This window comes from Uloborus diversus, chromosome 3 (assembly GCF_026930045.1).
Source record: "Uloborus diversus isolate 005 chromosome 3, Udiv.v.3.1, whole genome shotgun sequence".
NCBI classification, from domain to species: domain Eukaryota; kingdom Metazoa; phylum Arthropoda; class Arachnida; order Araneae; family Uloboridae; genus Uloborus; species Uloborus diversus.
The window spans coordinates 198,021,302-198,093,390 of record NC_072733.1 but is presented as its reverse complement, the minus strand read 5'-3'; the positions used below and the strand labels follow the sequence as shown (position 1 = coordinate 198,093,390).

General features: G+C 32.5%; 1 long non-coding RNA gene across 1 annotated transcript; it reads right to left on the bottom strand.

Annotated features, from left to right (window-relative positions):
- Positions 1-46,689: 46,689 nt before the first annotated feature.
- Positions 46,690-53,840, bottom strand: LOC129219281 (uncharacterized). The gene is made up of 3 exons (XR_008580397.1): positions 53,762-53,840; positions 49,760-49,812; positions 46,690-46,789 (listed from the first exon to the last, which is right to left on the bottom strand). It is a non-coding gene; the product is annotated as an uncharacterized LOC129219281 (long non-coding RNA).
- Between the last annotated feature and the right edge of the window lie 18,249 nt (positions 53,841-72,089).

Below are 72,089 nucleotides of genomic sequence, written 5' to 3'. Positions count from 1 at the left end.
TTGAGCTCCCTCTGGAATATTTCAAACCGGCTCAGCTCCCCCGGAAAATTCTAGCACTGCAGCTTATTGCCGTACATTGATTTCCTCAAACTTGATTTCAAAAATGTGATCTGCCTTTTCTAGGAATTTCGGAATTTCCACCCAATAAGCAACAAAAGCAGGGGGTAGACGGAGTGGTCAGTGCACTTGAATTCACCTTCACCCTTTTTTTACTGTTAAAACATCTCTTGATTCCAGAAACGCGGAAAAGTGGGCTCTACCCCGCGGATTGCGAAAATCAGTACCAGTACCAATATGGATTTGCTTCCCACCTTCAGCTCGTGTTTCGGCTTTCGAGAGCGGCATTGCAGTTCAATTCATATTCTTATTAGTTTTTGCATGCGGTTTTTTTGTACAATGTGGTGGCGAATCCAGAATTTTGTTCTGGGGGCGGCTGAGGTAGTTAAAATTCTTGCTGAGGTCTCCTTGTCATTACCAAAGTTTATCGATGTAAACGAAAGTGTTATGTATCATTATCTGCTATCTAGGGGTGTTAATGAGTCAGGAATCTTTCTGAGTTACATTTGAAATTATCTAAAATTTGGTATTCAGTGTTAAAATTCTAAATTTTAAATGTATATTCAAAGTTTTTTCATTCGTTTAGACATATTTGTTATGCAATTTGAAGGCAAAATTTTTAATTCTTGTTAAGGATGCAAAACAATTACGCTGACAAGGTGATGTAAATGAAATAGAAGAAAGAAAAGTTGAAAGATGTTAAACAAATAGTGAAAAACAGCGAGAAAGAAGACAAACTTTTAAAAATTGATATTAAACACGAAAATTAAAGAGAGAGAAAGAAAGAAAAACAAGTAGCTATTATATCTACACTTTTTTCTTCTTTCCTTCTTTCAGTGAGTAAATGTATAAATGTTTGGAACAGGTAGGGAAAAAGTTCAGAAATTTGAAGGGAAATTTCGGAAAACTAACACTCCTGTTACTATCGCAAATTTGTATATCAACCTTAAGAAGAGCGAAAACAAATTAATTGATATAGATAGAATGGATGTAGGAAATTATATATATATTTTTTAACATTAAGATGCATAGACAGAGGGTGAAAGAATTTATTTCTGGTATGGGGGTGGCTGCAGCCTCATAGCCCCCCCCCCCCTGGATTCGCCATTAGTCCAATGATCACAAAAAGAGATAATAATGAGCCAGTTTGGCATTTAAATATGAATAACATGGAAGGTGCTCCAGACATGACTGAAAAAAGGTTACTAAGGTTGTTTGTACTTGTTCAAATAATGTTGAACTTGTTCAAATAATTTCAACTTTCCAAAAACTTACAGTGACTCCCAAAAGTATTCGTACACTTATGATTTTCAATGAGATACGCCATTATCGATTCGTTAAAATTAATATTTTGGAACGGATATTTAATTATAAGATCTATGATTTATTTTTTAGCAAAACTACATGAAAATTGTTAATCTATATATATATATAAAAATGGACTTTGGTAAATTTGTTTTCTTAGATCTCAGAAACTACCCGGCAGATTTGGCTGAAACTTTCACCGTTTGTTCTTTTTGGTACTGGGGAGTTTTGCAGACCAGTTCGATAAAAATCCGATTGATAGTTCCTTTTTTATTCTAATTTGTCCAAATTTTTGCATAAATGCCCCAATATGACGATTAAAAAATACGTGCACATATTAAAATTATGTGTCCATCGAAAGCGCTTATTTTTCTGCTGAAGATGGCATCTGTTAGAAAGTTCTAAGTTGTATGAAAAACGAGTTATGGGCTTTTTTTGTTCCATGTTCGAAGGCTTTCCTCAATACAATTCATTTTTTAGTGTATCATCTCAACTCCCAGTTCAAAGCTAGAATTGTTGAATATTTTTGTGTTTCATCTGACTGTTTGAGGCTTTTCTCAAGTCAAATCTTAAAGTAACGTTTTTTCCCCAAGATTGGCTAATAATAACTAGATTTGGCTGATTATTTTCCATTTAAACGGAACTTCAATTGTAATTACTGGTTTTTTTATATTTATTTGTGCTGATTGGACACTTAATCATTATCCAATCTAACAGCAGAAACCTCGCCAAAATTTATGTAGAAAGATTTTAGTAGCGGATGCATTTGGCATTTTTTTCAACTGTCGCGGTTTTTGAAGCCAAAGACTACGCAATAATGTTTGTCAGCTTTCACCATGTAAACAAAATATCGTCAATCAAAGAATCTTTTAAAACTTTTTTTACTGTAAAATAATCCAGCAACTAAATTAGGCAAATCCATAAACAGCACAAAAACTTCCATTAATGCGACTTTGTGCACAAATTCAAACCATTGCCAAATTTTACTACTTATTTTGGAAACATTTCGGATGAAATTGTTTAGCGCCATTTTATGTGATCAAAAGTATCTCAGCATATGGCGACAATATCTCTGTAACAAAAATTAGTAACATACCGTTTTACAAAGTAAGGAGGGGGAGCATTATCCAAGGTATCCCAAAACGATTCCCGCAAATTCGGTAACATTTTAAATCGCACCAAGAACCCACAATAATTAAAATTTTCCAAAATAACTAAAGCAAGTTTAAAGGGATCACGGGCGCGCGGCTACATTTTTTTAAACAGTTCGTTCTTCAATAGACATACAGAGAAGGTAAGACTCCATGTAAAAAAAGAAAAAATAATAAGAATTAACTGATAAATCTTTTTAAACATGTGAAGTTTAATTTCATATTTCGGAAATTCTTCAAATTTGTATACGCTTAAATTTCGTGTTTTCGTTTCTAAATGAATACTATTTTGCTCTTTTTACTTACTGCTACTTTAGTTTTATGAGTAAGGAAGAAGCTAGATTTTAAATCACGTCAAAAAGGTGTGTTTTAAGTTCTTTCACTTAAAACAGAAAACAAATGCAAGTAACGATTGTTTCTCATAATTATTGCTAACCCAGGCAACGCCCGGTATTTTTGCTAGTAACATAATAAAACTTGATTTTTAAGAAATCAATAATCAAAAAGTGCAAGAAACTTGATCTCACAAAAGTCTTCGTACACTTTGAAAAAATGTCAAGAAACTAGTAAATAATCTAACTTTTATTATTTAGTAGAATATCATGCAGGATCAGCAACAGCTTTTAAACGTCTGGGAATAGATTTCATTGTTTTTTTTTCTTTCTTTTTTTTTTTTTTTTTTTTTTTTGAACAATTTCTGAGTAAGTGTTCAGCCGCACTTCGAGTCTTACTGTTTCTAATTCGTTTTCCGTTTCAATAGTGTATTTTCGTAATACATCCACCAGATATCTCCAAATATGTTCTATTAAGTTTAAATCTGGCGATTGAGGAGATATTTCTAAGCTTAATGACAATATTTGAGGCACCAAACGCAAACGTGTGCTTCTTATCGTTATCTTGATTTTAAAAAAAAACGAAGTTGCTTCCGATTGCCAAATTTTGGACTAATAATTTAAAATTGTTTTTAAAAATATTTCACTGAACAGCATGATTCATCGAAAAATTTCAAACTTCCAAGTCCTGCACCCTCACACAAGAACATCTTCACCGTCCTGATTAACTGATCCCAACTAAGTTCTTTAGATTTATTTCTCTTTTTTTTTTCTATTTACAATTATGCAACAATTTAACCCAAAATGTTGAATTTATTTTATTTTTAAGTAAGACGTTGTTCCAAAATGTTTTGAGCTTATTTAGCATTGATTTTACGGCGGAAAATGTAAGCTTTCTGTTTTTCGCACGAACAAGAAAATTTCTGCAGGAAGAAGTCCCATTTAATCTAGGTAATCAGAGAACTTGGCGAATAATTTTAGGGGAAAATTAAACGAAAATGTTTCATTCAATTCTGCAGAAAATTTTTCATCACTCAAAGGTGTATTTTTCATCATTTTTTTAACTGTAAATCTCCGATCACGCTTTGTTAACTTTGCATTTGACATTTTCTTACCTTGTTTTCGATCCGATTCTTGTCTTTAAAGCATTTTATCAAGCACTTCACTATGGAATGTTATAAATTAACTAATTTAGAGACATTTTAAACCAATTAATGGCTACTGAGAGAGAAAAAGCATCAAATTTCGAATTGTGTTTTTGGTTTATGCGCATAGCTGCCATTTTAAAATGATAAGCAGAATATTAGGACATAAATAAACAAAAAATTAAAGCCAAATGACTTGACAGTGTGTCATCACAATGCAAAAATAATAAAAAAACAACTTATAATAATTTTAATCATGAATTTATTCGAAAATATTTCAGTGTGCGATGACTTTTGTGGCGTATTTTTTTCTCTGACCCTTCGTCTTTTGACAAAGTTCAAAAATAAAATCTGGTAATATTTTGAAAAAAAAACTACTGAGTTTTATTCAAAATGGAATAGGAATGGTGTGAAAAAAAAGGACTTCATATTCGAATTCAGTTTTGCGTTATTTTGATTTTACTACAAAATTTCAAGGTGTACGAACACTTTTGGGAGCCACTGTATCTCATTTTAAGTTATCTGACCCCTCAGATTATACTTTACGAAGTTACAGTTATTCTTGTTTTTGAGCAATCACGATTGCTTATTGCTTTCATTTGACTGTTTTGATGTGCTATCATTTTATTTTCCCGCCAGCACCCTCTGCAGCACCACCGTCGACCGGCCTCACGATGCTGCTCCTCTAGCGAAAACCATCTCCAGGTAGCGTTAATGTCCTACACTTACACGCATACATACACGCACGTACAAACATACACACACATACATACACCTACACACATACACAAACACACACACACACGCATACATACGGACATATACACACACACCTACACACAACTACCCACACACTCATGCCTGCACACAGACACAAACACATATGCCTACACACATACACATTCACCCTCCCCCCCACCACAAACACTCATACACACAACTACCCACACACTCATGCCTGCACACAGACACAAACACATATTCCTACACACACATACACATCCCCCCTACCACAAACACTCATACACACAACTACCCACACACTCATACCTGCACACAGACACAAACACACACGCCTACATACACACACACACACACACACTCGTGATTGCGAAAAACATAATTTGAATTCCAGATGTCAAAATTCAAATTATTATTATTCTTTTTTTTTTTTTTTTTTTGCTTTCTCAAAATTACGATTTTTTCATCACTTACACATATATTTTTATGCCAAAATTGTTACCTTTCATCTATTATTGCAAAAAAAAAAAAAAAAAACCAACAATATTTTATAGTTTCTATCAAAGACTCAAAGACTTTAAACTAAAAATTTATATGAACAATATAACATATAGTGAACAATTCATTTTAACACATGTCCAACGTTCTGTTTTTCCGCCCTCCTGTTTCATCTATTCCCCTTTTTCTAGTTCTCAGAAAATGAGAAAGTCTTCTAAATGCTACGCTGTAGAAGCCTCCCCTTTCCTCCAAAATTATTACAGAGCACCACAAATTTTGTTTTCAAGGCTCAATTCCCTGAAAATTTCCGGAAGAGAGTCCTTTGAATGCCTTGCCCTCCAACAACATGGGAGATTATGTAATATTCCGTTTTTGGGACTTCAATTTCAAAAAAATTGCTGGACTCCTAACGCCAACAAATATGATCCACAGTCGCGTTTTTTAGCAACTACAATTTTGAAAAAATTAAGAAGAAGAAACCTCTGAACCTTTTCTGATTACATCATTGAAAAACGCTCTCTATTAGGACTTCAATTTTGAAAAATTTCCAGAGTAGAGCCCTAGTACAGCCTTTTCCCCTGCCATCATTGAAGGTTGTCTACAATTACGTTTTTAGGACTTCCAATTCGAAATATTGGGACGGAGATGTAAATCGTTCGAAAAATCGAGCGAGGACAATCCTTCGAGTCATATTTTCACTAAAGGCAACAAATATGGTATATAATCGCGTTTCAAGATATTAATTTCGAAAATTTTTCAGCTAGGGTATTCGAACCTTTTCTCCCCTTAATATTATCAAAGATCACCTATAAGTTCGATTTTAGAACAAGAATTTTGAACATTTTCCGGGAGAGACCTCGAAACACCTCTATTTCTACGTGCTCATCCTCGAGTACTAACCTACTCCTTTTCAAAACCAGAAGTTTAATCACCTCATTCTCTCCATAAACAATTGTATATATACAATATTCAATAAGAGATGGAAGCTTCGAAACCAACTTTTTATGGGGAAAAACGTTTAAAAGCCTCCCCCCCCCCCCAAAATAATTATTTTCTGGTTGAGCCTCTGCTTCTGCCCTTTAGATTCCAGACACTTCTTATACTATGTTCCAGCTCCCCCTACTTCTACAAAGTTCCTACGCCTCTGTTGGTATGGAAGTTAAACTAAACTGAAACAGGAACTATTTCTGTTTTAAAATTTTATTATTATTATAATACACCCAGGAACATTGAAAATAGCGTCCCAAGAAAAAAGAAAGGTACAATCGCAAAATTTTGCATGTAAGAAAAGTGACATCTGAAATGATCCAAGTTTGGTGTCAATCAGCATCACCGTTTACCCTACTGTATCGGTGAAATCGGGGAAAAAATGTTTTAAAAACCAGTGCATAATTTAAGATTTATAAATGTTAAGATTACATCCGGATTTTCGGAGAACCTTAATGAGTGAAAGATGCCAGGTAGACGAGTTAGAAAGCGTTTCTCACAGTTAAGCGAGTTTGAGGGAGGTTTGATAATCGGGATGAAAATTGCAGGCTGGTCGACGAGCCGTGTTACTGCCCAGGTGGATCGCTCGGAGTGTTCCTTTAGAAACTGTTGGAGGCAGTGGACACGAGATGGTACCCATGTGCAAAAAACCGAGTCTGGAGTGACCGGGAAGACCACGCAGAGAGAAGATGGAAGGATCGTCCGGCCAGCGCTCGTGGATCCCACAGTGACTCGTTTCACCATATCAGCAGACGTAGGGGTAGCAGTTGTTCCCCAAAGTGTTTCTAAACGTCTTGCGGAAGTAAATCTGCAGCCCAAGCGCCCTTTTAGAGCACTCCCTTTTCAACCAAAACATGGTAACTCCGTCTACAATGGTGCAATGCCAGAGCGATGTGTGGTGTCACTGATTGGCAAAAGGTGGTGCTCAGTGGTGAATCCTGATTCGTTTTGGGGTCAGATAGTATCCGCGCACGGATGTGGAGGCGCCCTGGAGAAAGATACCACTCCACCAATTCTATCGCACGACACACTGCCCGCACAGTGGGCATAGTGGTCTGGGAGGCTATAGCCTATGATAACCGGTCCACTCTAGTTGTGGTACGTGGAACCTTAACGGGTCAGCGTTACGTTAATGACATTCTGCAACCACATCTAGAACCGTTCATAAATGGCCTCCAAGGAGCAATTTTCCAACAAGATAATGCTCGCCCGCATACAGCTAGAGTTTCTCAAGACTTCTTACGTCCTTCTGAAACTCTTCCATGGCCAGCCTGCTCACCTGACTTGTCCCCAAAAGAGCATGTATGGGATCAGCTGAAACGCCAGGTGTCGCGTGCTACTCCGTGCAAGATTTAGAAATGGCTGCACAAAATTTGGGGGTTCTTCTGCCTCAGGACAACATCAGAAGTTTAATTAGCTCAATGTCGGACCTTATTGCGGAATGTATTGCAGCAAAAAGTGGTCCAACGCACTATTGAAGTAGCACTGTATTTATCTTATTTCTTAGCCTGCATTTGTTTAATTGTCTAGATTTTGGAATCAAGTGTATCTCTCATCTGTATTATTCTGTACATTAAATTTCACTTCATTTCAATGCTTCCTTCTTGGGTCGCTATTTTCAATGTTACTGAGTGTATGTGCCAGTCATACACTGTTGGACAATTGCGAAGGACGGATGGCAATATCAGCGACAGGAACCATAAAATGGAAGGCAAGGAAATATGGAAATTAGCATAAGTGTGGGATACGGTAAGACTTGTGCTTATGCAAATTTTAGATTCATGACGTTGCTCGACACGTGATAGCACTGATAATGTAGAAACGAAAAAATGGTTAACAATGAACGCTACCTACTGGAGTTTAGGGTTAATCCACTGGAGTTAGGGTTAAAATTTCAATCTTCAAAATATCACCAAACAGTTAAATGCTTCGTTCAAACGTAGAAGCAGTTTTCACTCGTCATACCGAGCGATTTTCTAGTTTGTTGATAAATAAAGTGTTTGTAATTGATTTCAGCACATAAGCAAGGCTTTTAAAGGAATTTTTAATTGGAGGGTAAAAGCACCGAATGTTGGATGCCCTTTGTTTTTACCTGACTGCGCGTGCGTGACGCAAAGGAGGGTATAATGTGTTTATGAGTCTATGTATGTATGTTTGTTCCTATGTGGCGATGTACAGGTTAAACCCCTTGGCCGATTTTGATAAATCCTTCGTCAATCGATTTGTCTTAACCTTGGGAGTCACTAAACACATGACATAAATCATAATTCACCATATTAACAACCAGTCGCCATATTGTCAGTTCGGAAGCGTGTCGCACGCTACCTGCGTGCTACACAGCGTGCGACAAATGCAGGTAGCGTTTTCCCTGCCTGATTTTTTTTGTTTACTAAGTCTACTAATTCGATTTTCATCTCTAACATGTTGCATTTGTTTTTGTCGTGATTCAGGGCACTGAGTTTCACGACGTGTACTCTCTTGACGGGCTTTTTTAGTTTTGGAAGAGCGATTTGACTGACGACTTTTCCACGCTGTTAATATAGCTGTGGTTGACTTAAGTTCGCTCATTTTTGCGAAAGATCAAGCATATGTAGCTTTAAGCCGAGTAAGGTTCCTAGAGGGACTAATAATCAGTAGTTTAGACCACCGCAAGTTACTTAATAATCCTCACGATATAAACTTTCTCAATAAAATGACAAGATTGCGAAATTAGCCGTCTCATGATCATAATAACTAAGTCACTGAAAATTAACTAAAAGGGTAAAATAAAAAATAATTATAAAATAAAAACAAAAACCCGACTGCGTAAAAACCAAAAAAAATGTAAGCCCAGTAGTTTAAAATTTTTTTAGTACTACTGAATAACTACTCCATTGAAATAATTTTATAATCGATACATACATAAGACCATTTACGGGGTTCCTTGACTGGTCAAAAAAGAATGGGTCTCGATAGTTGATCCTTCTATTCTGCTTTTGAGTTTATGATTTGTCTTATGTGTGCATCGATTATAAAATTATTTCAATGGAGTAGTTATTCAGTAATGCTAAGTAAAATTCTAAACTACTGAGTTTATATATATATATATTTTTTTTTATTTATTTATTTATTTATTTATTTATTTATTTTTTTTTGGTTTTTACGCAGTCAGGTTTTTTGTTTTTATTTAATAATTATTTTTTGTCAATTACAAAAAACGTGATAAAGAAAAAACAATAATAATGAGCGCGAAACGAAAATATAGAAACCTGAGATAAGGATAATTTTAGTTTGAAATCTTAAAAATTTAGCAGTGAGTATTATTTTTCCCAAAAGTTGGAATCCTGACAACAACCATTTAAAATGCCTCCCAGAAAAAGAACAGTTTTATAGAAAAAGGCTGCGGACTCGAAGTCAGCGTCGGACTGAGTTTGGAGTAAAAGCATCCGAGTCAGAGTTGGGAGTCCAATGTTTGAAATTCCAAGAGTCAGAGTTGGTCATTTTTCCTCAAATTCCGCAACTCTACCAGTGCCAGTGGAGCTCACTGTAAAAAAATTCCGAAGCGTTACTGATTATTATTTCCGTGGAACATTTCGGATTTCACAGGTTTTCATTCACTTCCTGAGAAAATCAAGTACCTTTGTCAAAAAGTTTCTTAATTGCTACAAGTGGCACAAGTGCAGGCTACTCACTGTTGTGAAAAATACTTAAAGCTACCAGTATAAAGGTTAACTGAACGTATTTAATAAATGTATCGGCTTTAGCTCGATTACGACCCGTCGAGATTGACAAAGCTCCTAATAAGAGCGAATAAGTCTCTGGATTCCGTAGCTTTGCAAGAACAGCCGGCGAGTTAGATTCATGGTAATTGCCCGCAATTCTCTTAGCTTTGGTCATGTTTCCAATAATGCTTCAGGAGCTTTCTTGGCAAAGCAAGAAGGTGCCAAGCTATTATATTAAACAGACTTAAGTTTACTCTGAAGGTTCTAAAGACACGAATGGCATTAGTAGGGGATTATTACTGAATTCTTCAGAAACATGCCAGAATATTTTCAGGAAGGTTACTGAGTTTTAGCGAAAAACATGCCTGTTTTTTAAAGATGTGTTACTTGCAGAGATTGGGCACATTAGCAGTTCACTATTTTCCAGCGACGTGTCTCAATTGTTTTTACAATGTTGGAATAAGTGTCAATCTGATTTTGGGGTGAAGAAGTTGCAGCCGAAAGCTCCAAAATTCCCAGTGCAAGAGTCAGTCATTTTCCCTCCGACCCTGTGGTTATACGCTCGTTACCCCCCCCCCCCCGTAAAAATTCGAAATCACGGCCAGTGGGGAAGTAGGGTAGAAAATCATCGGAATGAACTTTAATTTTCTCATGAATTTATTAACATCACTGTAGGAACTTCAAAAAAAAAAAAATGTACACTTTTAGTGACATATAAATGCTGGTCAAAGTAAGATCAAAACTGTTCTGAAACTTTTTTTGGAAACAAAACTGAAGAAGTTTAACAAGACTGCTCGAGACCTTTGTTTGTAGTTTGTGGACGGGATTTTGGGACAGGAAAGGGTGCGTTCAGAGTAACGGCGCGAGGCACTTGTGACCAGGCCTGTGGAGTCGGAGTCGTTAGAAAACATGCCGACTCCGACTCCGGGCTTCTTTTTTTTCTTTACTTTTCACTGACTCTTCTTGAATTTTTTAAATACTGACTACCAATTGGTTCGATTACATGTATAAAAAGATACTAATGAGTAAATAATTGCCATTATGGCAACCAGCTAGCTTGAATGCTTGCCGAACTTTCTGTAGCCGTCCCCTGGTTTGCTTGCTTTTTAACTTAACTAACAGCAACTGTCAGCAAACGGTTTTGTTGCGTAACATTTTCGAGTAATCACTTTCAAATAAAAATAGAAATATAGTGTTTTGTTCGATCTCAGTTATAAAATAGTAAAAGAAACGTAACAAATTAGTAAGTCGAGGCCCGTAGCATGGTTGAAACGTTTAAGGGTGATCGGCATATTCAAAGAAGTTCTGGCGCGAAAGCTCGAATCCAAAAGATTCGATGAAATAATCTAATGTTTTTTTCTTTATTAAGACTATTTCTATAAGCTTGGTTCTCTCTAAATGTATGGAACAAAATAAGTGTAAATGATTTCTTGATTATAATACTCAATAATTGCCATTAATCTTAAAATCTTCATATTAAGGTTAATTCTAAAGCAGCCAATAAAATTTAAATTAAAAATTTAGCGAAGAAGAAATATAGGTATAGTAAAAGCTATTCGTACAAATTTGTATACCGCCGCATTTTGTGTAAAATTAGCTCCTGACCTGCCCTATTTTCGTTGAAAATTTATTGATGAAATTTAATATATATTAGCGAAAATTTTCAGAATTAAAATATTTATATTTTTTATAAACTCTGAAATTAAATTTGGGTGTCATCTACCAGATCGGTGTCAGCCGGGGCAAACCACCCCCTCTCAAGAACTTGGATTTAGAAGAAAAAAAGCTTTTTTCCTCTCAAATTACAGCTTTCAAAAAATGAAAGCACACGATTTGATCACTATCTATTTGTTAAAAATTAAAGGTGGGGAGGGGCAAATTACAGATAATCCTTTTCAAATTTTTTAAAAGGTGTTTTTAAGTCATCTCACTTTTTAACTCGTAACTATTGGAAAATTTAATTTTTAAATTGAATTTCCAACGTTGTATGCGTCTTAGGTTTACAATAAAAAACAAAATGCGAAATTTTCATAATAAGGAATTAATATTTCAATCTCTGTTTAGAGGTTTTCCCCCTTCCCCTGAAGGGAGAGAGGGAGTTGAAAAAATACAATTAAAAAATTTTTTTAAAAATCCGGAGTCGGAGTCTGGCGTTTCAAAATCCAGGAGTTGGGGTCGGAGTCGGCCATTTTCCTTCCGACTCCGTAGCCCTGCTTGTGACACTCGGAGCATGTCCTAAAGCGTCCAGAGTAGCAGCTCGAAGAGCCCGAATGTCCCAGGTGCTGTCCAGAGTAGTGGCCCGAGTCACTCGGGACAGAGCGCGGGCAGCCCAAGAAATTTACCTGGGCAGATAGGTCACGTGTTTGGGACATTCGCAAAGGATGATGTTCATTGGCTGAAAATTTTTCCTCTTATTTCCTCCTCTTTTCACACGTTCGAGTTCGAAAATAGAGAAGTGTAAATTATGTTTTTTGCTGCAATCGTTTATTATTATTCTCGAGTCAAGAAGATTTTTTTACTCATATTTGTTCGGAAAAAAATGATGGCACTTTTGAGTGAAAAAACTCAGTGTATGCGCTTATTTAGAAATATTTACGCAGCTCCATAAAGAGGAAATTGACAAAATTTCTGCGACGTATAATCGCCGGATCTTTAAAATAATAATACAATACTGACAACGTAGCCTTTCTTAAAAGCCGGTAAAGAAAGTTCATGCATAGTTATGCTATCACTAAGAAAGAAGCTCTTATTTAATTAAGAATCGAAGAAATTTTATAAAAAATAAATTTTGCTTTTCAGTTTGTAGTGATAATTAGAATTTTTAGTACTCTTCATTTATGTTATTTTGTGTATAGTCCTTTTTTATTTTCGAGACAGCATCAATCTTTTGAATGTGAAGTTACACAACAAAAAACTACTGCATAAAATTGGCCTTGTTATGGAAATATCAATTACAAAATGGGCAGCAAAAGAGTATGTTAGTATACTTAAAAATCTACATACGCTGTTGCTGACCTTTTTAACCGACTTCAAAAAGGAGGCGGTTATCAGTTCATACCGTATGTATGTTTTTTTTTTTTTTTTTTTGTCCACTCATAGCGTCTCACCTAGTGAACGGATTTTGATGATTCTTTTTTTAATGGATAGGGGATGGCTCAACTTAGGTCCCATTACTTTGTTTGACCATATTTGTTCTTTAGAAAAAAAGTTATGGGCAAAAAACAGTAAATTTTGTGCAATTTCCCTATTAAATGATTAAAATGATATTGTAGCGAAGTTCGCACTTTTCATCCGTGGATAACGGTGGCTCAGTGGTAGAATTCTCGCCTCCCACACGAGCGACCTGGGTTCAAATCCGACTAGAACAAAATGAATTTTACTAAAACTTCGTTTCTACTGTTTCCCGTATTTTCTCGAATGTTCTATTAATTTCGGTATCTTTCCAAGTCTGGAAAGTTCCAGCACTTTTTCAAGTTGTATATAAGGAGATGTAACGTTCATTCGTGGTTCTGAATAAAGATCTCGAGTTGAGACTAACGAGTATTCGCTTCATTTGGCTTTCACATTGTCTTCGCTATCTTCATCTATGCGACAATACATGAAACTCATTGTTATAAAAGTTTGGTGCCATATAACAGTAACATTAATAGTAATTGTAATGATAATTTTGAATAAAGGCTTTTCTAAAGCAATACAGTGATATAGAGCCGAACTTCTTACTAGGTAACTTCTTACTTTTACTGAAATATCTACATTTACACTAAAAAGAATGAAATAAAAAAAAAATTTTGGAAAAAAATAGAACCGACTTCAAAATTGCTCTAAAAAGGGAAAAATAATTTTAATCTTTAAACACCATCGATAATACTTTTAAACATAATTTTTGAAGTTGGCGCAAAAACAAAAAGTAAAATCCAGTGTAACCATGCTTCTTTCATATTTTTTTTCAGAAAATCATCCAAAGTTAGAAACGAAACATTCATATCGTTACTCAAATATGCTGTTATCAATGCATAATGTATGTGGTAGTAAATAAACTTGGTCTGGTTAAATTTATAGTTGTGGTTGAGTTATGGCTGTGAATGATCTTTTCTATCGTTTTTGCGCCAACTTCAAAAATTATGTTTAAAAGTATTATCGATGGTGTTTAAAGATTAAAATTATTTTTCCCTTTTTAGAGCAATTTTGAAGTCGGTTCTATTTTTTTCCAAAATTTTTTTTATATGTTCTATATGCTACACTGCATGCTATGACAGGTAGATGAGAATAGCTTTTGTCCAATTTCAATTATGGTGTTTCAATATTCTACTATTAAATTAAGTCTTAGTTGTTTGTGTAATATAATGATCAGGATATTTTGATATTTTTTGTTGTTTTGATAAAAAACTCCATTAACAAATGAAATTACATGTTTTTGTTGCATGTTTCGTGCTTTAAAGCCGGTGGATTTCATTGGAAATTAAGCTCAACAATTATAAATATCACCTCAACCAGGGCAAAATAGAATTAAAACTATTTGCGAACTCAAATAATATCTTTAAAATTTTTTGCAACAAACCACTGACCTTCTCCCAAGTCTTGTATTGTTACACACAGTAAGAATATCAAGTTGAAAGTGAATCAAGTTAAAAGAGTCAACATTGTTTTCCTATATCGCTGGCCGGGCCCGTGAGAAACACGCGTATAAGTGAAAAACGTGTATAACAGAGGTCGCGTATAAGCGAGAGATCACTGTACCAAATCGCTTTAAGAATTTGAGCAAAAAAATTAAAGTGATTGCACTTGCTGCAATTCACAAACTAACGATTCTGACGAGGCACGCAATTATCCTTCCCTCCTGGACAGCACTTGTTAGTATGCTTACCATAAAACCATAAAATGCCTCACCTTTTCTAATGGATTAATTGAAAGGTTTTTTTTCCCCCATTTTCAACATTTATACAGTACTGGTTAAAATATACCCCCTTTTTCAGAAAAGTCTAGTTATCTGAAAGAGGTCCGGTCTCAATAAATTCAGATAATTAGATATGCTCTCTAATTTTGAGATAATTAAAATATAATGTCCTATATTGTTGCGACACCATAAGAACTTTTTGGGGTCACGAGTCACAGGTTGAGAACCCCTGTTTTAAATAAAATATATGTTCTTATTTATAGTATCAAACACTTTATACAATGCATATTTTTAATTACCATTTAAGTTTCAAAGAAGCAACATAGAGATTTTTACTATGAAATGAAAATGTAATACTGTAAAACGCAAAGGATTGTACAGTTTTAAGCAGAACTTGGTTTGCCGTAACTGGGGATGTTACACTAAAAATATATTTAAGGGCATTCCGTCTAAGTGGTATAAATCTGGCTTTTGAAAATGTCCAAAAATAGAAGCAGGACTAAGAAAATTACTCTTGGCAAGGTAAATAAATAAAGTTGTCGGTGGGTTAATTTGAAAGTTAATACATGTCGAAGGTTCATTTTCAGGTATAATTGCAAAATAAAATGAAAACAAATTTGTCTATGAGAATAACAGGACAAACTATCAAATAGCAAATTGCTGGTATTTTTTGTTAAATAAACAATGTACAATGCTGGCGTGTATTGAATGAATAGTGATTGCGATACCGAATACCGGTATTTTGAGCAATTTTGCAATTTCGGAATACTGGTATTTACAGAGGCAAAATACCGGTATTTTCGGTATTAGTTGAAAATAATAAATAGCTTCAATTAAAGAATTTTCAATTTAACTCATGAAATATCTACTTAAATGTACATTTCTTTTTCCATGATACAGAACCAAAATCAATCGATTGATGTAAAAATTTGGCTTCAAAAGCAAAAATAGAATATCCTTAAACAAAAGTAGCGAAAGATTGTAAAATGATATTTTCATTACTAGATGCGGTGAGATGAATCACACTTTGTGTGTTTTTGAGCACCATGTTTTTATTTTTTTTCTATTTCCCTGATCACTCACTTTAATTTTTGTGAAAGTTAATTTAGAGTATAATTTCGAATGTATTTGTTCTATGAATAATTTATTCCAACCATCAATTGCAGTAATACTTCAAGATATTTCCTTTAACTATTTGTCTCAACTCTAATGGATTTTGGCAAAAAATCGTTTTCTTGTTAGTAAAAAAAATTATAATTTTTTTTCAGTGATTGGTTTGTTCTCATGTCTCACTTTATACTTGGTAAGATAACATTTAGAAGTTATATAGTGCCTTGAAAAATTTCATAGATGATAAGCATAATCATTTGAAACATATTTTCAGATATTTACATAATTATAAATTGTAAAGAATTTTGAAAATAACACGAAAACGAATAAAGAGAAACTAACAAGATCAACTTTCGTCAAGTTCGTTCAAAATTTCAAACCAAAGGGCTAATAATAAAAATCACACAAAAACCTCTTTTGCTCAAGAGAAAATGATTGGAAAAGTATCGTCTCTCGGGAAAAAATTACAACTATCTATAAATCTAAAACAAATTATAATAATGATATAAAAAAACAAAAGGATTTTTCCCCAAAACTAACACGTAAGAGACCGAATTATTTGAAGATGAAGGACTTCTAAACAATTAGAGGAGGCGGTGCGTCGCGCATTGTTAACTGTACCACCGATCTGCATGAATTCAGAAAGAGTATTTTCAACTGTTTGAAGATTGAGCACTAAGTGGGTTCCAGGCTTAGAAACAATACAATAGAAGCATTACGTTTTTTTACTCTAATTGTACTATTATAATGACATTTGTTCCTTCACTTTATATTTGTTCACAATACGTTTTCAAAATAATACAATTTTTGTACAAAATTATGAAATGTGGCGACGAAACAATATGTTTTCAAGTATTTTTGAGAAATTTCAAATGCCGGTATTCCAGTATCACGTTTTAAAAATAGCCAAATACCGGAATTGAATTTTTGATCCGGTATTGCAATCTCTACTGGCATACATTCAAGTACTCTGCCGTGTGTAGGTAAAGAGCAGTAATTGCAAATTTTTCATTTTCTCATTTATTATAAGTTATCTTTATTGCACAAGCGCGCCTTTTTGGTTTCCGCCGAAAACAAGACGCGAAAAAATTGTTTTTCTATTGTTAGTATTGAACCCACCACATATTTCTTCAAATGTCTCGAAAACTCATTTCTACAGATACTGCCGTTTACCTGCACTTGGCAGTACAGATGTTTTGTTTAATTGGTACTTTCATTAATTCGGATTAAAGAGATTCTACTGTTTAAAGCCATAAATAAAGGGTGGCAAAATATTAACATCAGCGACTTAACAATTAATTTTTGTAGAAGTTGAATGCAGACTTAACAGTTAATTTTGTAGAAGTTGGGGATATGGAAAATGATTTTCGCTATTTTTTTAAATGCCTCTCTCGCTCATTTTCGTTCAATTGAAAGTATATCAACTTTCAAGAAAAATAAACAGCAACACATTGAATTCGTCTCTTGGGAAAAAGCCCCGGTTGCTACCCCTAGATCCGGCATTGTATATTCATATAGAAGTGGCTATTTCAGAGGTGTAGTTCCCCTTTTCAATTAATTTCATTAACTAGCGTCTCCCACGTTTTTCCAAGCTGCTTTTCAAAGGAGTTTCATCAAACTTTTCTAGTCTTGTTTTTCACAAACATTAATTAATATTTCAATTTCAAAGTGTAAAATGTGTTCTATGGTATTTTTATTCGAATATTGTGAAACCTTAACTATCTTCCCAGTCAGATCAGCTGAGTGGATTCGTCATTGGAAGGTTTGGCTACATGCATTGTGTAGTGTTGTTTGTGCCCCTACCCTCTATTAAAAATTTGTCACTCACTACACAACTGCATGGCATGCAGGTAAAGTATCCATTTTTCAGCAAAACTTCTTACATTTTTATTTGTTGTGAATCATTGTACAAGATGAGTGAGACGATAGTACTCATTACTGCAGTACTGAGTACTTGGTACATACTCGGTACTCGGACAAATTTTGACTCTTTATTCAGCCAATATCAAGTTGGTAAAATTTAATATTTGAATTTGTCTGAAGACATGAGAGTTTCAATTGCGGAGAATAAAAGTATTCAGTATTTTATCAGTAAGTATTGCATGTACTCAAATATAGTTACTGCTTCTCTACTCATAGAATATGACTATTTTGTATAGGGCAGATCAACCAGTGAATGAACACTATCCAGTGAATGAACACCTCAGATGTTTTGTGAAACAATAAGGTTTTAAAACTTTTTTTTAGGTGAATTGGCAGTAACTCTCTTGTTGAACCTCGTTATCAAGACACCTTTGGGACTGTCAACGAAGTGTCGTTATAGCCGGAGCGACGTCTTCAGGACCGTAGCCATATGGGCGGGGTGAGGGGGGGGGTTTCAAACTTCCAGGGATTCCACCCAGTCGGCAAAATCAGTTTAAGTCGACATTTTCAATGTTTACAGCTTTTATTGAATGAATTTTTAAAAAAAGTTAGCATTATTTTCATATTTCAAAGTTACTAATCTAACCCTTTGGGTACTTTGCGCAAGAGAAAATAATGAATAGGATCTTTATTTACATTCATTTTCTTTTTGTTCACATTACGTACAGCAAATGCGATCATTCGGCTTTCTTTCGGCGACTGTTCCCTTGACCCTTGAGCGTGCATCTTCAGGGCGCTTCTTTTACCGAATACGTAAATACGGCACTGCCCAGTGATTGGAATCATCAAATTCCCCCAGAATCGGCATTTTTGACTCATTAGTTTCGGCATTCACACTGTTAAAACAACAGGTTGCATTCGGCACCTTTCAGGGGTGAAACGCTTGTTCACCAGCGGCACCCTTTAAAAAAAAAAAAAAAAAAAAGGCAGCCGGGGTGAAAAGAATGAACCTTCGGAGAAAGACATGGTACCCCTACTGTAGATCCTCCTCCCCCCCTCCCTCGTATTGTGTGCGTTTTTCAATACAGTTGTGTAATTCTTTTTTATTTTTTTTAATAATTTTGTTTTGATTCATGATATTCTACGTTTTGGATATTTTTCATATTGCATGAATTCAGTACTGGAAATGATTAAAACTTGTAATTACAGCATCTGATCACATTTCAGAGTTTTCAACATAGTTAAGAAGTGCTCATTGCTTTAATTCATCTGATCGTGCTCTAACTCGCTGTTTCTCAACTTCTTTTGACCCACGGGTCGGTAAAAGCAAATGAAAAGCATTGCGGATCTGTGAAATTTTTATCATTTTCTTAAAAATAAATAACAATAATTATGATAACTCTCGGGCCGTTAAAAACTTGTGAAAAAATTCTGCGTAATGATGAGTTTTTTTTTTTTTTTTTCCTTTCTTTCTTTTTTTTTTTTTTTTTGTTACAAAATAATATTAAAAATGAACAAAACAATAAATATCTACCCACTTTACTTGGTATCAAAGGGTTGTCACAAATATATTTAAAGTTAAAGACGAGTAATTATTTCAATAATCATAGTTAAGTTAATGAGCATTTGTGAGAAATAACCGTACCAAAAGTAAAGTGTAGAGGTACTTATGGATTATTAAAATGAAGAGCCAAAAAAATTCTGGGATATTAAAGTTACGGTAAAACAAAATCGTTTCTCGAACGTTCAAAATTTCAATCAAGAGTAGCTATAAAATAAAATGCACATGAAATTTTTTGACAGTTTAAAAACCTAAAGAAATTCCTAACGCTATCGAAATATTAACCGCTAACAGGAAATAATTCAAACACTTGAATGGAAAAGCAAAAAAAAAAAAAAAAATGCTAGACGAAGAAAGATTTTTTTTTTTTATTTTTTGCGCTTTTTCTGTTTTGTAGTAATCTACAAAGCACAAGAATCATTTTTATTTAGGTTCTCACTTGTTGATTATTGATAATCTTATTGCGGGTATTATTTATTGCTTAAATATTGCTTATCGAGTACTCAAGAAAATAATGATAGATATATTTAGTAGCATTTTGAATGATGGAAATTTCACGACAGTAACGGTAAACCAAAATTAAACAACTAACGGTACTACGGTACTGTAACGGACAAATGATAACTGAAAAGCATTAAACGTACTTTTAACTATGTTTGAAAGCCCTAAAAGCTACAAAGTGATCAAAAGCTGTACTTACTTGTTATTTTAAAGTTATATTTGTTATTATCCTAGAAAAGTTGAGATTTAATCCAATAGTGTACTTCATTCAATGTGAAAGACATAGAAGGCCACGCATAGATGCAACCTTCGTCCGCCATATTGAAGTGGTTGAATGGTGAATGTATGCCGGAAGCGCATGCGCCAGCGAGTCATTTAGCGATTGCTTACTGTTTTGTCACCCCTGTCTGCGATTGTCTGCTGTTTTCGCACCCCTGCTCTATTTCTTGGCCAGCATGGCACCCTTGGGCACCATGCTTTCACCTTAGGGGGAATATATTCACTCGTTTGGAACCTCCTGGTTATAACAGTGCATGAAGTGTTTGATTTTTTAAAATATATGTTGTGCACATGTACCCAGATTTATAATTATTAATTATAAGCATTGACGGGATAAAAGAAAATATGAAGAGATTGTGCGGGTATACTATGTTTGATTGCTTCATGATCATTCTGATGAATTCATATCACAGACACGATCATTTTTTTTCATCTGCTCACTATGACGATTGCTTACTTAGCGACTGCTCATTTTGCCGACACAATAAGCATCGATTCCCTCAGAAAACTCATCCAGAGTCGGCATTTTTGCTTTTTCGATTGAATCTAGATTTAAAATATTTGAGTACAACGTAATGTGTATCTTGACCATTTTAATGAAGAAAGAAAAATCAAAAACATGCTTATACAAAATCAAAAACGTGTACATACTAGTATAGTTTGCATAGGCATGTAGTATTTCCTGTGATGAGTGACAACTGTTCATCTGAAAGACATAATCAACTCGCGGACTGCTAATTGCACCGTATTCTCAATTTACCGACATTTACTTTGAACAAAATTTCATTTTGCCGATACTGATCCAGGGACGCATCGAACTTCAATTTTTGGGGAATTCTCAACTTGGAAGAAGTTCTCAATTTGCCGAATGATAAAATACGGGTATGCAATTCACATATGAGACGAGGCGGAAAAATCAGGAGTTTAAAAAATGCAATAATGTCGCAAAATTTGCCGAATCATCAGACAAATTTTGCCGAATAAGGACTTTTTTGCTGAGGCCACAGGGTCAGCTGGCAATTTCAGCTATAATCGGCAATTTTTATTTTTAGATTTAATTCTGAATTCACTATATCTTTCATAAAAGTATGCATAGTTACTTGGAAGTGTAGACCGAGTTATCTTCCCTATTCTCACAAATTTGCAATGCAAAGCATAAATTCTATAATGAGTGTTTATTCTTTAAAATCTAAAAAGAAAAAGAAACCTTAATATATTACTTAGAAATTAATCGGGAATCTGTATTACACTTTAAGATTACCTAACTATGAGAAGTCTGAGATGCACGCGTTTCAAACATCTTTTTAAAGATAATTATTTAGTACAGTATATAGAAACCCACGGAAATTATCCATTTAAAAATACAACTCGATTAATAAATATGATAGCTTCTGGCCGTCGACACATTTATGAAATTGTATCATCAATAAAAACCACAGCAAAGTGAAAAAAGTACATGGGGGGCCGAAACGAAAACAAATTAAAGTAGAGAGAAAGATAGTTAAAATATTGCAACACAAAGTCACATTGGTACCTATAAATGTTTGATTTTAAACGAACTTCTGAATGCACGTTGAGCACCATTTACACTTTTTCTAGGCTAACGGGTAAAATCAAAATAGCATTTTACTGGCTGGGGTTATGCCTATTTGTCGACCACACACAAGTGTACTGTGTACTCATAACCATTCTTCCCAACTCTTAAGCACTTTCGCGACTGATTTGAAATTGACTTCTGAAGTCTGCATCCAGCATTTCTGGAAATTTTTCGCAGTAGCCCCGAACTCTGGGGACGTCAGTTCTTCTCCTTAATGCATATATTATTACAATTTCATCCTCAGTCCATGAATTTTCTTCAGAATCGCTATTATCTTCTAGTAATTGCATCGTTATCAACATAACGTAATTTCCCTTCATTGTCCGCCATGTTGTTTTCACCCGCATGGCCCAAGCTGTGTCCAGAGCACAACTGCTCAAGCTCTGCCCCTTACGTTTTTTATGACGTCATAGCTGGGAGAGTTGGTCGCCTCGTGTCGTTACTCTGAACGCACCCTAAAACAAACGTTTAACAGATTTATGCAGTGACATATATGAGATTTGACAGATTATTGCCGTGTGAACACCCATCTCTTATGAATAAAATTCTGAAATTACGTCAAAATGTTCACCGTCAAATCTTTTGAAATCAATGAAATCCGTAACTGCTAAAACAGGTGTCTTTCATTGAGATTTTGGAAAAACGACTCTACGCAAATAATTCTTCGTATAGTAATTAAAATCAGTGTTTATTTTATAATTGGGTTTTTAGTTGATTTTTGTATCGGAATTGTAAAATAAATTTGATTCATGCGTTTGGATAGGAAATCGTATGTAAGTATGACCAACTATTTTTTACTTTTTAGTTCCTCTTTGTTCTTTGAAGTTTGTTCTTTTTTAATTTGAAAATATTTTTTTCTTTTGAATGCATGTCTGCGAAAAATGGAAGGAGGGCATATGCTTTTCCGTATTAAATTGTGCTATTGATATTAAAAAGTAGTGGCGGTGTTAGGCATGTGCAAACTGCACTGGGCCTTGAGGCCCTATATATAAGATCCCTGCAAGGGCTAGCACCAACATTGCGAAACTTTTAAACCTTTTGGGTTGACTTAAAGTGGCAAAATAGAGAAGGGGGCCTCCAAATCACACTTTTAGTTAGTCGGGCATGCGTGTTCAGAACAGAGATATTCCTAATTTATTATATCCAGTAATATTTTCCAAAAAGGGAAGAAAGAAAGTTATGATGCTCAGGTCAACGGACCTGCAGGGCGGCTCTCTCTCTTTACTTTTAGTGCTGAGCGTTTATAAATATAACAATAAACACATAGTCTTAGGTCGAAAAAAATCAATGTTTAAAGAAAAATACTCTTTCGAGTTGGTGAGCCTAGGGTGAGCTAGAGTCCTTATATGAAAACGTAGTTTTCAGAGTTGCGACAACGCGGCATCATTTTCCTATTGGTCGAAGACCGCCTGAGGCAGTGTTTCTTCTTCTCCCGTAGGATTAACATGGAGCGTATGACAGTGATGTGGAAAAACCTAGAATCTGGAAAATTAAAGGTGAGTCCAAGATTTTAATGCTCATATTACTGTTCTACAATGTTCAAATTATACGTGTGTAGCTTTACTTGAGTGAGTCCATTCCTATTTCTTTAACTATCGCTTAATTATATCAAGAACATGTGTTCCGGTGTGCTAAAATTCCCTTCTGACACTTTATTTGGGTCTTTTATATTTAGTTTTCCTGTTAAATAGATTATTCCAATCACAACGTTATTGAAAAACAACACTTTAAAACAAGGCAAAAGTTTAAATTGTGTAAATTAAATTTTTTTAACGATAGATCTCTGTATTCGGTTTGGCGCGATCAATTTCGTGCTTGGCGACGAGTGGGAGTAAACAAAACATACACTTGTGATGTACGTGAGGATGTCTTAACTTGTGATTTGTGTTATAAATGCTGTATGTTGCAGAATTTTTTTTAAGAAATAAATGTAACTTGATATTAAAACCCGTTTTAACCTATGTTTTACTGTTAGGGTTTTTATTTTTAATGATCATTGACAAAAATTCACTTATGTATCGTTTTTAATATTCCTTCAAGCTATAAAACTCCAAGTTAAATCTTCTCTTTATGCAACGTAAGTATTTACAATGTCAAATTTTAGTTTTTTGAAAGGAGATGCAGAGGAAATAAAATGCTTACAAATTATAGAACTTTCAATACTTGCTGGCAGTATCTTTTAATAATATTTAGATTTAAGGAAACGATTTGTTATGATTTTCTGTCAAATATTCATTAGTTAAAAATTGTAAAAAAAAATTGTCAATTCGATTATGATATTAATGTCACCACTTGAATTTGCCAAAGCGTTTGAGGTAGATATGAAGTAGAACACTTGCTTGACACACGGCAGTTTTTATCGATTTTTCAGGTTGAGCGGGCCAATTTAAAATGTACTATTTTATTAAAAAATTAATGAATTGTAGGCAGTTTTGGTTATTTTGGTAATTTACTCTTTTTTATTCAACAAGCATGTCACTCGCTGTGTGTTCCATCATAAACAGAAAACTGAGATGTTCTAAGTTCGTTTCAAGTAGAGTGTTGGTACTTTTTATTATGCTCTAATTAGGGTTTACTAATTTTTAGGTTGCCTAGTTATTTCCTTTACATGCTACTCTTTCTTTATCACCTGAAGAACAAAGTGCATGCTATCACCCCGCTTCAGGTTAGTAAAAATTTCTATTTTTTTTTTTTTTTTTTTTTTTTTTTTTTTTGAGAAAATGATTTTTAAATAATTATAGCCATGATTGATACATAATTAAGTTTTAACAAGTGTTGAATTACCTTTGAGATCAGGACCGTTATCATGGGTTTTTGAGATTGTAAAAGACCTCCCAGCCACAGCTCTTGTTAGTCAGAAATTAGGTACATTTAAAGTTTTGCGGGTTGAAATATCAATACTTTTATGATAAAATGCTGAATCAAAGATTTTTTAAGTGAAACTGTTTATGCGAGGGCTTTGAAGTTATGATCCAACCTTTTTGTGTGACGATAAGTGGTGGGGATAAGCAATGTCGGTTAGGAGGAAAGCAGTGGCTTGTTTACCTTCAGGTATTGGAGAAAAGTGAGACATTACACTCTTCTCGCTTCCTTTCTCATTTTGTATGGTTGCATGTACTGCGTTCAGGCAGCGCGGAGATCAATATGTACATTTGTAATTACTTACTTTAGTTATCGTAAACAGATCATTTCTCTTCTTAAGAAGGAAGAAGATGATCATTATCAGTGGACACATGTATATAATTTTATGTAAAAATATGAATAAGAAACACAATTTGTTCAAAAGTGTTTGATGAATAGTTAAAATGTTTCTCGTCTATCGTGTGTCATTATGACACAACCTGTTTCTTGGAATCAAACTTTAGAAGAATTCTACTCTTCTAGATCAGCAGAAAAATAAAGTACATGAAGCTCTCACCCCACATCAAGTTCGTAAAAATTTCGATATTTGGTGGGAAAATGATTTTTAAATAATCCTATCTCGATTAATGTGGAGTTAAATTTTAACTAGTGTGGAATTGCATTTTAAAATAAAGGCTGTCATCGTGGGGTTTTGAGATTATCTGTAAACATCAGGGTTCGAAAATATCCGATATTTTGATATACAGTCGAGTCCCGACTTACGCGAGGGATGCGTTTCAAGACCCCTCGCGTAAGTCGAAATTTCGCGTTGTGGAAAAAGGTATGTGTAAAAACTTTTATAAACATAACCAATCATTTTATACACGTGTAAACACAACCTTAAACAGTTAAAAACCTTTTCTTAACCATACCTTACTGTTTCTTACATAAAGAACTGATTTTTTTTTTTTTTTTTTTTTTTTGTATTTTAAAAAAAAAAGCCGTTTTATTCAACATAAATTACTGCTATGATGCACAAAAACAATGATCAATGGGAAAGAAAGACATAAAATAAACCAGTACTGTACGTACGGCATGTAGTAAGGAGAACAAATGCCCTATAGTTGTACTGTTCAGTTGATTCAGTAATGATATTTGTAACTTAAAAAAAGTGAAAATGATGATTTATGCTGCAGTTATTCTAATATATTTTTAAATACAGTTGCTTCATTGGTTCTTTTATAAAGTTTCCATCTATGGCATTACCCCTCTTCCTGGTTTCTTTAATTTACAATAAAAAACAGCTTCCATTTTCATAATTTTTGCATTTTGCTTGGATGCTATTACTCGGTGAACTTTTATGGATTTCCTTTTCTTGACTTTTAATTGTACGTATGGAAGATTCACTCATACTGTCATACCTAATTGTTGTGCTACCCTTCAAAGCATTTTTTGGTTCAGCTTCAGCTTTTCAAGAAGCTTTACCTTTTCTTTAATTGTCAGAAACGTTCTCTTTTTCTTTCTATCTTCACCAACTTTAGATAAAGCAGCGCTCCTAGGTGTTATTATATTTCGTTAACTTTCGCATTTAGAATGAAAAAAAAAATAATGGAAAATGAGAAGTAGTTATTTATATAAGCGATACAAGACTAGTACAGTGTGGGTACTTCTGCTCTCAGTGATTCTAAAGGGATGAAGGTCCGTTCACGAAAACAACTTACTCACTGCGGTTCCTTTCCGAAAATTTTCATGTTGCGGGCGAGGAATTCGCGCTAGCTCAAAAATTCTTTACTGTTGAAAAAATCGGGAGTTGACTGTATATTGGATATTTTGATATCTACCCGATGTTTTCAACCAATGCAAAATAAAGTCTTTAGTAACTTCTTCCTTAAGTCAGAGTTATTTATTTTTCTTATATTATTATAATGCATCCACTTTAAAAGTAATGTTTCTTTCATTATTTATATTCATTTATTACATGTTCTTGATTTTGCCTCATCCACTCAAAAAGTAATTCAATTGCATCTGAGTTCATTTCAACCACTCATAAAAATAAATGTATAAATAAATAAATATTCAATTTATCGGAGATTATCTTAATTTGCTGAAGGCTTTAGAAAATCAATACTTTTGTCAAGAAATAGAACATTGAAATAAAGGGGAATTCAAATGCTCTAAAACAGCCGCCAACATACGGCTTTCAAAACTGATTCATGTGGCCAGCTGAAATATCTGGTATAGATAAATGAATTTACTAAAAAATGTGACTTTATTTTAAGGAATCTAAATTTAAGCTTCAGTATATTGCATTCTCTTTATTTTTACTTCACTTAAATTTATATGTTAAAGCCAAACAAGAACAGTTTATAAATAGTTTCTACAGTATGCACTCACATTTTTTCAATCACAAGCACAAGTAAGCTCTTTGATGAGGTAGTAGCATTCACGTAAAAGTTTAAGACAGGAGTTCAATTTTTTTTTCTGCAATCTTGACTAAAACCATTAAAAAAATTAATTCATAGTTTTCTGAAAAGTACTCAGGACTGCTGAAATAACACTTTCTGGAATAAAATTTGTTCAATATAACTGTACCATGTGATTTCATTATAGGATTTGTAGGACCATAGGAGCTATTTGTTGGTCAAAAAATAAAATAAAAAATATTAATATTATTCAAATAATTGGAACCCGTACAACATGCCCCACTGTCCAACGTGCCCCACCTCCCCCTAGAATTTTGTTGTGGATATTCCTAAGTGAGGTGCAGAAAAAACAAGCAAGTTTTCTCACGGTTCCAAAAAATTTTAGAATCACGAACGTTCATTACCTATTTTAGTCATCATAAACTGATGATTTCTCTTCTTAAGAGCAAATATGATGCACAGTAACAAATATGTACATAATTTTATGTACATAACTAAATGAAAAACAATCTATGCTAGTCAAAAGAAATTGATGAATTAGGTAAAATATTTCCCTGTAATATGTGTTTTACTTTTTCAAGTGTTTTTAAAACACATCCTTTTATTTGAAATGAAATTTTACAATACACTTAATGCAAAGTAGTTGAAATACAGCTTTATTTCAATTAAAGTGTGTTTATTTATTTTCCATTTATAATTTTATGAACTAGTTTAAAAAAACATTCCTGCCAATTGTGTTCAGCCGTATTGTTGATGTAGCACATTTGAAGAGTTTTACTTCTGCTTTTAAATTTATTTGCCCTTAATGTTTTTAAAGTTTCTTCCAGATATTCTGCAACTAGAAGAAAGCTCAACTACTAGCTGAATTATAGCCCTGATGCAGATGTTCTAGAAAACTCATGATAGTATTGTAATGTTCGCTTAAAGAATTGTATAAAAGAATGATCTCCAATATTTAGTTTACAAGGATGTCCAGAAATCATTTTCCAAGTTTTCTTAGCTTGACAGCTTTATCAAAACTAATGAAGTTGTTTAAAAAAATAATAAACTTCCACACATAATATGCCATTCATGTTTGTTATGCTTCTTATTATGCTGATGACTTCAGGAAATTTGTTGCCGAAATGGTCTTTGGACTTTCAACAATGACATACAAACCAACAAAAATTCTGTGTTTAAATGCTAAATAGTGTAATTGAATGAAATTTTGATCTTCTTCATACAAACAGTGCTGTATTTCTGATTTTTCACACTTATTATCATATTTATTATCATTCATTTGTATAATAATATTGAAATGTAAAGAGGTAAAACAAAAAATAATTTTGCAACAGAAATTGAGAAATAGCTGGAATTCTGTTTTGATTCTCTAAATTTAGAGTTTTGAATTTGTTTTGTAAAACAAATGCTTTAAGGTTTATGCTTGTTTGTCATGTAAAAATATTGTTTTCAATTTAAATTTTTAATACATTTTTCGGTATTCAATGCAAGGCTAAAAAATTTAGGTATACATAAAATTATGAAAGATATATTTAGGTTTGTTTATTTCAGCATTAAATGAACAGTTCAGTGATGCTTATTCTCTTTGTGTAGTTATCCAGAAATCCCCCCCCCCCTCTCAAGAAGAGCTCTTTCTCCCCATTTAAACTACAGGACAGGATTTGAATAACTGCAAATAACTCCAATTTTGGAAGGGATAGGTAGCAATTGTTATCTTAGTCCGCTTCCGACTGTCAATGCACCTTCTCTGTTTCTGACTAAATTCTGGAAGCATTTTTCAGGATGTTGGAATATAGGTCATGTTCATCCATCCATGATACAGGGTAATGAATGGAATTGCAATCTATATGAAAAAATCTGAACAAAAAATTCAATTTATTTCAATGAAGGTTTTTTTTTTTTTTTTTTTTCACAAACATTCACTTTACAAATAGTATAAAAGAAAATAAATTACAAGCATCAGTATATTTTGCCCTGTCTAATCGAAACTCCCTAATTGAGTAGATGGGAGTAAAGCCTATAACAAAATTTATTTTCTTTATGCTTATAAGTGACTGAAATTTTTGATTAAACTTGTGTTTTGTCCATAGTTATTAGTTTCAGGAAATGATACTTTGGAGTAAAGAATTTTTAAAAATTTGATAATAATAACCACGTTTTGAACATGTGAATATTTTAAAGTTACGTTGCATTTCAGAAAACACAAAGATTAATCTTTGCTTATTTTGTTACTTAAGCAGTTATTGACAATAATAGTTTGCCCCAAAATCTATAAAAACTACAAATTCTGTTTTGGTACCCTGAATTTGATTTTAATTGCCTCATTGAGAAAAATGTCTTTTTTTTTTTTTGTGTGTAAAAATGTTAGAAATTCTATGTTTGAAATAAAGTTTGCAGATGTAATAACACCAAAAAATAAATTGAACATTAGAGACCTATGTTGTAATCTTTATGTGGTAATGACTTGAAGAATGTTAGTATGGAATGAATGAGTTTTCTTCATGCTAAGTTGTATTTAAAATCTCTGTCAAAATTAAATGTAAACATTGCTTTTCCATGAACGTTGAAAATAAGTACAAGTCCTCTACTGGTGCTGTGAATGATTTTTTTCTTTGTTTCCTTAAGAAAGTGTCTACTTTCCTTTCTTTATAATATTGTTTTCATGTGAAAATATTGTTCAAAATTTAAGTAATAGATGTATGATGCAGATAAATAAATACATAACAATAGATACATTTGTTTCTTATTCATATGAGTTGAAAATAAGTAGTGTTTAAAATAACACCCCCTCAACTCTTCAATTTATTTCTGAATGTTTCTATCTACATCAAATTAAAGTAATAATTTTCAACTTTATTCAAATTAATATTTTAACCAGGATACTGAACCACTAAAATATTTAGAGGTTCTTGGTATCTTTTCTTTCTTTTTTATGGGGGGGGGGGTTACCTCGTTTTGACCATCTACCTATTTCTAGTATTGAACTTTCAAATTTTCCTTTGCATATTTATCTTTCAAATTTTTAATTTAATGTTTAACTTAATCACATTTAAATCAGAAAATTGTACAGGGTAAACTTAAACATGCAATTTTAATTAGCATTTTTTTTAATAGCAAACCATTTTAATTAGTGATATTGCTTTTTAGATGGTTCCAGGAAATATTTTTAGATTTAAAACTCTTTACAACGTTTGCCTTTCTGAAACAAAAACAAGCAATTTCTAATGTTCATTATCTGTCGTTCATTTATTTATTTTCATTTTCTTACCTTTTTTTTATCTCTTTATTTAATTTGAATCAATTAAATTCTAACACATGGAGGTGAGAATTCACATGCTGCGAACCAAAAAAAAAAAAAATTATTACAAGAAAAAAAACTGTCGGCAGATTTAAATGGATATATTTTTGCTGAAATTAAAAAATAATAAATTACTCCTTGGTTTTTACTGTAAAAGGCATGTGACAGCAAAGTTGCACTTTTTGAAGATTAGCCCATTAGTGACTGAAGTTTTTAATTAAACTAATGTTTTCTTTTTCGGATGAAAATTCTGAAAATTTTGTGTTTTAAATAAAGTTTATATATACAATAACACCAAAAAGTAAATTGAACAACAGAGATCTATGTTGTTTACAACAACAACAAGATTACAACAATAAGATCATGCTATTGATCTGAAAACTTAGCATGAAATAAATGAGTTTTCCTCATGCTAAATTGTTTTCAATTTTTAGTTTTTGCTTTGTCATAAAAATTCAAAATAAGTACAAGTCCTTTTTTGGTGCTCTGAATTGTTTTAATTTTGTTTCATTAAAAAAATGTCTACTATCTAACTACCTTTCATTCTAGTATTGTTTTGGTATAAAAATGTTGAAAATTTTAAATAATAAATACTGTACTTTCAAGAAATAAATATAAAATGATGGAGACATCTGTTTCTTATGCATATGCGAATGTTGAAAAAATATAATGTGTCAAAATACACCCCCACCCCTCCCTCCTTAACTTCCCAATTTATTTCTAAATATTTCTATCTGCATCTAGTTTCAAATAAAAATGACCTCTGATTAATATAATTTCAGTTTTCAACTTTGTACAAATTAATCTATTAACTAGGTGTGCCCACTAAACCATTAAAATATTCAGAGGTTCTTCATCTCTTTTTTTTTTTTTTTTTTTTTTGAGTGGGCTGGGGCGAGATAGGATCCCCGCAGTGTGGGGTGCCCCACGTCTTAAGGAGTCCAACGGCCTCTGAAATTAAAGAAAAAAATTGAAAAAAACCTAGCACTAAGACTTATTTAACGTTACAAATATACACTGATGGCTTCTGGGGAGGGGCTGTACAGATTTTGTTGCATGGAGGCCTAAAATTTATAGATCCTGGCCTGGATAGGATACCTTGTTTTGAGCTTCTACATATTTCTAGTATTACTCTTTCAAACTTTCCTTTGCATATACATGGGTGCCACACCCCTAACAGCACCCACCCCCGTAGGTGGGCATCCCAGGCATATATTTCCTTTCGGAATTCTTAAGCTAATACTAAACTTTGTTCCATTTAAATCAGAAAATTGTATATTTTTCCTTTTACAGAAAAAAAATAAATAAGTAATGCTTTTGATATCAATACAAGAAATATTTCTATGTTCAAAAATCTTTATGAAGCTTAATTTAATGAAGCAAAATCAAGCAATTTTTTTATGTTCGTTATTTGTTGCTTATTTATTTATTTTCATTTTCTTAATCAGTCTTTATTCTTTCATTCATCAATCAATTAAAATTATAATATAATTTTCGTTATCTCGGAATCTTTTGATTAATTTAAAATCGATGGTATTAAAGAGAATAAGGTTTAGGGGGAAAAAAAATCTGCTCTTAATTCTGCTAACACAGGGCTATTTTGTCTTTTTTTAATGTTTGAATCAAAATAATGAAACTCGAAAGCGAACAAGGAGCCAATCTTGCAGCTCGACGGCAACCCTAGAGTCCCTATATGAAAACGTAGTTTTCAGAGTTGCGACAACAGCTACGCTCGGAAAACACAACCGGTTACAGGGGGAAGATAGGGTTGCCGCCGAGCTGCAAGATTGGCTCCTTGTTCGCTTTCGAGTTTCGTTACAAAAAATAGTCACAAGCGGGAGCGGGAAGAGTGGCTGAAACGGGTTCTGAAGGATGTAAAAGCACGCGGATTCGAAAATGCATGCAGTCAATAAATGAAACGCTCGATTTAGATTCAAACATTAAAAAAAGACAAAATGGCCCTATGTTAGCAAAATTAAGAGCAGATTTTTTTCCTTAAACCTTATTCTCTTAATACGATCAATTTTAAATTAATCAAAAGATTCCGAGACAACGAAAATTATATTATAATTTTAATTGATTCAAAATGAATGAAAGAATAAAGACTGATTAAGAAAATTAAAATAAATAAATAAGCAACAAATAATGAACATAAAAAATTGCTTGTTTTTGCTACATTAAATTAAGCTTTATAAAGATTTTTGAACATAGAAATATTTCTTGTATTGATATCAAAAGCATTACTTATTTTTTTTCTATAAAAGGAAAAATATACACTTTTCTGATTTTAATGGAACAAAGTTTAGCATTAGCTTAAAAATTCCGAAAGGAAATATATGCCTAGGATGCCCACCTACGGGGGGGGGGGGGGGCGATGGGTGCTGTTAGGGGTGTGGCACCCATGTATATGCAAGGGAAAGTTTGAAAGAGTAATAAAAGAAATATGTAGAAGCTTAAAACAAGGTATCCTACCCAGGCCAGGATCTATACATTTTAGGCCTCCCTGCAACAAAATCTGTATAGCCCCTCCCCAGAGGCCATCAGTGTATATTTGTAACGTTAAATAAGTCTTAGTGCTAGGTTTTTTCAATTTTTTTCTTTAATTTCAGAGGCCGTTGGACCCCTTAAGACGTGGGGCACCCCACACTGCGTTGATCCTATCTTGCCCCAACCCACTCCAAAAAAAAAAGAGATGAGGAACCTCTGAATATTTTAATGGTTTAGTGGGCACACCTAGTTAATAGATTAATTTGTATAAAGTTGAAAACTGAAATTATATTAATCAGAGGTCATTTTTATTTGAAACTAGATGCAGATAGAAATATTCAGAAATAAATTGGGAAGTTAAGGAGGGGGGGGGGTGTATTTTGACATATTTTTTCAACATTCTTATATGCATAAGAAACAGATGTCTCCATTATATTATATTTATTTCTTGAAAGTACACTATCTATTATTTAAAATTTTCAACGATATTTTTATACCAAAACAATACTAGAATGAAAGGTAGTTAGATAGTAGACATTTTTTTAATGAAACAAAATTAAAACAATTCAGAGCACCAAAAAAGGACTTGTACTTATTTTGAATTTTACGACAAAGCAAAAACTAAAAATTGAAAACAATTTAGCATGAGGAAAACACATTTATTTCATGCAAGTTTTCAGATCAATAGCATGATCTTATTCTTGTAATCTTGTTGTTGTAAACAACATAGATCTCTGTGGTTCAATTTAATTTTTGGTGTTATTGTATCTATAAACTTTATTTAAAACACAAAATTTTCAGCATTTTCATTCGAAAAAGAAAACATTAGTTTAATTAAAAACTTCAGTCACTAATGGGCTAATCTTCAAAAAGTGCAACTTTGCTGTCACATGCCTTTTACAGTTAAAACAAAGGAATAATTTATTATTTTTTAATTTCAGCAAAAATATATCCATTTAAATCTGCCGACAGTTTTTTTTTTTTTTTTTGTAATAATTTTTATTTATTTATTTATTTATTTTTTTTTTTTTTGGTTCGCAGCATGTGAATTCTCACCTCCATGTGTTAGAATTTAATTGATTCAAAATAAATAAAGAGATAAAAAAAAGGTAAGAAAATGAAAATAAATAAATGAACGACAGATAATGCACATTAGAAATTGCTTGTTTTTGTTTCGGAAAGGCAAACGTTGTAAAGAGTTTTAAATCTAAAAATATTTCCTGTAACCATCTAAAATGCAATATCACGAATTAAAATGGTTTGCTATTAAAAAAAATGCTAATTAAAATTGCATGTTTAAGTTTACGCTGTACAATTTTCTGATTTAAATGTGATTAAGTTAAACATTAAATTAAAAATTTGAAAGAAAAATATGCAAAGGAAAATTTGAAAGCTCAATACTAGAAATAGGTAGATGGTCAAAACGAGGTAACAGCTCCCCCCCCCCCCCAAAAAAAAGAAAAAAAGAATACTAAGAACCTCTAAATATTTTAGTGGTTCAGTAAGCACTCTTGGTTAAAATATTATTTTGAATAAAGTTGAAAATTATTACTTTAATTTGATGTAGATAGAAATATTCAGAAATATATTGAGGAGTTGAGGGGTGTAATTTGAAACATGACTTATTTTCAACTCATATGAATAAGAAACAAATGTATCTATTGTTATTTATTTATTTCTCTGCATCACATCATGCATCTATTACTTAGATTTTGAACAATATTTTCAAATCAAAACAATATTATAAAGAAAAGAAAGTAGACAGTTTCTTATTGAAACAAAGAAAAAAATCATTCCCAGCACCAGTAGAGGACTTGTACTTATTTTCAATGTTTGTGGAAAAGCAATGTTTACATTTAATTTTGACAGAGATTTTAAATACAACTTAGCATGAAGAAAACTCATTCATTCCATACTAACAGTTCAGGTCATTACCACATAAAGATTACAACAAAAGTCTCTAATGTTCAATTTATTTTTTGATGTGGTTACATCTGTAAACTTTAATACAAACATAGAATTTCTAACATTTTTACACACACACACAAAAAAAAAAAAAAAAAAAAAAGAGAGAGAGAGAGAAAACAGAGACATTTTTCTCAATGAGGCAATTAAAATCAAATTCAGGGTACCAAAACAGAATTTGTAGTTTTTATAGATTTTGGGGCAAACTGTTATTGTCAATAACTGCTTAAGTAACAAAATAAGCAAAGATTAATCTTTGTGTTTTCTGAAATGCAACGTAACTTTAAAATATTCACATGTTCAAAATGTGGTTATTATTATCAAATTTTTAAAAATTCTTTACTCCAAAGTATCATTTCCTAAAACTAATAACTATGGACGAAACACAAGTTTAATCAAAAATTTCAGTTGTTTATAAGCATAGAAAAATAAAGAAAATAAATTTTGTTATAGGCTTTACTCCCATCAACTCAATTAGGGAGTTTCGATTAGACAGGGCAAAATATACTGATGCTTGTAATTTATTTTCTTTTATACTATTTGTGAAGTGAATGTTTGTGGGGAAAAAAAAAAAAAAAACCCTTGATTGAAATAAATTGAATTTTTGTTCAGATTTTTTCATATAGATTGCAATTCCATTCATTACCCTGTATCATGGATGGATGAACATGACCTACATTCCAACATGCTGAAAAATGCTTCCAGAATTTAGTCAGAAACAGAGAAGGTGCATTGACAGTCGGAAGTGGACTAAGATAACAGTTGCTACCTATCCTTTCCAAAATTGGAGTTATTTGCAGTTATTCAAATCCTGTCCTGTAGTTTAAGTGGGGAGAAAAATCTCTTCTTGAGAGGGGGGGGGGACTTCTGGATAACTACACAAAGAGAATAAGGATCAATGAACTGTTCATTTAATGCTAAAATAAACAAACCGAAATATATCTTTCATAATTTTATGTATACCTGAATTTTTTAGCCTTGCATTGAATACCGAAAAATTTATTAAAAATCTAAATTGAAAACAATATTTTTACATGACAAACAGGCATAAACCTTAATGCATTTGTTTTACAAAACAAATTCAAAACTCTAAATTTAGAGACTCAAAACAGAATTCCAGCTATTTCTCAATTTCTGTTGCAAAATCATTGTTTGTTTTACCTCTTTACATTTCAATATTATTATACAAATGAATGATAATAAATATGATAATAGGCGTGACAAATCAGAAATACAGCACTGTTTGTATGAAGAAGATCAAAATTTCATTTAATTACACTATTCAGCATTTAAACACAGAATTTTTGTTGGTTTGCATGTCATTGCTGAAAGTCCTAAGACCATTTTAGCAACAAATTTCCTGAAGTCATCAGCATAATAAGAAGCATTACAAACATGAATGGCATATTATGTATGGAAGTTCATTATTTTTTTTAAACAACTACATTAGTTTTGATAAAGCTGTCATGCTAAGAAAACTTGGAAAATGATTTCTGGACATCCTTGTAAACTAAATATTGGAGATCATTCTATTATACAATTCTTTAAGGGAACAGTACAATACTATCATGAGTTTTCTAGAACATCTGCATCAGGGCTATAGTTCAGCTAGTAGTTGAGCTTTCTTCAAGTTGCAGAATATCTGGAAGAAACTTAAAAAACATTAAGGGCAAATAAATTTAAAAGCAGAAGTAAAACTCTTCAAATGTGCTAAATCATCAATACGGCTGAACACAAATTGGCAGGAATGTTTTTTTAAACTAGTTCATAAAATTATAACTGTAAAATAAATAAACACACTTTAATTGAAATAGAGCTGTATTTCAACTACTTTGCATTAAGTGTGTTGTAAAATTTAATTTCAAATAACAGGATGTGTTTTAAAAACACTTGAAAAAGTAAAACACATATTACAGGGGAATATTTTACATAATTCATCAGTCTCTTTTGACTAGCATAGATTGTTTTTCATTTAATTATGTATATAAAATTATGTACATATTTGTTACTGTGCATCATCTTTGCCTTTAAGAAGAGAAATCAGTTTATGATGACTAAAATAAGTAATGAACGTTCGTGATTCTAAATTTTTTAGGAAACGTGAGAAAACTTGCTTATTTTTTCTGCACCTCACTTAGGAATATTCACAACAAAATTGTAGAGGGAGGTGGGGCACGTTGGACAAAGGGACATGTTGTACGGGTTCCAATTATTTGAATAATATTAATATTTTTATTTTATTTTTTGATCAACAAATAGCTCCTATGGTCCTACAAATCCTATAATGAAATCACATGGTACAGTTATATTGAACAAATTTTATTCCAGAAAGTGTTATTTTAGCAGTCCTGAGTACTTTTCAGAAAACTATGAATTAATTTTTTTAATGGTTTTAGTCAAGATTGCGGGGAAAAAAATTGAACTCCTGTCTTAAACTTTTACGTGAATGCTACTACCTCATCAAAGCGCTTACTTGTGATTGTGATTGAAAAAATGTGAGTGCATACTAAAGAAATTAATTATAAACTGTTTTTGTTTGTTTTTAATATATAAATTTCAGTGAAGTAAAAATATAGAGAATGCCATATACTGATGCTTGAATTTAAATTCTTTAAAATAAAGCCACATTTTTTTAGTAAATTCATTTATCTATACCTGATATTTCAGCTGGCCACATGAATCAGTTTTAAAAGCCACCACTGTTTTAGAGCATTTGAATTCCCCTTTATTTCAATGTTCTATTTCCTGACAAAAGTATTGATTTTCTAAAGACTTCAACAAATTAAGATAAGCTCTGATAAATTGAATATTTATTTATTTATATATTTATTTTTATGAGTGGTTGAAATGAACTCGGATGCAATTGAATTACTTTTTGAGTGGGTGAGGCAAAATAATGAACATGTAATAAATGAATATAAATAATAAAAGAAAAATTACTTTTAAAGTTGATGCATTATAATAATAATATAAGAAAATAAATAATTCTGATTTAAGGAAGCAGTTACTAAACACTTTACTTTGCATTGGTTGAAAACATCAGATGAATATCAAAATATCCAATATACAGTCGACTCCCGCTACAAAGCGATCCGACTTACGCGAAATGGCTATAACGCGATTTTTTCAACAGTAAAGAATTTTTGAACTAGCGCGATTTCCTCGCCCGCAACATGAAAATTTTCGGAAAGGAACCATGGTGAGCAAGTTCTTTTCGTGAACGGACCTTCATCCCTTTAGAATCACTGAGAGCAGAAGTACCTACACTGTACTAGTCTTTTATCGCTTATATAAATAACTACTTCTCATTTTCCATTATTTTTTTTTTCATTCTAAATGCGAAATTTAACGAAATATAATGACACCTAGGAGCACTGCTTTATCTAAAATTGGTGAAAATAGAAAGAAAAGAGAACGTTTCTGACAATTAAAGAAAAGGTAAAGCTTCTTGAAAAGCTGAAGCTGAACCAAAAAATGCTTCGAAGGGTAGCACAACAATTAGGTATGACGGTATGAGTGAATCTTCCATACGTACAATTAAAGGTCAAGAAAAGGAAATCCATAAAAGTTCACCGAGTAATAGTATACAAGCTAAATGCAAAAATTATGAAACTGGAAGCTGTTTTTTATTGTAAATTAAAGAAACCAGGAAGAGGGGTAATGCCATAGATGGAAACTTTATAAAAGAACCAATGAAGCAACTGTATTTAAAAATATATTAGAATAATTGCAGCATATATCATCATTTTCACTTTTTTAAAGTTACAAATATCATTATTGAATCAACTGTACGGTACAACTATAGGGCATTTGTTCTCCTTACTACATGCCATACGTACAGTACTGGTTTATTTTATGTCTTTCTTTCCCATTGATCATTGTTTTTGTGCATCATAGCAGTATTTCATGTTGAATAAAATGGCTTTTTTTAAAATACAAATAAAAATTTAGTTCTTTATGTAAGAAACAGTAAGGTATGGTTAAGAAAAGGTTTTTAACTGTTTAAGGTTGTGTTTACACGTGTCTAAAATGATTGGTTATGTTTATAAAAGTTTTTACACATACCTTTTTCCACAACGCGAAATTTCGACTTACGCGAGGTGTCTTGGAATGGATCCCTCGCGTAAGTCGGGACTCGACTGTATATCAAAATATCGGATATTTTCGAACCCTGATCTTTACAGATAATCTCAAAACCCCACGATGAGTCTTTATTTTAAAATGCAATTATACACTAATTAAAATTTAACTCCACATTAATTGAGATAGGATTATTTAAAAATCATTTTCCCACCAAATATCGAAATTTTTACGAACTTGATGTGGGGTGAGAGCTTCATGTACTTTATTTTTCTGCTGATCTAGAAGAGTAGAATTCTTCTAAAGTTTGATTCCAAGAAACAGGTTGTGCCATAATGACACACGATAGACGTGAAACATTTTAACTATTCATCAAACACTTTTGAACAGATTGTGTTTCTTATTCATATTTTTACATAAAATTATATACATGTGTCCACTGATAATGATCATCTTCTTCCTTCTTAAGAAGAGAAATGATCAGTTTACGACAAATGTACATATTGATCTCCGTGCTGCCTGAACGCAGTACATGCAACCATACAAAATGAGAAAGGAAGCGAGAAGAGTGTAATGTCTCACTTTTCTCCCATACCTGAAGGCAAGCAAGCCACTGCTTTCCTTCTAACCGACATTGCTTATTCCCACCACTTTTCGTCACACAAAAAGATTGGATCATAACTTCAAAGCCCTTGCATAAAAAGTTTCACTTAAAAAATCTTTGATTCAGCATTTTATCATAAAAGTATTGATATTTCAACATGCAAAACTTTAAATGTACCTAATTTCTGACAAACAAGAGCTGTGGCTGGGAGGACTTTTACAATCTCAAAAGCCCATGATAACGGTCCTGATCTCAAAGGTAATTCAACCCTTGTTAAAACTTAATTATGTATCAATCATGGCCATAATTATTTAAAAATCATTTTCTCAATAAAAATAGAAATTTTTACTAACCTGAAGCGGGGTGATAGCATGCACTTTATTCTTCAGGTGATAAAGAAAGAGTAGCATGTAAAGGAAATAACAAGGCAACCTAAAAATTAGTAACCTTAATTAGAGCATAATAAAAAGTACCAACACACTACTTGAAACGAACTTAGAACATCTCAGTTTTCTGTTTATGATGGAACACACAGAGAGTGACATGCTTGTTGAATAAAAAAGAGTAAATTACCAAAATAACCAAAACTGCCTACAATTCATTAAATTTTTAATAAAATAGTACATTTTAAATTGGCTCGCTCAACCTAAAAAATCGATAAAACTGCTGTGTGTCAAGCAAGTGTTCTACTTCATATCCACCTCAAACGCTTTTGCAAATTCATGTGGTGACATTAATTTCATAATTGAATTGACATTTTTTTTTACAATTTTTAACTAATAAATATTTGGCAGAAAATGATAACAAATCGTTTTTCCTTAAATCTAACTGTTTTTACAAGATACTGCAGCAAGCATTGAAAGTTCTATAATTTATAAGCATTTTATTTCCTCTGCATCTCCTTTCAAAAAACAAAAATTTGACACTGTAAATACTTACGTTGCATAAAGAGAAGATTTAACTTGGAGTTTTATAGCTTGAAGGAATATTAAAAACGATACATAAGTCAATTTTTGTCAATGATCGGCAAAAATAAATGCCCTAACATTAAAACATAAGTTAAAATGGGTTTTAATATCAAGTCACATTTATTTAAAAAAAAAAATTCTGCAACATACAGCATTTATAATACAAATCACATGTTAAGACATCTTCACGTACATCACAAGTGTGTGTTTTGTTTACTTCCACTCGTCGCCAAGCACGAAATTGATCGCGCCAAACCGAAAACAGAGATCTATCGTTAAAAAAATTTAATTTACACAATTTAAACTTTTGTCTTGTCTTAAAGTGTTGTTTTTCAATAACGTTGTGATTGGAATAATCGATTTAACAGGAAAACTAACTATAAAAGACCCAAATAAAGTGTCAGAAGGGAATTTTAGCACACCGGAACACATGTTCTTGATATAATTACGCATTAGGTAAAGAAATAGGAATGGACTCACTCAAGTAAAGCTACATACGTATAATTTGAACATTGTAGAACAGTAATATGAGCATTAAAATCTTGGACTCACCTTTAATTTTCCAGATTCTGGGTTTTTCCACAGCACTGTCATACGCTCCATGTTAATCCTACGGGAGAAGAAGAAACACTGCCTCAGGCGGTCTTCGACCAATAGGAAAATGATACCGCGTTGTCGCAACTCTGAAAACTACGTTTTCATATAGGGACTCTAGGCAACCCTAACTCCCCCCCCCCCTGTAACCGGTAGCGCTTTCCGAGCGTAGCTGTTGTCCCAACTCTGAAAACTACGTTTTCATATAGGGACTCTAGTTTAACTCCCTTCTGCCCTGGGAGAGGAAAATCTCCTCCACTGGCATTATCCTCAAGAACTAGCTCGCTTGTGGCTAATGAAATGAAATGAAATGAAAACTATATAGATCGAAGATCGTTTTCGACGTTCGGTTAGGGACCGAAACTGTTCAGGTGAAATAGTGCAATATCTGCGCACTTCTGCTCGATTTTCCTATTGTTCATGCTGCCATCTAGTGGATAGATGTATGAGTATCAATCAATAATAATTATGAAATAAAGTTTCATAGCCCTCTTAACGAAGGTTCGCTTTTTTTTTCGTATTCGTTTATTCTTGATAACTAGCAGAAATACATGTATAAATATTTGAAAAGTTATGTAAGTTAAATTTGTTGTTTACGGTGGGAAAAAAATGAAAAATACACTTTTTCATTTGCATACATGATTATTTATATTAGATAGCGCAATCTTATAAAGGAAAGAGAAATAGAGTGTATTATATAGTTAGTCACACTTGGTGTAAATGGATGAATAAAGTAAATTTTCAATTTAAGTCATATATAACTATGATAAAATTCAAATTGCCTATAGCTGTTAGAAAAATAAAATTATTCAAAGTGACAAGAATACGGTAGCAATATTGAACGTTTTTTTTTTTCACTTGTATTGTTCTGAATAAATACATGGCGCGTTCTATGACAACTTCTTGTACACTACTGCATCATACAATCTTAACTTCAACTGGCTAAAGTAGTATATAGATCCCTCCTGCTATGTGTGTAACATATTTTCAGACTTCTGCAATATTGCTTTTGTTCCAAAATTACAGTCCAGAAAATAATAATTACAATAATAATTTGCATTTCTTCTTAGACACCATGACTAATATATTTAAGGAAACTAATTGTTTAACATATTATTTTACACTAAAAATGTACATGATGATGGAAACTTAATCATCAAGCAAAGCATAAAACAACATCACATCTTAACCCAGATAGCATTTTTTGCTTGCAGCAAACTTGCAACAAATTTGCTTTGCAATTCTGCAAACTTGCATCAAATTGGATGAGACAAGTCTGCAAGTCAGATGCAAACGAGATGCAAGCTTATGCAAGTCTTGCTTTCCCCACGAAGTGAACTTGCAGCAAGTTTGTCCTGCAAGTCTTATCAAGTTTGCTGCAAGTTCGTTGCAAACCAGTAGGAAAGTCATTTTTGTGGTATCAAACTTGCTGCAAGTTCAAAGCAACTGAAGCTTTGCTGTGACAAGTTTGCTTCAAACTGAGCTTTGTCATATCAAATTTGCTACCAGTTCATATCAAATTTGCATAGCATTTTTTTGCTTGCAGCAAATTTGCTTTGCAATTCTGCAAACTTGCATCAAAATGGATGCGACAAGTCTGCAAGTCTGATGCAAGCCTTGTAGTCCCCACGAACTGAACTTGCAGCAAGTTTGTCCTGTAAGTCATATCAAACTGTTGCAGGTTCATTGAAAATTTTCTTAATTGCATCAAATTCTGAAAATTTTCTGCAAACTAATAGAAAAGTTTGTTGTACCAAATTTTCCACAAATTAATGAATAAGTATAGCCATTTTTAACAAAAAGTATTGTGAACCCACTGCAAACTAGAACATACTTTTATTGTATTCATTGCAGAAATATTTGTAATCAAACAAACTTTATTGTATTAAAAATTTGAATTTATAATACTACACTCCTTTGAAAAAAATCAGGTCTCAAAATTAGTAGTATTTCTAGCAAACAATTATTTTAGTTTTAGCAATAACTGTAGAAAAATATTTTACACTATAAAAATATAATTAAATTAAACAATGAATATTTATGTTATGCATCCTAGAGAAGTTTATAATAGTTTGCAATAAGTTAACAGTACCTTTGATCTCATTCACGAAAATTTGATACAACAAAATTTTTTCAGAAAATTTGCAAAAATTATAACGCTGCTAATTTTATAAAAGTTTTTCCCTAAACAAATTCTCACTTGTTTTTTAATAAAGGATTAAAACCTTTTCAAAATTTATATCCCAATTTACACAATGTGATACAGTAAAACCTGTGAAGTTGACCACCTGTCTAAGTTGATCACTTTTTTCAGGCACGGAATTGGCCCTTATCATATAAATCTACCTTTGTAAATTGACAACTAAAGTAATGCACCACAGGTGGTCAACTTATACAGGTTTCACTGTACTAGCTTTCTTTAATAAAAATTCTCATGCATTCATCGAATGCTGTAAATACAATGTTAATTATATACAGGTGAATGTAAATTTAAACCCAATTTGCAAGTAAATTTGAAGACTTTTTTTTTTTTTTTGCTTTATTTACTATGTAGAATCTAATTCTGGAGTAAAAAGTTTGCTAATGTGTGACCATACATTCATCTAATTTTATGAAGAACAGTTGATTATCAAGCAGATGAACACAAAACAAATCCCAAATTCAACGTAACATTATATTATTATTAAATAAATTCATTTGTTTTTGGATATTGAACTGGCATAATCAAGCAGATGAACACAAAACAAATCCCAAATTCAAAGTAACATTATATTATTATTAAATAAATTAATTTGCTTTTGGATATTGAACTGGCATTTAGTTCACGGTCTCATAGCGACCTTCCAACAAATTTGAGCACAGGAAGTAAGGTATAGGTCAAATTGCACAATTTGTACTGAATAACATTGAATTGATACAGTAGACTTCTCCAGAAATGTTAATTTTTGCTATTATTTTAATAAAATATACTTGTTAAAATGTACAATTCAAACTAAATTATACGGAGAATAAATTACTAGTAAATTATTTTTTGGACTTTTTTTTTCTATGATATAAATATATGGCACAAGCATCAATTAAAGAAACTTTTACTCTACGGAGACTTTTCAGTTTTGTGGTAACCCTATTTTCAGCAAACACAAAATAAATTTAAAAAGACACTTATAATAAATCAATACAGACTGTTTATTAACAATAATTACAAACAAATTGTCCAACAGTATTTACAGTATTATAATACATCGATTCTTCACTTTTCTTCATGTCTTTGTGTCCTAAAATAAAAAAAAAGCATTGTAGAAAAATTATAAGTTTTACTTTCATTAAAGAATTCTGCTAACAGTAGTCTTAAAGTCAGGCATAAACTATAGTTCCCCAGTTATGAACCCTACTCGCATTAAAGGGGCTATTTGAAAACCACCAATTGCTAATGTTAACTTAAAGAGAAATATATTTTTAATGTTATATTTGCATTTATTTTCAAATCTTTTTTCAATGGAGAGCTTTTGTTACCACACAATTTGTTTTTTACTTCTATTAAAAATGAAGAAGAATCTTTGCTGGTAAGTTTTATTACTTTTGGAGACGTTTTCACTTTTGAAACATGTTTTAAAAGAAAAATTAGCCTTGTATTCTCAAAACTATTTAATGCAAAAATAACCGCCAGCACTGAAATGCAAACTAGACCCGTTAAAACATAATGGTCCTGTGGCATTAACATAAGATAGCATTTTTTGCTTGCAGCAAACTTGCAACAAATTTGCTTTGCAATTCTGCAAACTTGCATCAAATTGGATGAGACAAGTCTGCAAGTCAGATGCAAACGAGATGCAAGCTTATGCAAGTCTTGCTTTCCCCACGAAGTGAACTTGCAGCAAGTTTGTCCTGCAAGTCTTATCAAGTTTGCTGCAAGTTCGTTGCAAACCAGTAGGAAAGTCATTTTTGTGGTATCAAACTTGCTGCAAGTTCAAAGCAACTGAAGCTTTGCTGTGACAAGTTTGCTTCAAACTGAGCTTTGTCATATCAAATTTGCTACCAGTTCATATCAAATTTGCATAGCATTTTTTTGCTTGCAGCAAACTTGCTTTGCAATTCTGCAAACTTGCATCAAAATGGATGCGACAAGTCTGCAAGTCTGATGCAAGCCTTGTAGTCCCCACGAACTGAACTTGCAGCAAGTTTGTCCTGTAAGTCATATCAAACTGTTGCAGGTTCATTGAAAATTTTCTTAATTGCATCAAATTCTGAAAATTTTCTGCAAACTAATAGAAAAGTTTGTTGTAGCAAATTTTCCACAAATTAATGAATAAGTATAGCCATTTTTAACAAAAAGTATTGTGAACCCACTGTAAACTAGAACATACTTTTATTGTATTCATTGCAGAAATATTTGTAATCAAACAAACTTTATTGTATTAAAAATTTGAATTTATAATACTACACTCCTTTGAAAAAAATCAGGTCTCAAAATTAGTAGTATTTCTAGCAAACAATTATTTTAGTTTTAGCAATAACTGTAGAAAAATATTTTACACTATAAAAATATAATTAAATTAAACAATGAATATTTATGTTATGCATCCTAGAGAAGTTTATAATAGTTTGCAATAAGTTAACAGTACCTTTGATCTCATTCACGAAAATTTGATACAACAAAATTTTTTCAGAAAATTTGCAAAAATTATAACGCTGCTAATTTTATAAAAGTTTTTCCCTAAACAAATTCTCACTTGTTTTTTAATAAAGGATTAAAACCTTTTCAAAATTTATATCCCAATTTACACAATGTGATACAGTAAAACCTGTGAAGTTGACCACCTGTCTAAGTTGATCACTTTTTTCAGGCACGGAATTGGCCCTTATCATATAAATCTACCTTTGTAAATTGACAACTAAAGTAATGCACCACAGGTGGTCAACTTATACAGGTTTCACTGTACTAGCTTTCTTTAATAAAAATTCTCATGCATTCATCGAATGCTGTAAATACAATGTTAATTATATACAGGTGAATGTAAATTTAAACCCAATTTGCAAGTAAATTTGAAGACTTTTTTTTTTTTTTTTGCTTTATTTACTATGTAGGATCTAATTCTGGAGTAAAAAGTTTGCTAATGTGTGACCATACATTCATCTAATTTTATGAAGAACAGTTGATTATCAAGCAGATGAACACAAAACAAATCCCAAATTCAACGTAACATTATATTATTATTAAATAAATTCATTTGTTTTTGGATATTGAACTGGCATAATCAAGCAGATGAACACAAAACAAATCCCAAATTCAAAGTAACATTATATTATTATTAAATAAATTAATTTGCTTTTGGATATTGAACTGGCATTTAGTTCACGGTCTCATAGCGACCTTCCAACAAATTTGAGCACAGGAAGTAAGGTATAGGTCAAATTGTACAATTTGTACTGAATAACATTGAATTGATACAGTAGACTTCTCCAGAAATGTTAATTTTTGCTATTATTTTAATAAAATATACTTGTTAAAATGTACAATTCAAACTAAATTATACGGAGAATAAATTACTAGTAAATTATTTTTTGGACTTTTTTTTTTCTATGATATAAATATATGGCACAAGCATCAATTAAAGAAACTTTTACTCTACGGAGACTTTTCAGTTTTGTGGTAACCCTATTTTCAGCAAACACAAAATAAATTTAAAAAGACACTTATAATAAATCAATACAGACTGTTTATTAACAATAATTACAAACAAATTGTCCAACAGTATTTACAGTATTATAATACATCGATTCTTCACTTTTCTTCATGTCTTTGTGTCCTAAAATAAAAAAAAAGCATTGTAGAAAAATTATAAGTTTTACTTTCATTAAAGAATTCTGCTAACAGTAGTCTTAAAGTCAGGCATAAACTATAGTTCCCCAGTTATGAACCCTACTCGCATTAAAGGGGCTATTTGAAAACCACCAATTGCTAATGTTAACTTAAAGAGAAATATATTTTTAATGTTATATTTGCATTTATTTTCAAATCTTTTTTCAATGGAGAGCTTTTGTTACCACACAATTTGTTTTTTACTTCTATTAAAAATGAAGAAGAATCTTTGCTGGTAAGTTTTATTACTTTTGGAGACGTTTTCACTTTTGAAACATGTTTTAAAAGAAAAATTAGCCTTGTATTCTCAAAACTATTTAATGCAAAAATAACCGCCAGCACTGAAATGCAAACTAGACCCGTTAAAACATAATGGTCCTGTGGCATTAACATAAGCGATCATTTTTACAAGATCAGGAACTTATTTACAGATCCCCAAACTCTGGGCGCAAAGCAGATTAAGCCTTCAAATAGAATGAACAAGTCTCAGCTAATATGAATAGTTTGAAATCCCAGTACCAAAATATATTTTTTCAGATGATAGTAAATATAAACAGTGCGAAGCTTCTTTTAGAAGTACATCATATGAAGCAGTGAGAAGCGAAGGGATGTAAAAGGACATATGCAAGTTTTGAATAAAATGACTTTAAAGATAACGTTCTAAGTGGACTAACATTGATTTTTTTTAAAAGTCATACTGTACAGCAGCACCTTCTAGGGTTAGGGTTGCCAACCTTGGAGAAACAATTTGACAAGCATCTGTAGCAGGATTGGCAAGATTTTGGACACAACAGTAAAAACCACGGTTTTTACCGTCCTGTCCAAAACTACATTTTTTTAAAAAACTATTTTGTGAGAAAATATCAAAAACAGAACAAAATGCATCAAAGTTATGTTTTATATTGAATATTCATTCAATGGTGAACATTCAAGTATAAGAATATATGTAACTGATCTAGTTACATAGAAGTTGAATTCATCATTAAACATTCCAAATTGTACGCATTTTTTTTTTTTTTTTTGTTTCATAATAGTAACCAAACTTTTTGGCATTTATGCACGTGTGCAAAAGAAAGTGTTCAAAATATAGTTTAATAATTGACTGAAATGCAATAAATAGTTACAGAATGTATATTATATTAAAATATGAATTTTAAAAAATGCACAAGTTTTAAAATTTTAGTAAATGTCAATTTATTACTCTTTAATCTATCGTTAAAAAAAATGTTAAAATATCATGTAAAACTTGAATGCAAAAACCATTAAAAAAATATTCTTTTTTTTCCCACCAAAAAATTACATTTAATAACATTTTTCTGAGTTATAAATGGAACTGAAACTAGTTGTCTTGGTAGTGCAGTGAATTTCTTTTCATAACTCTACCAACTGTTACTAAGAAAGTTTTTGCATAATAGAGTTATGGGAAATTTGTTTAGGTAAAATATTTATTAATGAACCTTTCAGAGAAAATACAAATACTCATTAATTAAAACTTATTATTATTTATGAATGATTAATATTGCAGTAAATATCAGTTGATTTGATTACACTTTTAGCTTTAGCATACTTTGATAGAAAAGTGTATTTTTGGACGGTAAAAACCGCCTGTTCTGTCCGAAACCAGTTTTAGACAGTTCAAAACTCAACCCTGATCTGTGGTGAATTTTAGGAGCAGCTCGGTATTTTGCATAAAATTCAACAAAAAACTAACTTTAAATCTCAAAAACACTTATCTAAAATTATTTTTGAGCTATAATAATCATTTTAAACACTTGCATAAAAATAATTATTTTTTACTTAATAAGATAGTTTTAAGCACTATGTCATGCCTTATGCTTTTGAACGCCCGACTGTGAAATGCGGAGCAAAATAACTTTTTTTGCAGAGCTACGGAGTTTTGCAGACATACTTTGTTTTAAGTAAAATTTAGAAATGATAGTTTAATAGCATAATCCAGCCTTCACATTCCCCATAAATAGTAAAAAAAAAAATTAATTTGGCGAGTTTTCTTCAAAGCAAAAATCCTGACTTGTCAAGACCTACTTGTAACATTCCCCACACAAATTGAAGGATTTATTACTTCCAAACAAGCTTAGGTTTGTAAATATGACGGAAATACAATACCGGTTTAAACTAAAAAACTCCAATCGTTCAAATTTGCTTGCGAACAAAAGCTTACTAAAAAAACATTCAAATTAAAAACTTGCAATAGCTGTCATAAATCCTGCTGAAATTTTAAATGGGTAATTGGTTGGTCTAAACTTGATAGGAAGTAAAATGAAATGACAAGTTTAAAATCTGATTTTCAATGCATACTCAAAAATTTTTGTGTTCCCCCCCCTTTTCTTAAATAATTCAAGCTAGCATATGTATTTGCTATAGCCGAAATGCATTAATTTAGCTTACATGCTAAATGCAATGTATATATAAGATTTTCAAAAAGAGCTAACCTCATATACAAGTGCATGATATTCTTTATTAATGTTATTTTCACAATTATTTACTATCTAGTCAGTCCAATTAACTTAAAAATATTTATAATTAATGCACTTACTTTAAAAAAAACAATCATTTTTACCTCTAAGTGTTTTTTGCCAAACATTAAATACATTTAAGTATTATCTATGCACACCTATTTGACCCCTAAAAGTAAATTGAAAATGAATATTTACCTTGAAGCAAATAAGAAGGGAAGTAATTATTCTGCTGCTGAATACTTTATATAAAGCCATTCAATAAAACTTGGGAAATATGATAGGTTGCGGTTACTAAGATATGGTAAACATTTTTGACTAGAGGTGCAAGAGTTTACACTGTGAAAGACTGTTACTAGTCAAAAACCTGACAACCCAGCTTTAAAAAATCCTATTTATGAAGTTTATTAATAAAAATAAAAATGTTGTACTCAAAAACTCACATTATTTCTTGATGCCAGCTGCCATATATCCTTATACACCCTTTGACAAGCAGCTATAAAAAAAACATAAGAATAAACAGGACATGCTATATTTGCTAATACATTTAACAAGAGCTCAAAGCAAAGTCAACAAACAAGAATACTATTTTGAAATTGTCAACTAAAATTATTTTATGGAAATATAACTAGTTTTAAAATTGGAGACAAATATTATTAATGGAGCTAATATCTTTTGAACAATAAAAACAAGTTATTGCTAAAAGCTAAACTAAGTTACAGTTAAGCTATATATTCAATTTAATTTGAATTCCGAAATATAGCGATATAAAACATATGAAATCATCTGGCAATCCACAGGCAAAAAAGAAATTATTCGAGCAAACTTTGTTTCGATAAAGGTAAAAAATCCTACAATAATTATCAGAATAATCATTCTGCACAGGTATATTTCAAGCCTTGTGTTAAACACAAAAGTTATGTTTTTCCTTTTTTTTTTTTGGTATAGAAATCTCAAAGAAATGTTTTTAAATTTTAAACCATTTCTTTAAAACAGCTTCTCAAAATAGTTAACAATAATCAGTGCAAATGTAAATCATGCTGTGCAACAAGCATGTCTAGAAAAATGGCATGAAATTTACAGAGCTCATAGAACATTTTCAGTGTCAAAAAGTAGAATATTTTCGAAAAAAGGAGGAAAAAGTAGAATTAATACTTGATTTCAAAAGCAAGAACAAAAGCAAAACAATTAAAAAGTGAACACATAAGTATGTCATTATCTGTTTACTGCATCTTACTAGAAGTTTTGCCACGAGAAAACTACATACATTTATAAAAATCAGAATGCCCCGAAAGGAGGTATTAGTCAAAATCCCATATTCAGCAAATTTTAGCTGATGATTTGGCAAATCTGGAGATTAAATTGCAAGTTTTTAAATATCCAAATATTCCTTTTCATTGGTTGTAGGGGGGAAAGAGACACATAGGAACAATTTTTTACATTTCTTTATTTTTCAAAAAGAAATATCAATTTCGCAACACCAAAATATCTCCAAAATTAAATAGGTAGCCTTTTCTTTGTGTCATGAACTTTTAAAAAAATGTGTTTAATTGCTTACATGTGCCCTTTTTGGGGAGAACATATAAACAGGCCTGGGACACATATGAACATGATTAAAAAATGCAGGACATGCATCATATTTTAAAGAACAATATAACGATTTGCAATAATGAAGTTTGACTAAGCAATTTAAAATATGTTTTCACAAGTAAAAGAAAACGGTGAAATTACGTAAAACAGCTGCTCAAAGGAAGAAGTTTCGACCCGAGAAACATAAATCTCATTGTTGCAAATATTTGTAAAAGAGAATGAGTACTGGGACTGCTATTATTTGAGATTTTTTCAAGATAAACATGCCATGTTCACAAGTCTCTCTCTCTCCCCCCCCCCCCCCCAAGTGTGAATAACCATATTTCACCAGTCGATAAAATTTGAAGTCCCTATCAGAAAACTGAGAGGGTCCCTGATAACAATAATGGCAGTAGTATTTTACTTCGTGCAAAATTTATACTGAATGAAATATACACCAATATTTTGAAAATTGGGATTGAAGGCTGGTAAAGAAAACACATTCATTTGAAATGCTTATAATCAATATTTCACAAAAGATCATACATTTAATTTACTGCATTTTAATTTGATGTAAAATATTCCTTCAATGAGAAGAACAAATAGTATATTCGTAGTTATTCTGTCTAGAAGTTTTTACAAAATAAAGGTACGATTGATCCAGGGTGCAAGGCAGCCGTGAGCTAAGGCAAGCCACTTGTCGGTTTTATCGCCGGGCCCCGTGCCCCCATTTAGCTTGTTAAATTTGTCTACTGGTCTACTGCGATTCCAAGCCGGGCCCCTTCAAAGGACGGGTCGCTAGTTTCCGACTAAGCTGACATGGCCCCTCGTCGGCACTGCCAGGGTGGTAAAATGGATAATTTTACCAGGTATTCAAGAAAAGACTAAAGAGGAATACAATTCGCAACAAATTAACAAAATTATGAATTTTATTTAATATATAGATTGAAGCAAACCTAACGCTTTAGTGATACACTGAATATTCAGTTGGTATTCAGTACACTGCCTATTCCGCAGACAAACCGAATATTCAAAATACAAAAGAGTCTTAAAAGTTCTGGGTTCTGCTCTACTTGAGGTGCTTAATGTTTCTAGTTACATTTTTTGTTAGAATGAAATGATTTTCATTAACATCTGAAAAATGAAATATTTTGCTACGTTGTAATCCCAACTACATCTGATTTTCGAGACTCTACGGCACTTAAAATATGTTTAACAAGAGTAAAAGTTAAAGTAGCGTTTTAACAAATTTAAATATACAATAATAGGTCAGGGCTACAAAATTCTTTAAAATTTTAACATGCCCTGCTGGGCACGTATGTAAAAAAAAAAAAAAAACATGTCAGAATAAAAAATTTTAAATGCCCAGTTTTTTTAAATTTTATAATAATAAAAATATTTGAATTTGTCGTATAGCATTAATCAGACAAAAATTACACCTGATTCAAGAACTGTTTCAATATAAAACATATAAAATAAAAGTTATAATAAATAGTAGGGGACTGTGGGGCAAAGCGAAATGGTTAAGATGACTGAGCTTTTTCAAAATGAACAAATAGGAAGTTTGTTTTGAATATTACAATATATAGAGAAATAACATTACACATAAAATAAAACTTGCGTGAAAACATTATTTTTTATTATTGGCAGTAAAATTTAGCCTTCGAGAAAAAGTAGAAGTTTTTTTCACGTTTTTTTTTTTTTTTTTTTTTTTCATGGGACAAAGTGAAAAATGAAATATTTTCCATTTGATTGTGAAATTTTTTCGAACAAAATAATGATCAAATAAATAATAATTCACTAAATGAAAAGATAATGAAACAATAAACTAATAAATAAATTTATTAATTGATACAAAGAAAATAAATGAGTGAATAAAATAGAAAGTGAATGCATAAGAAAATAAGTGAAAGAGTGAATTAATAAGTGAATGATTAAATTAAGGAAAAATTAGTTAATTAATGAATGCGTAAGTGATTTGGTAAATGATTGAATAAGCAAACAAAATGAATTATTTCACTTTGCCCCGCATTCACTTGACTAATTGAGAAAAATATTAAAAATACAAATGAGTGAATATCAATTAAATAAATACTGCACAGAATATTAGGAGTTCCCAATTAATATTTCAAATGTTAATTACAAGAACTTTATGATTTAATAACACCAAAAATAATTTTCGACTAACAACAAAACATTACAATTTGAGTATCAATTTTGGAAAATAGCTTGTATTATCATATGCTGATTTTCAGAGGTATTTTTTTCTTGACTGGAATCGACTATGTAGTAAATCACTATAGTACGAAAAAATTCAAACTGTTACTTTGAAATATTATCATTCCACTCAATTTTAATGTAAGAGAACATTCTCAGATGGTCAGATGTTAAGTTATCAGTTATGCAAAATTGCAGATAAACAAAGTTTCCCATTAACTATACTTATTGATTAGCTTTTGTTTTAGGAATGATTTTCATTTTATTTGCATGAAGTATTTGCATGAACTATTAAATTAAAGAAAGGATTCAATGCCAACACAACGTAAAAAAAAAACCGACTACAGTATATTTGGGATCGAGTTTAAACTTTATTTTAAGACATCGACAGTCGATCGAATTAAAACATACGGTTTGATAAAATCTTTCAAATAAAAATTGTTACCAACTGTATTTAATCCATCCTGTATGCATATATTCAAAATTATTCATAAACCTCAAGTTTAAAAAGCTTAACATTGAGTTTGAAACATGTGCTACGCTACAAAGAAATGCTTTGACGCGAATCGTGATAGTGAAAAAATATAAACACCAGTGCATTCTTCTGAATTACAATTTAAAGAAAATTGCATTTGAATAAATATTAAACTGATAAATACCTTTTCTCTGCTGTTCCAACGTGCAGCTTACTTCGTCAATCCATCATGGCTCCCTGCTTCGTTTGCTTCTCCGTGTTTGGCGCCGAACCGTAGACTATGTACTACCGCGCATGCGCTGGGTGTCGTGATTGAAACAAGTGTTCATCAAACAAGCGTTTGCAAGAGTAGTTTACGGTGGTGGCGCCCAACTTGCTGAAAGTCTGCCGCTAACGAGTCACGTCAAGTTTGACACAACAAGATAATATCAAGAAAAAATCAAACTTGCCGCAAGTGAGCATGCTATCTGGGAACTAAGCATTATAAAGTATTTATAAATATTAAGCATTTTTCGAATATTTAGAGAACTTATCGTAGTTTTCAGAGGAAGATGAATGGTCCATTAGTTCAGATTGCTTTATTATCAAGTTTTAACAATTGCCTTATTCACCGCAATTGAATCTATTTCAGAACTTTTGTCGACTCCAAGCTGATAAACATAGAAAACTGCCAAATTTTAAGAATTTTTTCTTCTAAAAAGTAAGAAAAATATAATTTTAGAAAATAGTGGTACCACTGTTACCATGAAGTATAGTTGCAGGATTAGCTGGCGGAAAAGGGGGGGGAGGCAGAACAGCTTTACAGTTGAAACCTAGTGGTTGATAATCAAGATAATTTGTACTCTAGCATTTCCTATTGTCATTGTAAAACCTCTATCATCATGCGTGATAAATTTCTTTTTACAAAAAGAGAAAATTTTAATTGAAAACTCAGAAAAAAGGGGAGAAGGGGCTGGGGAATTACTATGCGCAATGCAAAAAAAAAAAAAAAAAATCCGAATTATTTTATTTAAAAAAAAATTACAACTAAACTGTTTTTATACAGAATTTTCCTATTTTTAGCTAGTGTGCTAAAAAAATATATTCAAATATTTTTGTTCCTTACTTTTAATTAACTGATATTTTTCAACATCCTTTTCATTTTTTAAAGATATATAATTATCAACAAACTAGTTTAATAACTTATATTCTATTGTATTTAATTGTTTTTCAGCTGGAATTATGTCATGTGAATTAATGCTAATTTTAAAAAGTAAATGAATAAGAAGAAAATAATTCTCTGAATAGTTTTTTATTCATTTCGAAAGTATTTTTCAGCGACGTAGAATGAACACTTTCCTCAGTTGAGGTTACTTTAACCTTTACATCCAGAGGATTAATTTTACATCCTCCAAATGTAACAAATATAAGAAAATTCAATGTTTGTTATTTATATCGTCAAATTTTTAATTACTCCTTATACGAATCATATAGCTCTTACATATCCTAAGTCTATAATTCATGTGAAATGCGCCATGTATTTATTCAGAGCAACCCAAATGAAAAAACGTTCAATATTGCTAACTTATTCTTGTCTCTTAGAATAATTTTATTTTTGTAACAACTATACGCAATTTGAATTTCCTTTATAAGATTGCGCTATCTAATGTAAATAATCATGAATGTAAATGAAAAAGTTTATTTTTCATTTTTTTACCATCTAAACAACAAATTTAACCTATGTAATTTTTCAAATATTTATATTTCTGCTAATTATGAAGAATAAATGAATACGGAAAAAAAGCGAACCTTCGTTAAGAGGGCTATCTATCCACTAGATGGCAGCATGAACGATAAGAAAATCAAACAGAATTGCGAACATATTGCACTATTTCACCCAGACACTTTCGGTCCCTAACCGAACGTAAGATACTGTTATTGTTTTCAGGCGGCAAAATTTGGTTACATCAAGTAAGGGTGCCTCGGTAGCGCAGTTCGCAGCGCGTCAGTCATAATCCAGTATCAAGTAAGTTCAGTTTTCTATTACGATAATAATCTACATTCTGTTTACCTGAAGAAATCTTGTAACCGAGATACCTTTTGTTTGATTCCTCTTATCTTCATCCTTTTCATTAATACTGCAGTTCCTGAGTTTTTCTAGTTCAAATGCACAAGAGCTACTTTCGCTTCAGTTGACAATTATGATTTATCAGCAATCGTTTCGTTTGGAAGTGTGCAGAAATTTATTTCAGAGTTTTCTATCCCCAATAGATTAGAAAAATTTCAAGAGATACCTTCTTTTTCTGGCAAACTAGTAATGATACACTTAGGTCATCGAAATAAGCATATGAGATATCGTTTACAGGGTTCAGTCATAAATCAGGCAGAAAATGTTATGGATCTGGGTATCTTAATAAATCAGGACTACAAGTTTAATCAACAGTGCAGTATTGCTAGTAACAAAGCCAACAAAATGCTTGGGTTTATCAATAGATCTATTTCAAACAAATCTAAGAAGTTTCTTCTGCCTTTATATAGGAGTTTAGTAAGATCTCATTTGGAGTATGCTGTTCAGTTTTGGTCGCCTTATCTGAAGAAAGATATTTTTGTATTGGAAAGGGTTCAAAGAAGGGTAACTAAATTAATAAGGGGACTCTCAGATTTAGATTATACCAGACTTAATAGGCTTAACATGTATAGCCTGGAGCAAAGGAGAGTCAGAGGAGACATGATTCAGTTATTTAAATTTATCAAAATGAAAGATGTAAATGGTAATAAATTTTTGCGGGGAAAGCAGGACAAGGGGTCATTGTTTTAAGCTATTTAAATCTCAGGCTAACTTGGAAATTAGGAAAAACTACTACTTTAGCAGGGTCGTGGGCACTTGGAATAGCTTACCGAAAGAGGTGGTAATGAGCAAGGGGGTGGATGGCTTTAAGAGGGCCATTGATCTTCATTGGGGACTAATTAATTGACTAGGACCAGCCTAGCTGGACCCAGAGCCTGTTTCTGGTCGTCACATTTGTATTTGTAAGTGTGGTTGGGGTGTCTATATTAAGGGACTGCGAGGCAAAGTGAAATAGTTCAAGATAACTTACTTTTTTCAAAATGTATGAGTTGGAAATTTGTTCTGAAAACTACGTTACATATAGAAATAATAATGTATTTTACCAGAGCCGTCCAAAGAGCTGACTGCACCCTGGGCGAAAGTTTCCTGGTGTCCCCCCCTCCCCACACACAAAAAAATCAAGTTAGTTATAACATCAGTGCATAACACATACTTGAATTTTTTACACATTAATGCACAGAACAATCAGAGGGCTATGCATAATATAAATTAAAGCACAAGCAATGAATCTGTTTTTGGGCGATTCTCAAAATATCCTGTGCCTAATGCAAAGTTTTTTATTTTTTCCAGCTAACCAAAGCCTTCAAAAAATAATGTTAAGGAATAAAACATGCTTTAATTTTCTATCAAAGCATAAAATTTAATCCCATATTTAATTAATAGTTACTTGAATGAAATAAAAAAGTTAGCGTTACGCACGGGACATTTTTTTGAGAATCGCCCTTCTAATATTTTTAAAACATTTTATGCCCCAAAAACTTTTTGAAAATTAGAAATGTTAAAAATTCAAATATTTATCTAGTAAAATGTTATTCCATTAGATAAAAAACAAACAATTAAAGCTGAATTGACTATTCATATTGATCAAACTAAGAACACGAATTAATAATTTGCTGATTATAAATAGAAAATGTACTTTTTGAAGTAAGTTACATCAAAATTAAATTTTGATCTGGACTCATCTTTTCAAGAGCTTTTTGGTTTTATTTGTACCAACTTAGTACCAACTTTCATATATATATATATATGTTATTAACAAAGATGTTATTCTTCTGCATCAAATATTTGCAAGTTTTAGTGAGAAGCCCACAATTACTCCGCAACATCGAAAATCACTCAGAATTGCGTTTTTGGAGCTCTAATTTCATAAAATCACTGGCCCTAATAGCACAAAATATGTCCTTACAAATTGCGTTTTAAGACTTGGCTTAAGAAAGTATTTGTGCAAGGATCCCCAAGCCGCCTTTCTTTAATACCACAAGCAATAGGTTTTTTATACGACACTTACAATAAATTTAAGTGGAATAGCCCCTGAATGTAAAACATTGCTTAAATTTTTTGAGCCATAATCTTGAACAATTTTCCTGGGAAATGCTCCAGATCTTCCTATCCATAAAACCTTCAAAGTTTGTCTAAAGTTGTGTTTCGAAAACTTGTAGGAGGGAGAAGCAATTGATTTCAATCTATTTTTTAAAAAAATCGATTCGTAACAGTCTCTGAGTTCCCTCCCTTACCCTAACATCAATAAACATGGCCTATTATCGTATTTTTAAGGCTAAAATTATGTTTTTAAAACTAAAAGTTTTAAAATTATGACCAAACACCTTTTGACCTTTTTCCTATCCGATGAATAAGAATTTTTTTCCTGTTTTTTGTTTTTTTTTAATGTGTTTCCTTAAAACTTTTTTTCTGGTTACATCACTGCATGAGGGGGCAAAATTCCAGCAAATTTGGTGATAACTAGACAAAGGATAAGTGCCTTTTGTAAAGGTCAAGATTCAGAAAATTTCTGTGGCCAGTGGCTACTAGACTCAAAAAACTTGGTGGCCATCACTGTCGCTGAGTGTTGAAGAACAAAATGGGAGAGGAGATTTTACTACATTCATGAAAAAACAAATAAATAGAACTGAACAGAATTATACTTTAAAAACTATAAACATGCATTTTTTTTTTCTATAATAAATAGATAAATAAATCCAGACCAGGATCTGCAGACCCTGCAATGCGCGAGGGCCCACGTCCTTAAAGGACCCAACGGCTCAAGATATTGAAGAAAAAATGGAAATAAACTAGCTCTAAGACTTATTAACATTGCAAGTATGCTGGCCTCTGGGGAGGGGCCCTACAGATTTTGTTGCAAGGGGGCCCAAAGTTAATAGATTTAGGCCTGAATAAATCGATGAAAAATCGGCAGGAAACTGCATTTTAGATGAAATTTTTAAAAAATACAATTTGCTGATAAAATTTCACTTTTCCAGAAAATAACTAATTAAAAAAAAACACAATTTCTGGCTCCTTTTATGTTATTTTCAGTAGTTTGCACTGAGAGAGACATCCAATTCTGTTTTTGGAAACTTATGCAATTAAATAGTCTTGTCTGCTTCCATTTTGCGAATGACAAACATGGCGACTACGCGAAAAATTTATGATATGAAAGTAATTTCAATTATTAAAAACCCTCAAAAAACAATAATTTAGATGAAAGAGTCAGTTTATAGCACATTAGCGTCTAACCAATATGGATAAAATAATATGCAAATAAAATTTGAAGGAAAAAAATTTTGCATTTTTTAAGAAAATAATTAATTATCCAGGGGTTAAAAATATGGTACATTGTGCATAATGTTCAAAAGTTTGCATTGTATTACAATAAACATCCAATTCCATTTTTGAAAACTTAGGCACTTAAAGAATCCTGTCTACTTCCTTCTTTATAAAACGTAAAATCCTCATTAAAGCATCTATTTATTTGAACAGTTATGGCTTTTAGCACGTTATTGTCCAATGCAATAAGGATAAGGTGAAATTTTAAATACAAAATTTTTCATTTCTCAAGAAAACTGTTTTAAATAGTAAAAAAAATAAATAAAATGCTTTACAACACATTTTGCGTTGTTTTCATTAGTTTGCCTTTGAATAAACATCAAATTCTGGTTGATTTTTGCAAACTTAAGCACTTAAGAAAGAGGAGTGTACCGATCGACGGAGAAAAAGTGAGGTCAGATCTGAGGAAAATCCAGATGGCGCTGAGCCCAGGAAGCACGTTATGTTTCTCAACCAGACTCATTTTAAATCAGCGATTACATGCTAATTTCGCTGCTTAAACGCCCTGTTTTTCAGATCGAACTTATTTCATCGTAAAAGATAAATTTTGGAACAAGTTCTATGTCTGGCAGGCAGGACCGATCCTAGAGTGTCAGCCGCCCGTGTGCAAAGATTTAATTTGCCACCCCTCAAGAGTAATTTGCATATTCTGACTAATCGTTGAAGTCAGTAAAAATTTTTCTTCAAATTTCTATATCAAGTTCTAATTTAAAAAAGAAAAAAAAAACATGAATGATGAACTTATAAAAAGGGAGAAAAGTTTTATAGTAAGAAACTCCTTAGGTACAATTTATATCTTTGAAAAAAGTAATAGATACCAAAATTTACTAGTCGTAAAAACGCATTTTATAGTCTTTCTTCAGTGACATCGGAGAAAGGACGGAGAAGGGGGAATCAGGGGAGGGGGGATTGCTCCCAGAAAATTATCAAAATTTGCGTACGAAAAATAGTTTTTGTAATCTTTGGTTGCAAAGGAGAAAAGATTTGGATATATTCAAGGTGCATGGAGAAATTTTCGAAATTGACGTCAAATATCGCAATTTTAGGAACTTTTTCGAGACTCTTCAGGGGAAAAGTAATGCTGGAGTTTCCTAAAATTCTTTCAAAATTGAAATCAATTCAAAGCTATTTTTTGTGACCGTAGCTTAGGAAAGATCGGCGCTCTTCCCGAAAATTTTCCGAAACTGTAGTTTTAAACAAGCAGTTTTGGGTTATCTTTGTTGACGTTGCTAGAGGGAGGGAGATTCAATCATGTCCTATTGAAAATTTTCGAAATTGAAGTTTCAAGCGCAAATTTAAGCTGTCTTTGGTAAAGGTAGGGGATCTGGCGGCTTTCCTCCAGTAATTTCTTGGCACTATTATTTCAAAAACCCATTTTTGGCTATATTTGAAAACGATAGGGAAATAGTGAAAATATTCCGAACCAAAACATTTTTCGGAACTAAAATCCATTTTAATCTATTTTGGGGGAGGAAGGGTTTTGGGGCTCCCAAGTGGATATTTCTAAAAGCGAAATTTTATGTTTTCTTTGATGACGTTAAAAAAAACTGGGAAGCTTCGGCGGATCTTTCGGACAATTTCCGATATTAATATCTGAAAAAACACAACTATAGACTTTTGTTCATCTCACTTCGACGATTGACGGGTATATGCCCTAGCGCCGTGAAAAAAGTTGCATAAGCCAGGCAGTTCTCCTCCAGAGTTTTTTTAGAAAATCGTATTTTACGCATTGTTTGATAACGATGGGACAAAGACCGGGCGGGAGTTCAGTGTGTCCTCACGAACTGTTTTTTGAAACTGAAGTCGATTTCAAACTGAGGAGGTGGGATTAGGGGCCTCTCTAAAGATGCTAATTGAGACTATCTTTGGTAGTAATGTTTGGGAATGGATTTCAAGGCCCCTCATCGCAAAAATTTCAAAAAAGAAATACGAAAAAAGTCATTAAGGAAATTTTGATGACATTAAGAAGGGCTGTCCTCTGAAAACACATTTTGGATTTTAAAGCCAACATTTTCAGGTTATGTTTGACTAAGTTGATGTGAAAGGAGTGAATCAGAGATTTAATTGGGTCCTTAAGATCGGTGGTTCAAACAGCAAAATTTTCTGAAATTAAAGACCTGAAAACGCAATTTTAAGCCTTCTTTAGTCTTGTCAAGGAGGTTATGGCTTCGTTTTGGAGCTACGTTTAAATTTACTACCCGGGGCAAGAGCCCTGATCTGAAAGCGGGCAATTCATTCGTAATTTTAATTTGAAAAAAATGCTGTAAAGGGGGAAAATTACAAAATTTCAGTTCGTCATTCATATATGTTTGACTCTCAGGGGAGTCCCAATTTTCACTGTCTCTCCACGCATCCGCGGTTGCTGAAAACAGAATTTGTTATTTGAAATGCTTGCGAGAATATCTAGTCAGTATAGCTTTTTAAAAATATAATACATAAAATATGTCTTCCTTGTGTGTTTAGGTCTATAAAAGCTTGGGGGGTAAACATTAGTGGCCGCCTTGGGCCCTGAGTGCTCCTTTTAGAAGGCATCCTTTCATGCTTCAGGAGGGGGCCATTTCCCTCATCTCCCCTCCCCTGCATCCATGCCTGATTACCGGTTCTGTCACAAATTTTGCAACCAAATGAGGCATTTGTGTAATATTAATGGACAATGAACCAACACAATGTTCCCTAACAGTAAGCTATTTTTCTTAAACTATGCTATGCTGTCGGGAAATCGGCACTTACTTTGATAACTGAACATTTAAAATTCAGCATATTTATTTGACTTATTATAAGTTATCTTGTGAGAAATTTTTGAGGAATTTTGGTTGATTAAAAGAACCACATGCCTTGGCTGCCTTTGTGCGGTGCACATGCTGCACACCTGCTAGGATCGGCCCTGCTGGCAGGGGTGTTTATTTATTTTTCGAAGCCACACAAACATTACATGACTCTTCTTTAATGAATATAGTACACTATAAGCTTTTAAAGCAATTTTTTTAAAAATAAATTATTGAAATTTTAGCACTAGTTTGTTAGCAAATATGGTTTTGTATTTTACTTTATTTCGTCAGATATTTCATTAGCAATTTGCGTGACCTTTCATCGTTTCTGGAAAAAAAAAAAAAAAGAAAACTGGATAGTAAAATTTGTCAAAAGAAATTTTTGAAGGACTGTGTCTCTCTTATTTAATTATTAAACCTGCTTCTAAATTATTTCAGCTAATTAAAATACTACTTGCTAAAATATGCAGTCCGAATTTGCAAATTTGATAAAAAATAGAGAAGTTAGTAAATTTAGAATTTATTTTACGATTTAAAAATAAAAGAATAGTTTAGAGAAGTTGTTTTTTAAAGGATTTTGTCTCATTATGAAGGTCGCGTTTTGGGGGCTCTTGGGTAAAATTTTAGGGGGGGGGGTACATGACTTTTGGGAGGGGGTATCTCTTGTTAAAGTTACTGTATTCTACATGGTAAATAAATATTCCGGTGATTTATTCAAATAATATTAGCTAAAACAGGGGTGCCATCGGGGGAAGAGGAAGTGGGGGAGGGCGCATGATGGAGACTACACTAGCGAAAATTTCAAAAGATGGCATTTAAAAGGAATTTCAGTCGCAATTTAAGGGGGTTTAATAATTAACATTTTCTGGGGGGGGAGGGGGGGGCTCTAAAAAAGTGCGAGGGGATGATACTATCACCCTTAGGATGAGCTTTCCTAACTAAAGTTTTTGCATAGACAGCCTGTGATCATTTTGTTATTAAAATGTTTCAGTATTTTTTCCTAATATAATTATAGCTAAAGCAAGGGTGCCAACCCCGGGCGGGGATGATGGTTCATGGAGGAGACTACACTTTTGAAATTTTTTTTATAGAAGGTGTTTCAAAATGATTTTAGACTCACAATTGGGAAACTACTGCACACTACTGGGGGAATGTCGATTAAAATGGGGGGGGGGGGGGTGATTAAGGAAAAGTCATTGAGGAGGTTTTTTTGGGTGTGGTGGGGCTTTGTAAAATTTGGGGAAGGGGGGAGAGCTCTGTCGTTCTTGGGTGGGGGAGGGGGAGGACACCCAGAACTAAATCTGCATTTTAAGATCTGCAATAAAAGCTGTCGGTCAACTCAATAAACCAGCCATTTGAGCAATTTACCCTTATCTGCACAGTTGTGCCGAGGAGGAGGTTATGGCGCAGACAGCACCATTGAAATTTTTAGAGAAAATCAAAGAGTTCCGTTCCTTGAGTCAGTGGCGTCATCAGGGGGGGGCGGTCCGGCCCGATGTCACCCGTCTGGAGGATGACACCCAAAGTGGAATTGCAAGTTTCTGAAAAATATGAAGCTAAAATGCATTTTTAAGACTACAAATTTCAAATTTTTCCGAAGGTAAACCCCTGGGACCCTCTCTTTCATCCCCACATCTTGGGGTGAATACTATACTCAGGATTAGGTTCATAATGTCAGTACTTGGACTGAAAATTGTATGAATTTCACGTTTACAAAGAATATTAAAACCTTTTTTTTTTTGTCAAGGGGGAGAGGGGGGGAACTCCACAAATTGGCGCCCCGGGTGTCACCCATGCTAGGTACACCACTGCTTAAGTTTCTCCTCATCTTCGGTAACTTTGAAAAGCGAAACGTTTTCTTTGCCTGATCCGTAACCACTTTTGCACACTGGTATAAAACAAGATGTAGCTTTTTTTTTCTGTTAATATTCAACTTTGATAAGTCCATTAAAATATTTTAAAACTCTTTCATAATTATTTTACGAAATGTGGAAAAACACCATTAACGCACAACCGATTTATAACTAAATCCTGCATCAACTGTGAACTCTGTCAAAAGTAACGTACTCTCAAACCGCACTGCCCTCTAGTGGAATTCCTCATTTTCGTCCTCAAGAATCGCGCTGAAAACAGCGGCGGTTGGCACACTACTCTTTCTAGGCTCTATAACGTAACTGTATTGCCATTCTGGTCAAAAACAATCTTCCCTGATATGCTTATCCTCAGGCATATGCTTCCAAAGCGATTTATTTTCTTCCGCCCTCTTGAATTTGTGGATAATTCTTGTTCATCCCTAGATTTTTTTTTCTAAGGACACAGAGAGGAAAATGGCGACTGAGAACGTTTTTTTAGGTTGCCACTTTTTCAAACTAGGTCGCCACATGGCGAGTGGCGACCCTGAATCTTGACCTTTAGCCTTTTGTTTTTTTATTCTAAATAGTTATATTCTCTGAAATTGTATCAGCTTCAGTGATGCAAAAAACTAATGTGTTGGAAACTTAGAGAGAGGAATATTTTCGTGCTCTAGGAAAAAATAGAGAATCATTGCAATGATTCTCTATTTTGTGTGTCTATGTCTGTGTATCTATGATACACGATATGAGGGGGCGCTGCAAGGCACCACTAATTTTATACAATGGGGGCGCCACAAGGTGCCCCTCATTTGGTGCGAATGTCGTCGTGTTCCGTCAAAAAGAGGAGCGCCTTGCGGTGCCCCCTTATTTCATGGCTCCCGGTACGGTTGCCTCGTTGCCTCACCCCCACAGGACAGCCCTGTTTTTTACAGTAAAATTTGCATTGAAATGTTGTTTTTTATTCTTGACTGTAAATTTGTATACCTGCAGAAAAAAAGCTGGAAATTTTTCTTTCAAAAAGCTTTCTGCGGAATGAGCAATAATTGCAACCTTTTAATTTGAAGAAATTTGCAGAAATTGTGCAGAATTTCTGAAAAATTATATCTTTAATTGGAAGATACTTGCAGGTTTTCTGCATAAATCTATAGAATTTCTGCAGAAAATTTGTTGGAGTTTTCTCTCTTATTTGAACAGTTTTTTTCTGCAGTTGTTCTGTAACATTAAGTATTGCATTTTCCTCCAATGCGCAAACAGCTCATTATTACTGAAATTTGAAATGTGTGGTCCAGGTTATCACTGCCAGGTGTCTCATAATTGATTTGATATAGATGCTGATACAGATTTTTGTTGCTAAATGTTTGTATGAATATTTTTTTTTTTTTTTCAGATCAAAGATTTGAATCTTTACTGCAAGCAGACAAATTGTTTGTCTAACCAAAGAGTTTTCTAATTGTGAATCTTTTAGTTTAGTAAATGTTGGAATGATAAATTTGAAAGGTGCTCCTAAACTGCCAAATGTAAAGAAAGTAAGCATTTTTTAAAAAAATTATACCTCTTTTCTATTAAATGATACGGCATCACTATTTTGAATTAAGCTTTTTCTGAAAGGTATTTTCTTTTCCAGTTTTAACTGGGTGATTATTGCATGACTGCAGACTTAGATAAAATGAAAAGCTTTCTGGGAACACAAATCCTAACTGGAAAATTTTCTGCAAATAATTATTTTGCCTAGCTCATCCTTGAATAAAGAATTAAATTTATATTCAAATATGAAAGAGACAAAAAAAAAAAAAAAAAAAAGAAAAATGCTTTAAAACATTTAATTTTTTTTTTTTTTACAACAACCTATAGTTTGTGCTTATTTTTCACCAACTGAAGAAAACTGCCGAAACTATTCTTTTTCATGCATGTGCTTTGAGAGGCTTTTGGAGAAAAGCTTTAACAAAAATAAAATGGGATTTTTAAAAAAAAATCCCTAAAGAAAAAAATTGTTTTTCAAATTACATTAGCAGTTTGAAAAAATAAATTTCTGCAGAGACAAAAGTTTTCTGTGAACGACGTTCACGCGTTCGTCTATATTATGCAGGACTGCATGACTGGTGGTCTAACTTTGTTATATAGAAGTCCAAGATTAATACACCTTATCCTCAGTGGAAGCTAATAGTGGACAGTCAAAAGCTAAATCCATTGGTAAGTTTTTTAGTAGGAAATAAAATCGTATAATCAAGTTAAGATATTCACATCGAAAATACATAGGCTACCAACTCTCTTGATTAGTTTGGGAGACTGACTTTTATACCCCTTCCCGAGATCCCTGATGAAGTTTTTACTACCGTTTTTACCTTTGAGCTTTTAACGACTAGGGCATGGCCAGATTAAGGCATGGAGCATGGGCTCAGGGTACCAACATTTTTTTTCTAGGCTCTATAACGTAACTGTATTGCCATTCTGGTCAAAAACGATCTTCCCTGATATGCTTATCCTCAGGCATATGCTTCCAAAGCGATTTATTTTCTTCCTCCCTCTTGAGTTTGTGCATAATTCCTGTTCATCCCAAGATTTTTTTTTCTAAGAACACAGAGAGGAAAATGGCGACTGAAAACGTTTTTTTAGTTCGCCACTTTTTCAAACTAGGTCGCCACATGGCGAGTGGCGACCCTGAATCTTGACCTTTAGCCTTTTGTTTTTTTATTCTAAATAGTTATATTCTCTGAAATTGTATCAGCTTCAGTGATGCAAAAAAAACTTATGTGTTGGAGACTTAGAGAGAGGAATATTTTCGTGCTCTAGGAAAAAATAGAGAATCATTGAAATGATTCTCTATTTTGTGTGTCTATGTCTGTGTATCTATGATACATGATATGAGGGGGCGCTGCAAGGCACCACTAATTTTATACAATGGGGGCGCCACAAGGTGCCCCTCATTTGGTGCGAATGTCGTCATGTTCCGTCAAAAAGAGGAGCGCCTTGTGTTGCCCCCTCATTTCATGGCTCCTGGGACGGTTGCCTCGTTGCCTCACCCCCACGGGACGGCCCTGTTTTTTACAGTAAAATTTGCATTGAAACGTTGTTTTTTATTCTTGACTGTAAATTTGTATACCTGCAGAAAAAAAGCTGGAAATTTTTCTTCCAAAAAGCTTTCTGCCGAATGAGCAATATTTGCAACCTTTTAATTTGAAGAAATTTGCAGAAATTGTGCAGAATTTCTGAAAAATTATATCTTTAATTGGAAGATACTTGCAGGTTTTCTGCAGAAATCTATAGAATTTCTGCAGAAAATTTTTTGGAGTTTTCTCTCTCATTTGAACAGTTTTTTTCTGCAGCTGTTCTGTAACATTAAGTATTGCATTTTCCTCCAATGTGCAAACAGCTCATTATTACTGAAATTTGAAATGTATGGTCCATGTTATCACTGCCAGGTGTCTCATAATTGATTTGATATAGATGCTGATACAGATTTTTGTTGCTAAATGTTTGTATGAATTTTTTTTTTTTTTTTTTTTTTTTCAGATCAAAGATTTGAATCTTTACTACGAGCAGACAAATTGTTTGTCTAACCAGAGAGTTTTCTAATTGTGAATCTTTTAGTTTAGTAAATGTTGGAATGATAAATTTGAAAGGTTTTCCTAAACTGCCAAATGTAAAGAAAGTAAGCATTTTTTAAAAAAATTATACCTCTTTTCTATTAAATGATACGGCATCACTATTTTGAATTAAGCTTTTTCTGAAAGGTATTTTCTTTTCCAGTTTTAACTGGGTGATTATTGCATGGCTGCAGACTTACAGCCTGAGTAAAAACTTTAAGGCCAGTATAATTTTCTTTGAAAAAAGAGAAATGAAATTAAAGGGATTTTAATATTATTGTATTATTAATTATTAACGTTCATTGGTAAGAAATAACGCAACAAACAGGGGATTTGTAAAGCATGTAATAACCAGAAAAGCAGTGGTTTATTCAAAGTTAGCATTTCAGCTTGAGTAAAAACTTTAATGCCACTAGTATTTTTAAAAAACTGCAAGTACTTATACTGTAATAAATGTCACCTCAGTTAACAAGATTGTGGAAACCCTTCAACTTGAAGTTTTGTGATTAATTTCTTCAAAGTTTTTGTCCTACTTGTGACGATATCGTAAGGTAAAAAGTTAACTGTTCAAGAAAAGAGGGCAGATTGAAGCTTTTTCTTCAACAAGGATAAGTAGGTGTACTATTGCAAAAAATAGGAAGATCGAAGACTGAAGTCAACATTTGTGTTTGATTAAAACACAATTAGGGTAAAAAGAAAACTCGGGAAAACTTAAAGCTTTGTCCTCGCATCATGGAAAAAAAGTTTGGAAATTATTACATTACCTGAAAAGTACTCAACCAGGAAACTTATTCAGACGATAGGTTTAAATGTTCGTCAAAAACGATATATAACACAATTAGAAGGTGTGGAAATTTTACTAATGCGGCAAAAATGCTTAAACCTCATTTATTGAAAATGCACAATATAGAGCGTTTCAACTTTAGCTAGGAAATCATTACCTGGGACAACCAATGAATACAAATAATTTTTTCTAACGAAAAGAAGTAGAGTTTGGATGGACCAAAGGGACGGAAGTACTATTGGCATGATTCACGAAAAGAAAAAGAAATATTCTACAAGCGCCAATTAGACGGAGGCTCTGTCAAAACTTGAGAGTGCTTTGCTTACAATTGTGTGTGCTCAGTTGCGTTTGTTTCAGGTATAACGAACTCAGAAGCATATCAAAATGTCCTCCCAAGTCATCTTTTATCAGATGCTGAATTTATTGCTTTAGAAAATTGAAAATATCAGCAAAACAATGCATCTATCCATCCGAGTAACAGTGCAAAAAATAGGCTCCAAGTAAACAATGTTGAAACTTTGAAATGACCAACTAAGTCTCCAGATCTTAACCCAATAGGGAACTAATTGGGTGACTTAGCAAGAAGAGTTTATGCAATGGAGAAACATTTTACTTCATCAATAGAGTTGAAATCTACCATCGAAGATGATGGTAAAAAATACGTTACAAATTTTTTCAAAAACTAGTTTCATTCATGAAAACAAGAATATTTGAAGTAATTTGAAGGAATGGCTCCCACACAAGCTTATAAATATTTGAATTTTCGTCCTCATGTGCTTTTTTCTATGTTGGCCTTAAAGATTTTACTCAGGTTCAAATATTGATCTATAATATTTTCTGATAAGATATTTTCTGAGATAAGATTTTCTATATATCTATATATCTAATATTAATTATCACTCGTATAACTTTTTGATCCTAAGATTAAGGTGTGTCCAATTTCTCAAAAAAGTGCACTGGACTTAAAGTTTTTACTCAGACTGTAGATAAAATGAAAAGCTTTCTGGTAACACAAATCCTAACTGGAAAATTTTCTGCAAATAATTATTTTGCCTAACTCATCCTTGAATAAAGAATTAAATTTATATTCAAATATGAAAGAGACAAAAAAAAAAAAGAAAAATGCTTTAAAACATTTAATTTTTTTTTTACAACAACATATAGTTTGTGCTTATTTTTCACCAACTGAAGAAAACTGCCGAAACTATTCTTTTTTCATGCATGTGCTTTGAGAGGCTTTTGGAGAAAAGCTTTAACAAAAATAAAATGGGATTTAAAAAAAAAATCCCTAAAGAAAAAAATTGTTTTTCAAATTAACGTTAGCAGTTTGAAAAAATAAATTTCTGCAGAGACAAAAATTTTCTGTGAACGACGTTCACTCGTTCGTCTATATTATGCAGGACTGCATGACTGGTGGTCTAACTTTGTTATATAGAAGTCCAAGATTAATACACCTTATCGTCAGTGGAAGCTAATAGTGGACAGTCAAAAGCTAAATCCATTGGTAAGTTTTTTAGTAGGAAATAAAATCGTATAATCAAGTTAAGATATTCACATCGAAAATACATAGGCTACCAACTCTCTTGATTCGTTTGGGAGACTGACTTTTATACCCCTTCCTGAGATCCCTGATGAAGTTTTTACTACCGTTTTTACCTTTGAGCTTTTAACGACTAGGGCATGGCCAGATTAAGGCATGGAGCATGGGCTCAGGGTACCAACATTTTTTTTCTAGGCTCTATAACGTAACTGTATTGCCATTCTGGTCAAAAACGAGCTTCCCTGATATGCTTATCCTCAGGCATATGCTTCCAAAGCGATTTATTTTCTTCCTCCCTCTTGAGTTTGTGCATAATTCCTGTTCATCCCAAGATTTTTTTTCTAAGAACACAGAGAGGAAAATGGCGACTGAGAACGTTTTTTTAGGTCGCCACTTTTTCAAACTAGGTCGCCACATGGCGAGTGGCGACCCTGAATCTTGACCTTTAGCCTTTTGTTTTTTTATTCTAAATAGTTTTATTCTCTGAAATTGTATCAGCTTCAGTGATGCAAAAAAAACTAATGTGTTGGAGACTTAGAGAGAGGAATATTTTCGTGCTCTAGGAAAAAATAGAGAATTATTGAAATGATTCTCTATTTTGTGTGTCTATGTCTGTGTATCTATGATACATGATATGAGGGGGCGCTGCAAGGCACCACCAATTTTATACAATGGGGGCGCCACAAGGTGCCTCTCATTTGGTGCGAATGTCGTCGTGTTCCGTCAAAAAGAGGAGCGCCTTGCGGTGCCCCCTCATTTCATGGCTCCCGGTACGGTTGCCTCGTTGCCTCACCCCCACGGGACGGCCCTGTTTTTTACAGTAAAATTTGCATTGAAATGTTGTTTTTTATTCTTGACTGTAAATTTGTATACCTGCAGAAAAAAAGCTGGAAATTTTTCTTTCAAAAAGCTTTCTGCGGAATGAACAATATTTGCAACCTTTTAATTTGAAGAAATTTGCAGAAATTGTGCAGAATTTCTGAAAAATTATATCTTTAATTGGAAGATACTTGCAGGTTTTCTGCAGAAATCTATAGAATTTCTGCAGAAAATTTTTTGGAGTTTTCTCTCTCATTTGAACAGTTTTTTTCTGCAGCTGTTCTGTAACATTAAGTATTGCATTTTCCTCCAATGTGCAAACAGCTCATTATTACTGAAATTTGAAATGTATGGTCCAGGTTATCACTGCCAGGTGTCTCATAATTGATTTGATATAGATGCTGATACAGATTTTTGTTGCTAAATGTTTGTATGAATTTTTTTTTTTCAGATCAAAGATTTGAATCTTTACTGCTAGCAGACAAATTGTTTGTCTAACCAAAGAGTTTTCTAATTGTGAATCTTTTAGTTTAGTAAATGTTTGAATTATAAATTTGAAAGGTTTTCCTAAACTGCCAAATGAAAAAATGAAAGTAAGCATTTTTTAAAAAATTTATACCTCTTTCTATTAAATGATACGGCATCACTATTTTGAATTAAGCTTTTTCTGAAAGGTATTTTCTTTTCCAGTTTTAACTGGGTGATTATTGTATGACTGCTGACTTAGATTAAATGAAAAGCTTTCTGCGAACAAAAGAAAAACAAACTTTAAAAGAAGACGAAGTCTGTCTTTTAAAATCACTATAGTTTTAAAAATTCTATATGTGTCAGCTAATTTTTTCTTGCTTTCCCCCTTTTCAATTAATTTTAATATTTCATACTTTTTATCAACCTCAAGTTCAACTAACTTTCTTTTTGAAGCCATTTTATGTAAAACTTACACAAAGAGCAACAAGCTGGAATCTCCTAGTTCATGAAGGCTGTTGAAAATGAAAATGTTCTATCTCTTAATCCCTTGTACCAGAAATAAATAACTTGACTCTTAAGCACAATTCCAGTGCTGCCACAAAATATTGCAAGTGGAAAAAAAGACTTAGTACTTTTTTACTGACGACTGTTTTCATTGAACAGAGTACAAACGAATATCTTAAAAAGAACAAAAGAAAAACAGCTTTAGACACTATGTCATGCTTGAAAACGTTCGACCGGGAAATGCGGAGCAAGATAACTTTTTTGCGGAGCTGCGGAGTTAAGCTATTTTAGCGGAGCAGTTAGCAATCCTGCATCAAAGGATTAAAATTATTCAGGGAGGCTTTAAAAATAATAAAAATAAAACAAAATAAAATAATTTTCTTGATTACGTTTTAAAAAATAAACCAAGTGGTCAACTTACAAAGGGTTTTTTACAATACTCCAAACCAAATTTGGTGTACATTGGTGGTCAAGATAGACAGGTGGTCATGTTAGAGAGGAGGTCAAGTTACAGAGGTTTTCCTTCATTATATAAGATAGGACTAATTCCGTTCCCGATAAAAGCGGTCAACATAGGCAGGTGGTCAACTTACAAGGGTGGTCAACTTTACAGGTTTTACTGTACTGCCAAATAGAGTGCTTGTTGTTAATATTAGTTTGTTTCTTTAAGAGAAATTAACAACTTAAGTCAGTTGTTTTACTTGTTTGTTTTATCTTAGCCAAATCAAAATGGTTAGCAGTATTGTTGTTATTCTAGATTT